This window comes from Euprymna scolopes, chromosome 46 (assembly GCF_053919585.1).
Source record: "Euprymna scolopes isolate OS-2025 chromosome 46, ASM5391958v1, whole genome shotgun sequence".
Classification (NCBI taxonomy): Eukaryota; Metazoa; Mollusca; class Cephalopoda; order Sepiida; family Sepiolidae; genus Euprymna; species Euprymna scolopes.
In genome coordinates this window covers 77648125-77720213 of record NC_136527.1, presented here as the reverse complement: position 1 = coordinate 77720213, position 72089 = coordinate 77648125, and the positions used below count along the sequence as shown (strand labels likewise).

At 32.5% G+C, this 72089-nt stretch overlaps 1 protein-coding gene across 1 annotated transcript in view; it reads right to left on the bottom strand.

Annotated features, from left to right (window-relative positions):
• Positions 1-71826: 71826 nt before the first annotated feature.
• LOC145271231 (uncharacterized) overlaps positions 71827-72089 on the bottom strand; it is a 1442-nt gene continuing 1179 nt past the window's right edge. Inside the window, exon 3 of the mRNA XM_080126786.1 lies at positions 71827-72089. This exon is cut by the window's right edge and continues 24 nt beyond it. Coding sequence (XP_079982912.1) covers positions 71971-72089 — 119 coding nt within the window. The 3' untranslated portion in view covers positions 71827-71970.

Genomic DNA, 72089 nt, shown 5'->3' with positions numbered 1-72089 from the left:
GTTGTCTAGTCGACAGTTGTGAGACTGAATCGAGTTTGATATACCAATAGCCATTTTTAGCATCCTAGTTAGAAAAATATTTGGCACCAGAGAGTTTATGTGCAAGTTCTTTCATTGTAGATGTCTTGTAATGGCATCTCATGATGGCCTTGTTTTAAATCTTTCAGATCTAAAAACAGGTTAAGTTTCCATTGTCTTTACGTACATAAACAAAGCTGTTGACCCATTCTGCAGGCTCTGTTACTTTTCGTATGACACCTTGTTTTACCATATTTTCCAATCAGTCTGGATTTCTTCTCTCATAGGTATGAGACATTTTCTCTCTGCACGTATTAGAGGGTGGTTGTCTGGTATGAAGACAATATGATATTCAGCCTCAAAATTACCGATACTGTTAAAACGATCTGGATACATATTTAGCAGATCATGTGTTTCAGTGAAATTGAGGTTTCCTGGATTGCACAATGTAGACTTACTAGTTGAATATCACTCGTCGAAGGTAATCATATTATAGTCTGTATATATTGTCTTCCAGTTTCCTTTGTGTGAAAAAGGTATGTTTTTGGCTCTGTGCGGCTTAACATAAGCACAATTGTATGCTGTTTGAATATTTAGTACCATGTCACGCATAGATAGGAACCCTGCACTCATTCTCGGTGGGCTTTCCTGAAGCCACAGTTCTGCAGGTGAGGAGACATGCAACATAATATTAGCTACTTATATTTTATCTAATACTCTCCGTCGACCCAGGACTGTACAATAAACAAAGTCTCTGACAGCATAGATACGGCACTCTCTCTCTCGATGCTAGCGTCAATTATATGCATTTGGTGACTTCAATTTCCACCACAGTAACTGGCTTGGATTCTCTAATTACACCGACGTAGCTGGTAGCACAACACATAGCTTCTCTATATCTCATTCCCTATCACATCCAGTGACATTTCCGACACGTTTCCCAGACCACCAAGATCAACATACCTAACTTCTACACCTTTTTCTGACCAGAGTTCCTGATGATTGTACAACAATTCCAATAGCCTACACGGGAATGATGATCACGCGGTGATAATGGTAGAAATCTGTACGAGCCTTTTTCAAGTCTCACACAAAACACGCATTCATATTTCAAGCTGTCATATACATACACGCACAAAAACATACGCGCCCATGTCCACACATGTACACATATTCACGTTCGCGTACATACACTCACATTCACGTGTACTCACACGCGAACACGAACACACACATGGACGACGTCACTTCCACTTTCTAAGGAAATACACATGCGCAAAAGACACTCCGGAAGCGAGTATAAAACATGGAGACAAGCTGTTTCTAAGCCCTTTTAGGACCAACTCTCAACGAGAGAAGTTGGGCTAAGAAGCCGCCGCCGTTTCGACGCGCGCGCACCTCATGCCCACTTCCTACTATGTATGGGGCACGAGCTAATGACTGTATGTATACATTCTCCCTCTTTCTCTCTCCATCTACTACTGGTCACTAAGAACACCTTCGCGCTGCTGACTACTAACTGATGACAACTCTTATATCCTCTTCTTTGTCCACACGCTGGACTACCATTCTCAATTTTCCTACAACATTTATTTCTCTTCCCACGCGCAAACAAACAATAGTGACCCGAACTTGAGATGAAAACACATTTCCTTTTCTTGCTACAACACCAGTCCTGCAACGAACATTGGTTACATACGCGCGGACATGTTATAACTAAAACGTTCATTTCTTTCAACAGCAAATAAACGACGTTTATCTTATCCATTAATTGAGTCTTTGTTTCCTTCAGTTCCCATTCATTTCATTATTCTTTTATAACGGGATTGGGGTATTTATATATCCTAGTCCCCTACAAATCGACCTAAATTCCCGACCCAAAACTGAAGACTCACTGCTCAAAACAACGAGATATTACAAAAAGGCTAACTGAGACGCAATCAGGGATCGTATCAGAGATTCCTCATGGCGAAATATATTTTCTCTTCCAACTGAACAGTGCGCAAATGAGACTACTGAATGGTTCACTTGAAGCATATGTCCCCACATGGAAATTCTATAGCAAGCCCCACTCTCCCCAATGGTTTACTTCTATTTGTGCAGCTGCAATTATTTAAAGATTCAACCGACAAAAGTCCAGTTCATGGAGAGATATATAAAAGCTAGAAATAATTGTAAGAGAGAAAAGGTTGCAGCTAAGTCAGAATACAGCAACCATGTAAGAACAGACATTAGGAGACCAAGATATTTGGAAAATCTACAACAGTAGTTAATGTTACAGAGAGAGAGAGAGAGAGAGAGAGAGAGAGAGAGAGAGAGAGAGAGAGTGAGTAAACGTGGAGTGTAGACACGTTTACCAGAACCGAAGGTCAGCTGACCAGATTACGTATGTGTTACGTGGTCAGGTTGGCTAGATCTGTGAGATTTGATTTGGGCTTTGAAGAAGACGCACGGCTTCCCGTTGTCTCCCCCTCTTCACTGGGGAGGGGGGAGACGAACGCTGACGTGTGTAGAAGAAGAACCCACACAGGCCGATTTCACTTCCACCTTCTGCAGGACCTCTGGGGAAAGTGAAATAAAAACTATAAAACCCATTCATCGTCTTGGAGTGATAAATCTTCGTCAAACAGGTATCAAGTCTCCCTCCAGGATGAGAAATTTCCAGATGGTCCAACATCGAAGAAGCAGAGGTAGGTTCTGAAAATACATGTCACACACATTATTCCCTTTATTATAATCAAACACACAACCCTTTATATTAGAGACAATCATACGCACACGGAATCCTTTTATGTTATACACCAAACGTAAATGGTGCCTCTCGATGATAACCAATATATAACATATTCAATTTGGTGCCGTAACTGACCAGACCACCTAGCAAGGGTGGGTTTAAAAGAAAAAAAGAAGAAAAAAAAGAACTTCGGTTGCCACGGGGGAAAAAAGAAAAAAAAGGACAAGAAAAGCAATAAAATGTCTGGAAAAAAAAGAAAGAAAAAAGAAAAAAAAGAAAGAAAAAAGAAAAAAAAGAAAGAACAGTAGAAAAAAATACAAATCAACACACACGCAACGTAGGGTCCATTAAAACACTAGGCGAATTAGAAAAATAATTAAGAAAAAAAAGAAAAGCAATACACACGTACAACCTTTTCACGAAGAAAGAAAAGGAAGACATACAGACACAGAGATGTAAAACTTTATATATAGAAAATAGTTCAAAAAAATGTTTATCGTATTAGGAATTAGCTCGTTATGAGAAATTGAAAAAAAACAGCTATGACGATAGACATACAGATAATAAATTGTAAATTTTTAATGAACAGCCAGTGAGTAAACCAGAAAAAAAAGAAATAGAACATATGACTTTAGTAAGTGTGCGTCCGGAATGAGCCTTTCAGCTTACCAAAAGATAAACACGTCAATCACAAGTATGTGTTATGAATATTTTGTTGCAATTTTTAAACTGTGGAACTAAGTGTAACTTTTAATGAAAAACAATATGTACTTTTGATGAAAAACAATGGATAGGTTCTGAAATGTGATTTCTTTTTCCTTTTTCACTAATTGTACGATTTTTTTTCTTAGGAATTTTTTTTCTGACATGGACAATTTTAGTTCCATCGAGTGTTAGGATTGTCTGAAACTTTATAAGTGAGTCGTTTTATTTTATTTTAGAAACGACTATGTATTTTAATTGTAAATGTCTAGGTATTTTTTGTAAACGACTGTGATTTTCCTTTAATTTTGAATTCTGTGGAATGGTAAAAGATGATGCCCTATGTAGCCGACCTAGTTGATGACGTGGTCAAATAGGTTTGCACGAATCTGTGTTTTGTTATTTGGAATATTGTTGTTAGTGAGATGGGACTTTGTGATTGCTTATAGGATATTTTTGTATTTTTTAATTTATTATTTTTATGTAATTGATGTGCTGTCAAACGGTATTGGCAGAATTTTCTTTTTTTTTTTTTCGCAGAATGGGGAGGTGGAATCTTTGCTTGTGGGGTCTATTGAAAGAATGATTAATAAAAGAAAGAACGTGTTGTTAATTAATTAATTAATAATCATAATAGTAATAATAAAATTGGGGAAAAGAGAAGAAATAAGATTTAAACAGTGTAATAAATAATAATAATAAAATAACACTACTGGGTTATGTATAAGGGATCAACTAGTTCTTAAGTTTCGGAAGAGTCAAAGGTTCAGTCGGTATTAATTTTAATTTTCGAAATGTAGAATAAATGTTCTATTCGACATGAGTGACGTTTTGACCACATAAGTAAGGTAGAAAAAAAGGATAAATATAGGGTTAAATAAACTATACGAAGAAATGAAAGAAAAAAGTGGGGCGTGAATGGAATTTAATTTCTGTGGCAAGCATGTTAGAATTTTGGAGAGGTGTTGAATTACATGGGTAGTTATTAATTTCATGATTCTCGAGAAATGATTCGAATTTTATTTTTTTATCGTGATTTCTATTGATTTCGAGTAGAATCAACATGGAGCAACTTTACGTACTTCATGTGTGGAAATCCGATGTTTTCCGTGAAGCTATGTGTCTTCAAGGCAGGTTGCGCTTACCCACTTTGGAAAAAAAAAGTTTTTTCTGACATAGCAGTAAACGGAAAGTATTCTGTCCAGCGTGAGCGGATCTAGTTGTAATCAACTTCAGGGAGCAAATGAAATGCCCTCTGACATGGCGTAAGGGGCAGAGGGGGTGCAATGGCTGACGTGGCCATTATGTTACGTATCGCTCAAGAGAAGATGAATGAAATATGTATGCAAGTACTTAGGAAAATAGAAGGCTATCCACCATATGGAATGTTAAGAGGTTTTTTGTTTCCCACAAAATACTAGTAATAAGAGTAGGCTTTTGATGAATAGGATAAGGCTTAGGATGGGAAAAAATTTTTTGTGTGCTACCTATGGGAAGAAAAGCTGATCTGTAAAGCCAAGGACGATGATAGTCCGTTTTGAAGAGGCAGATGGACCTCGATTTTATTATTCGGTTGATTGCCGAGAATTTATCGATCACGCGAAGTGTCGACGGGAGTAAAGGATGCTCCTGAAATTCTGATTTAAATTATGAAGAGACCATGGGGTCACAGGGAGTTGTTGACCTTCGAGGGCGCAAGGATTAGCGCCACATGGTATTATTTGTTGATATTATTTTACTTAGTATATTGAATAAAGGTATGACAGTTTTCTTTGCCAGTGGGGTGAGCATATATATCCCATTCTTAGTAAATGTGGGAAGTAGAAAATATATGCCTTCGCCATACATTTTGATAAAAAGGGGGAAGGAATGAGAGAGAGAGAGGGTGAGAGAGAGGTGAGTAAACGTGGAGTGTGGACACGTTTACCAGAACCGAAGGTCAGCTGACCAGATTACGTATGAGTGACGTGGTCAAGTTGGCTAGATCTGTGAGATTTGATTTGGGCTTTGAAGAAGACGGACGGCTTCCCGTTGTCTCCCCCTCTTCACTGGGGAGGGGGAGACGAACGCTGACGTGTGTAGAAGAAGAACCCACACAGGCCGATTTCACTTCCACCTTCTGCAGGACCTCTGGGGAAAGTGAAATAAAAACTATAAAACCCATTCATCGTCTTGGAGTGATAAATCTTCGTCAAACAGGTATCAAGTCTCCCTCCAGGATGAGAAATTTCCAGATGGTCCAACATCGAAGAAGCAGAGGTAGGTTCTGAAAATACATGTCACACACACGATTCCCTTTATTATAATCAAACACACAACCCTTTATATTAGAGACAATCATACGCACACGGAATCCTTTTATGTTATACACCAAACGTAAATGGTGCCTCTCGATGATAACCAATATATAACAGTTAATAATGAGCAGTCAACTCATTCTCTTACTATCAAGCAATCATGAGGTTGCTTACACGGCAACTGAGAAAGCTAACCTGCTTGCCAATCGGTTTGCATCAAACTCCACATTGGACCCGGCACACCACTCCCTCCTTGACTTTCTTTTGCAGACAGACGCCTCACTTAATGATTTGAATATTATTATAAAAAACATAGACATCTCAAAAGCATATGTACCCGACCTCCTCCCAGCTGTGCTATTAAAAACGCTCCAAACTTTACAACAAATGCCTTAACGAATCTTGCTTTCCCGACTGCTGGAAAACCGCTTCAGTGGAACCAGTTTTCAAGAATTCTGACGAAAGAACTGACACATAAAATTAGCGCAACATTAGCCTTCTCCCGCTGTTCGCCAAAATATTTATGACCTTAATTAATCAAGCTCTAGTCCATCACCTTACAACTGCTAAACTCCTGGCCGACAAACAATATGGATTTAAGCAAGCGCATTCCACAGCAGATATTCTAACTCTAATATCTGAACGTATATACAATTCACTGGACAAAACAGGGGAGGATATAGCGGTAGCCTTCCATTTATGTAAGACTTTTGATAGGGTATAGCACGATTGCCTTCTAAGGAAAATTAGATCATATGGGATCACTGGAAAATATATAATGCAATTAAATCCTTCTTAAGCAAGAGAAAAATCCAGGTTGTCCCCGATGGTGGTACATCTAAACAATATGATATAAATGCGGGAGTACCTCAGGGGTCCACCCTCGGACCTTTATTATTCCCGATATTCATGAATGACCTCCCTGCTAAAATTGGGTATATTTGCTGATGACACCACTCATTATAAAAGGCACGAGGGGAAAACAAATGAACACATATGAAAGGAAATGGCAGAAACACTAGAGGATGACCTCCAATCTGTAGTGGAATGAGAATAAAAATGGATGGTCACATTCAATGCTGCCAAGACTAAGTTCGTGTCCTTAAATAATTACAAGAAACCTTCTCTACCACCAATAGCAATGGCCCAGAACTAATTACCTTACTATTTCCTTTAAACTCCTCGGCCTTACGTTTATAGGAAACATGAACTGGAATAGATACATTGAGATCATTGTCAAGGCTGCTGCGAAGATGGGCTCTCTCTACTGTGCTAGAAAACTAACTTAGGCCTGAAAGTATCCTGTACCTCTATAAGGCCACTATTCGCCCATATATGGAGTACTGTTGTCACATTTGGGCTTTAATGGTGAATGCTCTGATGAACTATATGCACTTGTACCCTCTCTACGTGAATACACCCGACAAACTCAACAAACAGCTAAATCCGAACCCTATACAGTAAAGATCCCTAGGTGTAAGAAAGCCTTCCACTCCAATAGTTTCTTCCCCAGATCTGCTAGATTTGAAACTTCCTTCCGGAATTCTGCTTTCCCAACTGTATTGACATGCAGAAGTCCAAGTGTGATGCGAACAGACATCTTGCTACCAATTTCCCTTCATAATATCCCTGCAACTTATGTCTCCAATAGTAGCCCCCTACTTCAAATTGGCACTGCACTTTGTTTAGGGTGTAAATTGATTTTAAAAAAATAGTTGCTGGTGATTTTGTAGTCGATAAATAAATTTTTTAGATAATAAACAATAGTTTCTACTAATTTCATGTCAATTTTAATAAATTCCAATTCTAGCTTCCAAATAATTCAGTCGAAATTACCTGATTATTATTAAATTATGAAAGAAATAAAAACAACTTTAATCGTGTTAGCAGGTGAAAAATAACGGCCATCTTGTGTCAATCGAAACGGAAAAATACCTCCCTTTGTAATTCTTCTGTGTCTATCGAAAATTTTTTCAAATTATTTTTTTCTTTAATAAATAATTTTCTACCTTATCGATTTTCTTTTAGATATAAGCATCTAAAAGGAATACGTTGATGCCATTGTTTTCATGTGAAATTCAGAATTACGATTTCCGAAATTTCGTCCTAATAGTGTAGAAGCGCCCGGTTGGTCTTTCCTTATTGCACCGAGGAGTAGTTGCCCTGCTACACTTATCAAGTGTGGGAACATTTTCTGGAAGGTACGTAGGCTCTTGTATAAATTTAGCTTTCAGAAACTTTGCGCCTGGGAGGTTGGGAAATTTATTATAAGGTTTGTAAAAATCTGTGGCCGACTGTCACTTTGTTTTTGGATAGAGTCGAAAGACATCAGTTCAAACTTATTAAAGATCTCTTCATTGTTCCCCTGGAAGCCATTTACAGAGTGCACATGGTTAGGTGTATCAGAATGTTTGAGACCCCTAACACAAAACTGCAAATAAAATATAAATAACTCGTAATTTCGTTGTATTATAAGCCAGTTACAGAGTGCACACGATTGCTGTGTTTCGTATATTGTTTTAATTGCTTCGTTCCAGATATAACTTGACCTATAATCGTCCCTCTCTTTCCTGGATATCTCGAAATTTGCACCTAAATGTCTGTAATTTACATCTGGTAAGAAAATTATGGTTGTAATCATTCGCCGATTTTTTGCTAAATGATATCTGGGTTACTTTGTGGTGGTGGCTATTGTTTGCTAGGTTAAACAATTCATTATTGGGATCTACCAATTGGCTGCAACCGTCTACTTCCAGAATTTCCGGTATTTCACGATGACTACAATGAGTTAATATTCCGCATTACCAATGTTGATTTCATTTTATTACATTTTTCATCTTGAATGTTAAAAAAAAAGAAAAGAAAAAAGAACCTCCTATCTTTCCAAGCCTATAACTACTTGAAAAATGTCATTCAAACCCTAATATTTTTCAATTAAAGGAACAAAGACCAAATTTTAAAAAATAACAGGGTAAATTGCAAATTATGCAATATTTGTATTTTTAATCGGTGTCTTTAAAAAAGATTTGAAGAAAATAAACAAAATTTTACTTATTCGATTACAAAAATATTTAAAAAAATCACTTACGTATGATAATACTATTTACTGTGTACTTCCATTTTTCATTGGTAAGAATTTATCCATATTTATATTTTAAATGCCTTATATATTTTAAATTCCATATATTTTTTAAATAAAAGGATTTTTTTAACGGGTATTGGCAAAAATCGCCATGACGTAATTATATTTGCATTGTTATCGAAACACCGGAAGTAGAGTTTGTTCTTGTTTTGAACTACTTATGGACAGAAGGAAGTAAAAACCACACGTTCGCATTAGCCGTTTAGGCTTGTGCGTGAAGAAATATGTGTCCCCATCAGTTAAAAAGTAGAAAAATTTTACTTATAAGTTTTTGCAAAACATTGAATGAAATAGAAAAAATTGTCGTCAGCGTCCAATATTTATTTTACGATATTTGCTTAACATAAGCTTTCACTTAAAAAAAAAATCAACATTTTTTGTGGGTTTTTTTTTAGGATTTACACTTTGGACTCTGCAGGTATATTTCCAAAAACAATTCTTTTTTTGTTTTAAATTAGAATATTTTCTTTATTGATCTTTTATCTTCAGTTGGTGACATATAAAACTTTGGTAGGTAAATTAATTATTTAAATTTTATTAGACATTTCAAAATGGGGGGGATTAAAAAAAAACAACGTTTGTCTAAAATATGAAATTTCACATTGACCATGAAAATATCGTAAGAATTGAACCAATAGAAAAATTTGGATAGATTTTTAAACTTTAAAAATTTAAAAATATTTAACTCGTAAAATTCGATTGATTTCACAACGTAAAAAATGCTTTTTTTGTGTTAGGGGTGTCAAAAATGCTTCCCCAAATTCTGATACACCTACTGCTTCCTTGGTATTTCTCGTCATCCTGGTTTACTATTTGCCTTCTTCCATGTTGTGAGTGTTGCCGCATTCTCTGCTGCTTTCTAATTTTTGTTTGTATAGACTTTGGCCCAATGATTTTTCTCTCCACAAGCTAAACATATTGTACCCTATGCTTAACGTTTTCCAAATGGATTATAACCTTTGCATCGTTTACAATGCTTGTATTGTACTGCATCTATCTCTTTTTCTTTTCGTTCGTAGAGTTCATCTAGTTGTCTCATGCGGGCTATGGAAGCTTTGTGTGCCCTGCCATAATTTATAGCTCCCTGCAGTGTAAAATCTTTGGCAGATTTGTCGTTTAATTGTACGAATAGCCTCAAAGCCTATTATCACCAAAAGGGACACGTTGCATCGATACCGGTATGTATAGAGCTTAATGTAAACCACATTGTTTAACAAAAAAAGTAAATAAATAAATATAATAAATAATAATGAAAGATAGTTTTAAAATGATTAAATGTTTTATTTATTTTATAATTTAAATTTATTATTTTATAATTTAAAATATTGAACAATACAAATATGTTAGTTAACAAATAAAAAAGAGGATAATGCAAGATGAAGTTTAAAAATTAATCTTTCATTAATTCTTTTTTTCTTTGTTAAACAATGTGATTAATTCAAATCAAATTTTAATCATAGTATTACATTTTCAATAATCACGTAAATATAAACAAACGTTTAAGCGCTATATACCCGTGCCTACCCAACGTGTCCCTTTTTGTCATAATAGAGTTTGAGGCTAAACGGCAAATCTGCGAAATCTTTACCCTTTGCTAAAAGTTGTTTTCCACGTTCTTGATTACATTTTCACATTTTGACATCTCAGAATTTGCACTTGAGTGTCTGTAATAAAAATTATAAATTATAAAAACGTCGATTGTTTTAATCGTATTAATGTTATAATTATTTTATCTTTAAGCATCAATATCCTTTATTTCATTATTTAATATGCTTTAGGAATGACTGGAAAACAATGGCACATTTTTAACTAATAAACGGACATTTTTTACTCGAGGAACGAAATAATTATTACACCGTTTTACGATGACCTAAATGCATTGTTCTTTAACAGTTGATTTTCTCTTGAAATAATTTCACGTTTAAATTGTGTTTTTCATCTTTTAATTTTGATTCTTTTATATTTTCATATATTTTTTTTCTTAATGAATTGGACACACAAAACAAAAGTTGTATCAATTTACTAAAGAAATCCTAACAAACAAAACAAATTTTCTGTTTTGAACACAAAGGAAAAAAAACGAATTCATCCCACTTTTTTCGCATTCAATTCCTGGAATAAAAGGTAAGTTTTTTTTATACACTTTAAAATAAATTTTCATCCAATAACTTTTTAAATAATCTGAAATATTAAAATAAGTTTCTTTTTTTATTGCAATCCAATAAAAAAAAATTATTGATTTCGTTATGCTTTTTATAACATACATTATTAAAAAAATAATAATAATAAAACATTGTCCCATAAAAAAATATTTCTGTTTTGAACACAAAAGAAACTTAAAAAATAAAAAAAAACTTCTAAAAATATATTTTTCAATCGGACATTTAGATTTTTGAACAAAATGTGTTTATTTCAGTAAAACTTATGAATTCTGAGAAAATAATAATAATTATGATGTACAAAATAATTTCATTCGGACTTGGTCAAATTGTTAGACAACTGAGCACAAAAAAAAAACCTTTTTTTTAATATTTAATTGTTGTAACATGTTACGACGGGGGACCAGATTAACGGAGAGCGTACCTAATGTTGCGTGTGATAGGTTTATCAGAATTTTTGTAGGAATTTTTGACACCCCTAACACGAAACTGCGAATAAAATGTAAAAATCTCGTAATTTCTCTGTTTAAAGTGGGTTATTTATTTTCTTTATAGATTATACTTCCAAAATGAACTAGTAAAGTTGTGTTAAAAGTAATAGAATTTTTTTTTTAACAGTAATGAATTTTCCTAACTCAATATTTTTCAATTTTTAAACTTTAAAAATCTATCAACATTTTTCTATTGATTCTATTTTTACGATATTTTCAGGGTCAATGTGAAATTTTATGTTCTTTCCAATAAACTGATTATAATATCTTAGACAAACGTTTTTTTTAAATTCACGCCCTCCCCCCATTTTCAAGTTTCTATTAAAAAGTAAATAATTAATTTACTCACCGAAAAGTAAACAATTAATTTACTCACAAATTAAAGAGAAAAGGTCAATAAATAATATATTCAAATTTAAAACAAAAAACAAGTAGTGTTTTTTAGAATTTTACCTGTAAAGTATGAAGTTTAAAACCTTTTTTAAACCACGTTATTTGTTTTTTCTTTTTTTTTTAAATGGAACCTTGGTCCTTGCTCCTTTAATTGAAAAAAACAATTAGGGCTTGAATTACATTGTTCGAGGAGTTATAAGCTTGGAAAGACAGGGGGTCGAAAAATTCACGCCTCCCATTTTGAAATGTCTATTAAAAAGTAAATAATAAATTTATGTACCAAAGGCTTATATATCACAAATTGAAGAGAAAAGGTCAATAAATAATATATTCAAATTTAAAACAAAAAAGGAACTGCTTTTTAGAAATTTACCTGTAAAGTCCGAAGTTTAAAACGTTTTTTTATTAATGAAACCTTGGTCCTTGCTCCTTTAATTGAAAAAAATTAGGGCTTGAATTACATTTTTCGAGGAGTTATAAGCTTGGAAAGATGAGGTGGAATTATTCACTATTTTCTCGAAATTTCTGACACACGTAATGTTGCGATGGTGAATAGGATAACGTTTTTTAGTACCTCAACGTAAACAAAACCATTAAAAGGCGTTTGAATCGGTGTTAAGGCGAAGACGAATATAAAAGTTCGGTAAATGATACGTTACACTACAACAAAACACCGACAACTCTAATTTGTTTTTTTAGAGGTAGTCGAGATCGTTGACAACGAATCTGATAATCAAACCTGTCGGAAATTTATCGTTTTCCTGATATGAACCTCTTGACCCTGGGGCTATTTTGCGTCATTTCACCGCCTTCAGTAGTGTTTCCTTATAGTGAAGTGACTTATCATATCGTGGAGGAATCTTTCATTGTAAAAACATTTATTTATAAGTCTGCATAAGACTGGAATCTGTGGTAAATACAGAAGTAATCAACCATCTCAGTAAAATAACCTTCTTAGTGACACACAATATGGTTTCTGCTCCGATAGATCAAGATCAGATGTGCTTACAGTTATATCTCATAGGATTAGAGAATCTCTCGACGGAGGCAACCTTTCTAAGGGCATTGTTCTTGACATATCTAAGGCCTTTGATAGGGTATGGCATAAAGGTTTACTTCACAAGGTCTCTTACTATGGTATAGCTGGAAATGTCTTCTCAATTATTAAATAATTTCTTTCTGATAGGTTCATAAGACAGAAAATAAAATAGAAAATAAAATAAAAATAAAAATGATTACAAATCGACAGGAAGGCATTTTATATTACCAGTTCATTTGAAAAGTTATTACTACACAAGCAATAAGGTCCAGCATATAAAATCAAGAGTAGGTTCTTTGATATAACCGGGGTACATTCAAAATGAATGTTTATATTTTAACCGGTTGTCATCAAATGGAAATGGAGACATGTCAGTTTCTATTGTGACAATTTCGTCGTTTATGTTGTGGATTTACTTAGAATACTACACATACACACACACACATACATACATACATATATATATATATATATATATTGACATCACAATGGGTCCCCGATTCTGTGTTGGTTACTGAGTTGATAGGTTTGTACTTACTAAAGGAGATGGACAGAAAAATACCTGGTTTAAATGGAGGAGGGGCTATATAGGGATGATGCACTAGTTATAATTAATTCCAGCGATCGACTTACTGAAAAAAAAATAGGAAAAATATCAGAAATGTGTTTAATGAAATGAGATTAGAAATAACAATAGACAGCAATTACAAAGAAGTAAACTTTCTAGACATTACTCGAAATCTTAATGATAACACATATGAACCATATCACAAACTTAACCAAAAACTTTTCTACATTGATTATCAATCGAATCATCCTGAATGTATGAACAAAGCACTCATCCCCAGCATTTCTAAAACAATATCTGAGAATATCAAAGAATGAGAGTCTTTTTGATAAAAACAAAGTTATTACAATGAAGCTCTTCTCAAATCGGGATACCATGGGAAAATAGAATACACGAAGAGTGCAAACAGTAGGAATAACAAACCTAACTGCACAATATCGTACAACATGGCAAGGAGAGCAAGAAAGAAAGCGAAGATTAATGATGGATACAATAAGAAGGATCAAAGGAATAAAAACAGGGAGAGTAATAATAGCAGTGAAACAGGTAATGATGAGGTGGGTACTAGGAATAAGAAAAACAGATGCAAGAAACAGGTTTGGTTTAATCCACCGTTTAGTGAGCATATCCAAAATAATATCCCTAAGGAATTTTACAGAATATTTGATAAGAATTTCCCACCTACGAATAAATTAAGCAAAATAATTAATAGGAACTCAGTAAAACTATCTTTATCGACCTCTGCCAACTTAGCAAACACTATAATAAGCTCTAATAACAGGAAAATAAGGAATAATAATATATCAGTATCGGAGGAACGAGTTATTGAGAGAAACTGTAATTGCAGAATACCTGGAAAATGTCCGTTGGATGGCAAATGCTTAATGACAGAAATAGTGTACAAATGTGAGATTCAGGCTGAGAATATAAAGTATATCTTGAAGCGCCACAGTGCGTTTTTAAGGAAAGATTCAGAAACCATGTTGTTGATAATGATAGAAGGGGGATAGTACAAGAATTAACATCTATATATATAAAAGCGAAAATGTATGTGTGTTTGTGTGTCTGCTAAAAACTTTTGACTGGCGGAACAAAAATTAACAAACTTGGTATCCTATTTAAGCCCCACCCTCTGGACGACAAATATAAAAAAATAGCCCAAAAGGACCATCAGAAGTGCGTCAATTGATCGATTTACTGCAGGGGGGCCCAAAAAAGTTGCATTTTAATGTTAAACATTACATATTTTTAAATCGATTTATAACTGCCCCAAAAAATACGGGCGCCAACTCTTCTACATAAAGTATACACGGGGCCGTGGATTTGGGGTCAACTCGTATTTAAAACCCGCTGAGTCATGTCATGTGATCTTGACGTCAGCAAGCTCTAATGGCAGTCTGAATTTAAAAATTGTTATCGGTAAAAAAATTTAACCCTCACACAAGCTAAACTATTAACTTCTATGCTATGACAACGTTACCAAAGTTATTAGCACATTAAAAATAGTTAGATACGATAGTTAAAAGAAAAATTACAAGCCAAAAATGTGAAGTAAAAAAAAAAATGCTTACAAAAAATATTACCGATCGAAATTTTTACAAAAAAAAACCAGCCAGACGCCATTTTCTTTCTTAGTAACAGTCTTTAGAGTAAGGAAGACGAAGTGAGAGAGATAGAAAGACATACGCAAACGCAAACAGAGAAAGAGAGAGAGACAGATAGAGAGAGATGTCTAGACGGGAAACGAAATACGTAATTTAATAAATGCTAATGTGAAGTAAAACAAAAAATAAAATACTCCTACATCACCTCATAATGCTCCCACGATGACCTCATTTAGTGGCTATCTGTCAATCAAACCTCTTTCACTCGCTTTATAAGCCTTATTTTTACACTATAATCCATTCCTCTTACTCTTGGCCTACACGGTTAAGTGGTTGGAGTTTGTTTCACCTCCGCATCAAGGCTCCTGGGTTCAATTCAGCCTCACGACCAAAACTATTTTTTTTCTTTTACATCTTTAGACACACGGGCAACGTTTCTTTATTTTTTTTACTTCGCTTATTCTTTAGTTTACTTCCCCCCCCTATACACGCAGCGTTTTTTTTTTTTGCTGCTTTTATTTTTTTGGGGGTTTTGGTTTTTCCGATTTTTTTAACATAGTTTCAGGGTTATTACTTATCCCCCCCCATACACACACCTACAAACACCCGGGCAAAGCCGGGTACCCCCGCTAGTCTATATATATAAAAGCGAAAATGTATGTGTTCGCTTTTTGTGTATGCCTTCAAAATGCTTTTTTCCGGCAGATTCTCAAGGCCGTCACTCATTTTTAAAACTTTTATATCACGTCTAAATGATAATATCTATGACATAACAACGGTGGTCGTCTCTGTATTTAATTTGCCCGATTTTGAAACGTTAATTATTCGACATTTTCGGATCTGCACGTGTTGCATTCGTTTTCAGTATTAAAAAAAAGCGAAACTCGATTCGAAATACTGGCCCACGGCCAGTTGTCTCTAGAAAGCTATGTAACGTTTGATCAATGTCGGTTCCGTCATATCAGAGGTTTGCTTTCATTTCGAGACAAGCCACTCCCCCTAATAAACAGGGAGCTGTTTTTTTTTCAAAGTTATTTAAAACAAACAGAACGGTTTATTGACCTCATAACAACTGTCCCACAGAAAATGTTAACTGCTTAAGAGCTATCGCTTACCATCGCCACATGTGCATAAAGTTTTTCATATAAAAAACAGACTTGCATTAAATAAAACACTGTCCGGCACTCAAAGTTCATGTCAATAACTCGTCAAAAACGGGCACCTTTTTTTTTTGTTTTTTCACACTTTACTATTTTTCAACTGCGCGTCAAGGCTTCGTTCTTTTTTAACAACCAACGATTTTTCTTTTTATTTACCCAAAACCACACACACCTCCAAACACCGGGGCAACGCCGGGTACCCCTCGCTAGTTAGAAATAAAAAGAGAAACACAACTGCATTAGCTTATAGAATTAGAGAACTTCATAAAAACATAAAAGATTTTGAATTAAAATGGTCAACAGTAGATAAAGGTAGAAAGTATAGACGTGGTAAATAAAGAAGATGATATCTATGTTTACTGGTAGCCTTCTACATAGTGAATTCTAAAGAAGAAATATTACATAAAAGGCTGTTATACAGGGATGTTTTCATAGGAATAGATTTTAGCTATCACATCTAAAACGCAGCTGGGAGGAAAAAAATTCTTGTGAGAAAAAATGTTTTTGAGTGGAAGGTCAGACTTAAAATGGAGTTAAATAGCTAAACATGGAATAAATTAGATGTGATAAATGATTCAAATTTAGTAAGCAAATCTGGAATCTAAAATTCAACACTAGAAACACATTATTAAAAATAAAGACAATGGATTATCAGATAAGAAATTTAGATCTATGAAAAGGCTTAACAAAGATTAGCAATATGGTTTCCAAACTAGGACCACAATATTAGATATGTGGATAGTGTAATAGTCGATACAGTTTCTAGATCAATAAAATGGCTTAACAAAGATTAGCAATATAAATTCAACACTAGAAACACAATATTAGTAATCAAGAATGGAGATCAATAGATACTGTTTTTAGATCAGTAAAACTATAAAAAAATAGACTAAAAATTCTAGCTTATAAAATTATATTCTTGTTTTGAACGGTTAAATCCAAAAAGCAATGGAGACCTCCACTTACATTGGAGTAAAGCATACATGGAGCTAAATAATATATTTATTAATAGAATACTTATTAATAGGATATTTATTATTATTAGATAAGCAATTAAGTACTTAAATCCCGAATTGATATTATTTGAAATAAAGCCATATATAACCTCAGAAAATTATGGCTGGATGGCAAATGTAGGTAAAAACTTTTGCAATAAAATCAGTATTACGGTTAAGATATGCATTACAAACTTATAATGTGAATAGGTTAGCCTAGATTTTGATGGTTTTGATTTATTTATAAATAAATCATAAATGCATATTAGGCATTTGCCAACTTAAAATTCTGCAAAAGCATAAAAATCTCGAACTTATATAGTTACCTCCCTTTCAACATCATAACTACATATTAGGAATTTGGACACTTATAATTCGACAAATGCTTTCAAATTTCGAATGTATAATTACCGCCCATTCAACGTCTAAACTATTAGTTAATCGTAACCCTTTATAGGAAGGAAAGAAAAAAAATTGAGAATAAATTTTAAATGAAGAATGAGATTTCACTGAATAAAGAGTAATGTTAACCATTTTTTTCTTATGGAATAAATTTTAAACAATAACCGCTTTTTGAAATTACATAAATAATTTAGCCGGTATTTTTGTAAATAAAGAAAGCAAATTTTATAAATAAATAGAATTCAAATAATATAGCCGAAGATTTAGTTGATTAGTCTTGATTAGAAAAAATAAATAAAATATAATACAGATATTCAATTTAATAAATTAGTGAATAATATTATTAAAATATATTAAGTAAACATAGGTAATTAGTGGTAACGTTGAATGATAATTTGATTGAGTTTTTTGTTTTTGAAATAGAAATACAAAAATAAGTAAATATACAAAAATTTAAAGACTTTGGAAGGATGAAATGTAGGTAAAATATTTTATCATGTCCTCACCTTATAAGGGAAACGGATTCCATATTGTTCATTTATAAAATGTGTTTTATTCAATATGTCTGATTAAAGGTTTTTTTGTGAGAATTTCCAAACGATATAGGGTATGAATTTGTGCGAATAGTCTTGAAACAATTGTAACTAATGATGAAATACACTATTTGTTGCCATCAACCTATTCATTGATGTCTTGATTTTGTTAAAACAATATATTAATGCTCAATTATGAAATATGGTAATTATGAATCTTACTGTTTAAGCCATCTTATTTAAACTTAAAAGTATTTTGTATATCAACGATTACCGAATTTTCAATTATATAATCTCATTTAAATTGGGAATACTACAAATAAGACTATATATATATATATATATATATATATATATATATATATGTATATATATATATATATATATATATATATATATATTGCGCTGCTTCTTTTAAAAAGATAGGTTATGTGAAACACATACTGTTCTCAGTGGCATAACTTCAATGTAATAGATAAAACCGTTTTTCTTTTCAAACGAAAATTCATATATATATATATATATATATATATATATATATATATATATATATATAATACAACTTTGGTTCCTTCAAATATTAACTGAAAATATATCAAGCGTTTAAACAGTATTAAAAAATGTTGAAAAATGTAGAGAGTTACATAGAGGATTTTTTTCTAGAATGTGAAATATGTGTTAGTATGTTTTAGAAGAATTACTAATTGGTACGTATATGTATGTAAAATTGAAACTCACAAATTACTCTCTCAAAAATATATTAGTTTAACTTAAACTTGCAAAAAATGTTTTAACTTTACTCTTGAAAAATCCTGCAGTCGAGTGTCACAAATTTAATTCCGACATATTTCTGAACTTCGTTAAGATATGTCAAACACATACAGTTCTCAGTGGCATAACTTTTATTTAATAGCCAAATAAATAGCTGGTCTGCCAAACCTAAATGATATTTCAGGCTATCATCATGATGTTTTCCAGATTAAGGCAAATAGTTATCTGCTGCTTTTGAATTTATCATCTTTATTTTTTTTAATACTTCTTATATCAAGTGGTTTTATCGCTTGTCTGTAGCGACTTTCCTATAAAGAGGCTAAATTACTCCTTTATTAATCAATTTGAATCGAATTGTAAAAAGTGTTATCATTTAGAATGCGTATCGTACATGTGAATGAGTTTAAAATAACAGTTTTAATATATGTAAATCGTACTGTCATACTTGAAGCATGTCCAATTACATTTTCAAACAAATTCTGTGGATTATGAGATACATTGATCGTTTAATATACATAACATGAAGAAAATCGCATTCAAAAAGTAAATCTTGTGAAAAATAAGAAATTAAGATGTAAAACACAATGAAATACACTTTAATGTTTATATATGAATAATTGTTTAAATAAATATGAATGTGTTAATTGCATTGCCAAAAAATGTTTCGTTATATCTTCGAACGGGAGTGCACTGGATTATGGGATACATTGATCGTTGGATATACATAACATAAGACATGAAATGAAAGATAGATTAAATGTTTATTTTCTGTTTATAGTAATCGAAATGTTTTGTCTTACTAATATTTTAAGAAGAAACATGAAAACGTTTTTAAGTTAAACATTTTTTATTGAAAATAATGTTTACATTCAGATGAATTATGGGTAAATGGATATTTTTTGTTTTTCACCTCAAATAAGTCACAATGTCATCAGAGCACATTCCATTAAATTACTTGAATACAGGTGTAGGGGTTAAACATTGTGAGCGTAGGACAAAGAGTGGACGTTGGGTGTGGGGATGGATGAATTAGATTTGAGACTCTTCCTGAACCTTATTGAGGTATGCTCATATGTGGCAATAATACTCAATGCAAATTCTAGTGTAAGCTTGAAGATGTATAGGCTACAAAACTATATGTTAGTAGAGTTTCGAAAACTCACCTTTTATGACGTCTTTGTAATGATCTCAAATTATTTGCTAATGTAATTGATAATTATTAAACTAATAAATTGTTGGTGTCGATATTTAAATAAACTTGAAACATTTACACCCGTATAAGTTAAAAGTATATAGTTACAAATAATTTTTATTCATATGAATTAAAAGTTTAACAGTTATATTTCCTCCAATCATAGGATTGAAAAGAATTTAAAAAATAATGAATATATGAGAAAAAACTAAAAAGTAATGATAATAAAAAATTAAAATGTATAGAATTAAACTTTTTGATACTGAACAAACACATTTACACAATGGTTTGGTAGTAACGCAGTTTGATTTAAATTATAAAAATTCCATATATATTTTCAACTAGATAAAGCAACGTCTATATTTACTGGTTCTGTGTGAACTTAGAAAATAGTTATTTTAACGTGACTCTTATTAATTTTTATATGTAATTATCTAGGGGTTGTGACTTAAATCCAACAAAATTAACAACATTAAACAATACTAATACATCAAATGAAATAGTAAAAATATTGAATTCTATTTTTTTGCAGATGTTCCTGATTGAACCCTATGATTGAATTTTAATGGAATATAATTTTCTTTTAACATTATTCTATGAAGAGAATAACGTTATTTGGAAGACTAAAGCGACATCTGTGGGAAAAACTTTTATACTGGCCACTATTACAAATGTTATGAAATAGTTGTGAAAACTTAAGACATCTTGAAGGTAATATTAGTTTTGATGAAAGATCTGTTTAATTTTCATATAAATCAGAAAAATAAGAGATCGAATCAAAAGTTTTGATTTATGATAAATAAAACTGGGAAAAGTCACATTTTTATTAATTGTGCGATTTCATTATAAAAACACATTTTTTGAAATGTTTGAAAATACAATTATTTGAATGTTTGGTATCTTGTAAAGGTTGCTGATATTCTTGTTTTAAAACGCAATTGCTAGTAAGATGAGTACTCACACTGGCAAAAAGTCATATTCTTGTGAAGTTTGTAGATACTCTTTTCCTGAAAAATCAAAGTTAGTGAGACATATGAGAACTCACACTGGGGAAAAGCCATATTCATGTTATGTTTGTGGATATGCTTGTTTTAAAAAATCAAAGTTAGTGAGACATATGAGAACTCACACTGAGAAAAAACCATATTCTTGTGAAGTTTGTAGATACTCTTTTCCTGATAAATCAAAGTTAGTGAGACATATGAGAACTCACACTGGGGAAAAGCCATATTCATGTTATGTTTGTGGATATGCTTGTTTTAAAAAATCAAAGTTAGTGATGCATATGAGAACTCACACTGGGGAAAAGCCATATTCATGTGAAGATTGTGGATTGTCTTGTTCTGAAAAAGCATCGTTAGTGACACATGTGAGAACTCACACTGGAGAAAAGCCACATTTATGTAAAATTTGTGGATATTCATGTTCTCAAAAATCATCATTAGTGATACATATGAGAACTCACACTGGGGAAAAGCCATATTCATGTGAAGTTTGCGGATATTCTTGTTCTATGAAAGCAAGTTTAGTAATACACATGAGAACTCACACTGGGGAAAAGCCACATTCATGTGAAGTTTGTGGATATTCTTGTTCTACTAAATCAAGTGTAGTAATACATATGAGAACTCACACTGGGGAAAAGCCACATTCATGTGAAGTTTGCGGATATTCTTGTTCTACTAAATCAAGTTTATTAATACATGTGAGAACTCACACTGGGGAACAGCCACATTCATGTGAAGTTTGTGGATATTCTTGTTCTACTAAATCAAGTTTATTAATACATATGAGAACTCACACTGGGGAAAAGCCACATTCATGTGAAATTTGTGGATCCTCTTTTACTGCAAAATCTGGTTTAGTAATACATACGAGAACTCACACTGGGGAAAAGCCATATTCATGTGATGTTTGTGGATATTCTTGTTCTGTGAAAGCAAATTTAGTAATACATATGAGAACTCACACTGGGGAAAAGTCACATTCATGTGAAGTTTGTGGATATGCTTGTAATCGGAAAGCAAGGTTAGTTAAACATATGAGAACTCACACTAGGGAAAAGCCACATTCATGCGAAATTTGTGAATATTCTTCTAATCGGAAATCATCGTTAGTTAAACATATGAGAACTCACACTGGGGAAAAGCCACATTCATGTGAAATTTGTGAATATTCTTGTAATCGGAAATCATTGTTAGTTAAACATATGAGAACTCACACTGCAAAAATATTACAATCATGACAACTTTGTGGATTTTATTGTTCTGTGCAATCACCTTTATTGACTCAGATTAGAATTCACACCAGAGAAAATCAATATTTGGAAACATGAACCACTGTTGATAACATGTAATCGAAAAAGTCTACATGTTCTATTACAAAAACATACTGGCGGCAAATACAAAGAAAGATATTGTAATATTGAACAAGTTCGAAAGAACCGCGACCATTGTTGATGCTACAACCATAAATGATTTTACCTTACTAGAGCTGAACAAGAAAATATTATAAGGTATAGGAGCATCTGCATTAATAAAAAAGAATCATCAGAGATACCTAAACCCAATCGCTGAAAATTGTAACAAAATACAACTAGCAGCCCTCAAGGGAACATCGTCTATTCTTAAAAGAACCCTTGTATATAAATTTACATCGTACCAGAATCAAGTGCCAAACCCTAACACTAACCCTAACCCGTTGATCTCTCAGAACTAAAAGTTAAATAAAAACAGGGGAAAATCAATATTCTTTCAGAATATATAAATATTCGTATTCTCCTAAATTAACTTTACTGATACATATGAAAAAGACCACATGTAGAAAACGCCCTATTCATATGAGAACTCCAAGTAAAAGAGTGTAACTTAAAATAAACTATACCATAACTTTTTGTAGATTAACTATATTATATGTAGTGTGTCTTTTCTTTATAGTTAATAAATATTAGTCACAAATATGATAACGCATAAGATAAGAAAATGTCTTATGAAGTTTGATATCTTTTTATATTTTTAGTAATTGTTTGATCTGCTTGTGATACTCTTATTAGACATAAGTTTTCAGCAATGGATTAGTTTTTTTTACATTTTTTTCTTTTTTTTCCTGAACTTTAAATAAACTCTGTTGCAATATTATGAACGTGTAATGGGGTATTATCCCACACCGTCGGACGATTCTATTTATAAACTATACTGCTAGGAACTGACGAATCGAATTAATTCACGTTTTGCTACCAACCAATCAGAAACCAGAATTGCTTCATAATATTAAACCTTTTCTTGAGCAATTTCACATGTTTTTTTTTCGTCTCGACACGGTAAGTCACCTCTCAGGACTTGTGTGTAACAACGAACCATTAGAAACTATTCTGTCTACTGAAAACCAGTCATCTCTCAAGACTTGTTTAGAACAACGAACCATTAGAAACTGTTCTGTCTACTGCAAACCAGTCACCTCTCAAAACTTGTTTAGAACAACGATCCATCGGAAACTGTTCTGTCTACTGCAAACCAGTCACCGCTCAAGACTTGTTTAGAACAACGAACCATCTAAAACGTTTCTGAAACTAAACATGGCTTACATTTCTTCGTATAGAATAGTTACAAAACGCCCTCCCCATATAAAGAATGGCTTTCTAAATAACGTTATTATTTTAGCATGGTACTTTCTCTGCATAAGTACCATGTTTTGTTTAATAAATTGTTAGGTGAAAGTATGGTACTCATGCAGAGAGTGATCCGTGCTGAAATAATAATATTTTTATTTAAAAAGCCATTCTTAACATGGGGAGGGGAGGGTGTTTTGTACCTAATCTCTATTTTCACCTTACAATTGAATAAAAAAAAACATGATAAAACTTTAATTAAATGTGGAAATAAGAAATAATAGTGCGGACCACTCTCTTCATTAGCACCAAATATTATTTAAGCACGTCACCCAATCCGTAAAATTTCTTCGAAAAAAAACCTGTATCTTTTCCAAACAATTTATAGTGTAAATAATAAAAAAGTTCATATTTTCTTATATCGAAAAACAAAAAAAAAAAAATAACAAAAACAAAAAAAAACGACTTCAACTCAAAAAGCAAGCGACAAACTTTTTTTTGCCTGATATAATAAAGAAAAAATGTTAAATTAAAAAATTTGGAAGATAAACAAATGAATTATGTTTTTTTTTTACTTATTGAGTAAATAGACAATGAAATCTAATTCGTTTCGTCAAATCGTGGTGTGTGAAATGAATCGAACCGGAAGTTCAGTTCTATCAACAAAACAGATTTGCACTAATGGCTTACGAAAAATATATTTATTTTATTTAATATTTTAATAATTGGCGATGTAAATTTAGTTTAATAACATAGAAACATCCCTCGACTCTAAAGATGGGTTGTCTGAAAATTTCAACTAAATTGGTAATGTAGAAATATGGTTGTATCAGCTTTGAACGAACCAAGAATTACATTTTCATATATATAGATATACATATATACATACAAACACTTTATATATATTCTAAAACTGTCTAAAATCAATACCCTACTCCCTATCACGTAGAGTCTGCACCATAATAACAGACAGACACCTCCGTTCAACTAGACTGAATGAACTACAAATAACACTGCGGAAAAGATGATACCCACTACCACTAATACAGAAAGGTACGTAACTGGCTGAAAAAATTCCAATAGACCAACTAAGAACCTCAAAAGAACACAACAAAGAACAAATTCTTGCATACGTCTCTACACACAACACAAACAACCCAGAACTATTCACACAGATAACAAAAACCTTATCCTCCTCAATCAGAACGACAAACTAAACAACATACTTAAAATAACAAAAAAAATAAAAAGCAAACGCCAACCCAAAAACTTAAAACACATCCTAACTTCCTCAAAACTCGTCCCACATACTATAAAAGGAGTTACAAAATGCAACAAACCGCGATGTGGAGTATGTGACATAATAATAGAAGGTAACACATACACATTCAAAAACCCAGCACAAACATTCAAAATAAAAAAGGATCTAAATTGCACCTCCAGAAATGTAGTATATGCACTAAGATGCACAACATGCAACAAATCCTACATAGGCGCCACCAAAAATTTCAGCAATAGAGTGGCCTTACATAAGAGCAACATCAAAATTGCAGATAACAGACACCTCTGTGTTTCAAAACACGTACACACATGCAGTGGAAACAGCTTCAAAATAATGCCAATCTTCCAAACAGACAATTATTTTATTTACTTACACAGGAAAAAAACGTCATCACCAGATTCACTCCTGAACTGAACAGAACCTAATACCATCACACAAAAACATGAAATGCAAGGTACACTAACATGCACACCCATACACATACACATATACACATCCACACATAAATCAGAACCGACACATTAAAACACACACATGTGCGCGCATACAACCACACACAGACATAACACCCCTATCTCTAATACAACACACTGAACAATACCAACGCTACTTAACCTCAAAACCTACAACACGAGGTGTCACCTAGAACCATAGTATAATATCTGTTTCAACACCTCGCTCCCTCCTCAGTCAGTGGAGGAGAACCCCCTCATGACTGAAACGACTATCATCCCTTCTATCATCCCCCTCCCATACCTACACCCCCTCCAATGCCCCCTCTAGGGAACAAAATCTTCCCCACACTAGGAAGCGATCCTGAGTCTGGCCATACCCACATGGGGAGACAAATAAATAGAAACATTAAAAAATCCCCTATTTTAAATACACCCCTCTTTCTAAACAAACATAATATAAGGAATACCCGAAAAGACTAAAACGAAAAATCACAATACTAAAATCCAAGAATCCAAAAAATAAATATCAAAATAGAATGAAAGCACCCCTACCCTTATTTCAGAAGAGCCAGCCCCCCTCCCTAAATATACACATTAGTAACGACCTCGGACCACAGCCGCCTTCCTAAGGAAGCAGATAACCCCAAAATACTATAAAACAATATACACATTCCCAAACCAATAAAAGCAAACACACACGCGCACACACACTCACATAAACACACACACACCGTACCCCACCCTAAAGGAAAAGAAAAAAAACATTAGCAGAAAGAGATAGCGACTACAGCCAGGTCAACCTCTCCCTGGACAAGCCCAAAAATAGAGCAATAAAAATTCAGAATACCAATGGATACCCCTTGGAAAAACTTCGAATTAACTACGAAAATCCCCATTTTTATATCTCCAACACATTTGAAAATAATTTCTGACGAGGACGCATCACAGACCGTCTGAAACGCGCGTAAGCAATTTCAATGACTTAAAAACATTATTACAATGATCCAAACATAATTCTCAATGAAAAACCAAGACACGGAATAATAAAATAATGTTAAAAAATACACATTGTTGGTGACTACTCCCTTATTTAAATATATATATATATATATATATATATATATATATATGATGGACTCTCCCGTCGATTTCAACGTATGAGGTTCGGACAACCCATATTTCTAAAACTCATTTATGCTTTTCCCTCTGATGACTTTTTAGTCCAGCAAGGGACTTGCAAACAAGGCCACAAATAGAACATGAATTTGGATTTAACGCTGCAGATATTGGTGCGGCTGCCAGTCGTTTTTCTCTTACTCTGTTTTCTTTCAGTTGCCTTAAGCTTTCAGATTGAAACCTCTGGAGATCTTCAAAACACCTTGATCTCCATCCTTTCCGGTCATTCACCCCATCTTCAAGACTCCTGTATGGCATGTTCACTGCAGACAAGTTACTCTTCAACTGTTCCTTGTACCTTAGCCAAGGATGTCCGACAATTCATTTACCACCCTCAAATTGACTATATATCGCAATTTTTGGAATTCTATCATCGGGCATCCTCAATACATGACCAGCCCACCGCAATTGCGATTGAATAAGAAATGATTCAATGGCAGATATTTTGCATTTTGTGAATAATTCGGCATTTGATAGCTTGTCGCGGAGGCTAAGACCACACATGAAGCGTAGACAGCTTTTGTGGAAAACGTCCAGCTGATTAATGTGATGTCTGTATGGAGTCAATGACTTTATAGGCTTTATGTGACTCCAGACTTGGTGGTTTGGACTGTTGTAGAGTTGTTTTAGGAGTCTGTATCTGGTACTCCAGGGTTGTTTGGTTAAAAAGTATGTGTAGCTTTTGTGTGCTGCTTGTCTCTATATTGAGAAAATAGTCTTTGGTATGTTCCTGAGGAATTTCAGTTGAGTGTGTTACATAAAAAGGGACAGACCCCAGTAATTAAATAGATAAGTTTTAAAATGATATTTGGAAAAGGATATAATCCAATCCACTAAACAAGAGGTAAAAAGATATTTCATTCTAAGAATGCATTCGATTGTTCATTGTTTTAGAAATAACTGGATATATTAAATTAAGAATAACTGGATATATCAAATATGTCAGTTAACGAATGGACAATACAAGTTGGAAATAATGATTAACTAAGAAGTTAGATTTTGAATAATTCATTTTGGAATTTCTTTGTTGCCAAACCTGTTAGACGCTCGTGTAATTTGAACACATGAGAAAATCACATTGTGGTCCCCACCTCTGACGTCAGAAAGAAAGGCGATTCCTAATATATTGGGGAAGGGTTCGAGTTAGATTAGAGAGTCGGGCAAGCGACAGTCGGAGAGTCAGTTAGACTGAAAGTTAGCTGAAGACCCCTTGGAGGCGAAGAGAGAAAGATAAGATCGTCTAATCATAAAAGGTTTGAATTCCTGATTCATCAATCATCCGGATGAGTCTACCCTAAGTTGTCGATTTCGACAAAGATGTTTTCTAGAAGGGTATGTTCCATTTACAACCTTGTTTCTCTGCTCATTTGTGTGACAAGTGCAAGAGACCACTCACCTGTTTCTTTTTTTAAAACACATATATGTTGTCCTATGTGCAGTCTGGCATATCCTTTGTGTGTTGATCATGGTACATCTGATTGTTTTGCATCTGATACAGTCGTGTCATCTTCTTGTGAGTGTTTTGACTGGGATGTTCCCATCTAGATTTCTTTTGTATAGAAATTCACCTGTTGATTGAATGGTATGATCACGAGGAGTCAAGCACAGACTTAATAATACGATGTCCAAGTTACGACCATTTGAACTAACTTTGACTGCTTTAGCTGAAGTGTGAATCATTGTCACTTATCACTCACTCTGGAATCCCTTGTTCTCCAATGTTAGCTTTGTCATTTTGATAAGTCCTTTAACAATTGCATAAACAGTAACTGGGAATAATAGCACACAATGAGCATAATGTTGAGACTGTCAATGTCAAATAAGTCAGTGGACACTATCTGCCACGGCCTAACTAGAATCTCATGGGGCATCAGTGGTTTCAATAATCTTCACTTTTTGGTGTTGCTAGTATATGTAACATTGTTGTACTGTGTTGTATATGTCCTTATTTTCTTTGTTTTATATTCTCTTACATATTCAAGTAATTAATATCCTATTTATTCATTTTAATACAAATTAGTTGCAAGAGCGGATAGGGTTTCTCACAATACTTGAAAAATACAATTTCTTTTAACTGTTATAGTGGAATCTATCACCAGTCATCCGTTTATTTATGTAGTATAGAGAAATATTTTAAAGTAAGATACTTAATATCTGACCCATGCGTGGGCACAGAAATATCTAATGTAGAAACCAGGCGCATAGTTATCCATCTCGGTATAGATGTTATTTATTTCATGCTTCGGTCATAGTTTAAAAATCGACATTGCTTGTCTTGCATAAAAAACGTATACAAATAGTAAAAAAAAAGTTTTTTTAAAAGAATTAATTTGTTTATTTCTTGTCTAACTAAGATTTAAGGTGATTTTCTATGAGAATATGCAAAAATATTATAAGTACCTGGATTTCAAATAATTCCACTTATTCATATATGCAACCAGTTACTTCGCGTCGATTTGAGACAATGTTTACATTTATACTTGATAAAAAGCAAAATACGGAAGACCAAACAGGCCAAAATCTTATTTTTCAGTGACGAAAATTTCAATGTATTATTAATGCTGAGGCTGGCCAGTACCAGATGGGTGACCATTTGTATGAGTTTGGTTTTTAATATGTATGTATGAGGGGTTCAGGCTCCCCAAAATGGGGGGGGTCAATTTAAAGCAGAATAAAAAAATCGAAAGGCGGCAAACTTTTTCAGACAGGATCGAAAAAATAATATTTTTTACAGAAAGAGCACAATATCTATCGATTTTTTTGTATCGATTCTTCAAAGCATTCCCTGTGTAATAATGGTCATGCTTTATTCGGCTCGCTAAAATAAATTGGTAATTTATTTATCAAAGTTTTTAAAATGTCTTTTTTCGTATAAATATTTTTAAAAATTCTTGTTTTGCTTAACTTATATTTTACTTAACATATTCACTGAATTTCACACTTCAAAACTCAAAAGCGGAATAATTACACGCAATCGAAGTTCTGATATTCAGACGTCAAAATAAGGTATGCAAACAAGTTTTTTTTCTATAATCCTTTCCCTTACAACAACACAATATGTTTTGCTCAGTTTCAGATGATTATTTTAAGCATATTTGGAACCCTCTCAAAACAAGGGGGGTTGTAAGCAAAAATATATATCGTTTATGAAAAATAAGTACACTGTAATAAAGTTAATTCCTCTCTTAATAATCACTGAAAATCGCGTATTGATTGGATAATTACCTGATTATTGGTAGATTTTTAAAAAGACGGTCCGTCAAAAAGTACTTACCTGCCCCCCCCCCCAGTTTTGAAAACGATTATGGCTTCAATAGCAACAGTAACTTCCGATTAAAGTGTGACGCTGCTTCATAAAAACGTCGATTGTTTTAATCGTATTAATGTTATAATTATTTTATCTTTAAACATCGATATAATTTATTTCATTATTTAATATGCTTTGATTGGAAAACAATTGCACATTTTTAACTAATGAACAGATATTTTTACACGAAGAACGAAATAATGATTACACCGTTTTACGATGACCTTAATTCATTGTTCTTAACAGTTGATTTTATCTTTAAATAATTTCACGTTTAAATCGTGTTTTTCATCTTTTAATTTTGATTCTTTTATATTTTCATATATTTTATTTCTTAATGAATTGGACACACAAAACAAAAGTTGTATCAATTTAATAAAGAAATCCTAGGAAACAAAACAAATTTTCTGTTTTGAACCCAAAACAAAAAACGAATTCATCCGACTTTTTTTTACGTATCGAATTCCTGAAATGAAAGGTAAGTTGTTGTTGTTGTTATTATTATTATTATTATTATTATTATTATTATTATTAGTAGTAGTATTAGTATTATTATTATTATTATTATATTCACTTCAAAATGAACTAAATTAAATATTTTTTAAAATAATCATAAACATTGAAATAAGTTTATATTTTTATTTCAATCAAATAAAAAAAATATTGATTTCGCCATGCCTTTAACATACGTGAAAAAAAAAAATGATTCTCCCATTAAAAAAAAAAATCTTGTAAAAATATATTTTTCAATCTAACATTTAGATTTTTGTACAAAATGTGTTTATTTCAGTAAAACTTATGATTTCTGAGAAAATAATAATAATTGTCATATATAAAATAATTTAATTCGAAGTACGTTGAATTGTTAGACAACTGAGCATATGAAAAAAAAAGCTTATTTTAATATTTAATTGTTTTTACATGTTACGACGAGGGGCCAGATTAAGGGAGAGTCACCAGTGTTGCAATGGTGAATAGGATAACGTTTTTCTAGTAACTCAATGTAAGCAAAAACATTAAAAGTTGTCAGAATCAACGTTAAGGTGAACCCGAATATAAAAGTTCTAAATATTGTGTTTATTTAAGCATAAAAAGAACTAATAAATCTTATTTTTATATTGTTGTCATATTTTAGCAGAACACCAACCACTCTAATTTGTTTTTTTAGAGGTATTTGAGGTCGCTGACAACGAATCTGATAATCAAACCCGTCACAAATTCGCCGTTTGCATGGTATGAACCCCTTTACTCTGGGACTATATTGCGCCATTTTCACTGCCTTCAATAGTTAGGTACGGGCAGAAATATGCGGGTAAAAATAGGGGGACCTAGTTTTGAAAGCCGATTTATCATAATTTTTATGTAGGTTTCCGACTACTTTCTAATTGTATTTAAAAGATTAGAGACTAAAGTTAATTTCTTAAAGGGAAAAATATTTGAAAGATTAGAGACTAAAGTTAATTTCTTAAAGAAAAAAATATTTGTACACGTGAAAAAAAAAATTATTAAAATGTTTTCACGGCGAGCTAACTAAATCAGCTAAATTTGAAGTTAAAGAAATTCAATGTAAAAATCCTTTAAAAGATTAACATTAGTTTTCTGTGTCTATTTCACACATAATAAGTAAACAAAGTCCTAAGATATTAAATTAAAAAAATACCTTGTTTATACAATATACAGCTTAATTAGCTCTCAAAAAGCTAGTAATTATGCCGTTCGGCAAAACGCAACTGATAACAGGTTGTAAGCATGAATATACGGAAGGCCAAAATTTCAGCGAATCAAAACGCTGTTTCAAAATGAAGTCATGATTGTAAAAGGAGGTAGGGGTGTCAGATTTCTTTTTTGTCCCCAGACGGTCATCCATACATCATTATTCTGAAGGTTTGTATCAATTTTTTATCATTTTTTAATTTAATTATTTTAATGTTCCTGTTTTTAAATTATTTTTTTTTTGATTATTATTCGAGATTATATAAAAATTATGTTACGCCAAAAGTTTCACGTTCTTGCGAGCAAGGAAACTATTAAAATCTTGCAGATAAAAATTATGGAAAATCTGTAATTTAACAACAAAAGTAGAAATATTTTTGCTATTATCATTTTTTTTGTGTGTGAAAATATTAAATAAAGAATGCTTATTTCAATGCTAATATCGGTAGTTCAGGAAATTCGTTTTTCTTCGAGTTCTATCGAATTCATTAATACGGATTTACGAGCTTTTTTCCTAATGTTCCTATGAACATTATTGTATTTTTTATTTTACTGTTGCACATTATGATGCTTTATTTATATAAACAAGCAAAAATAAATTCTTGCATTTTTTATTTACTACTGAAAATCATAACTTTAGTAAAGGTATTTTTGTTTACATAAAACAATACATTTTCCCCCAGACTTAAATAAAAATAATTAGTTCATTGTATTCGCCGATCATTATTTGATAAATACTGAAAAATTTATTAAAATTGGTTTATTCCCTGATTTTTTGTGAATTTTTAAGTAAAGGGATTAAGGTCAAAATGTTTATACTTTTTGAGCATCGGCATTCATTTTACCCGTATCTATCAATAGTGTTTTCTCATAGTGAAGTGACTTATCACATCGCGGATGAATCTATAGTAGCTATTTGAAATAACAAGAAAGTTGATCTACAAGTTAAGTTTTCACGAGTGGTTTACAAAAATATATTATATTTTTCATTCTATTTGGCGGGAGGTAGTCAATTATAGAACTTGTGTAGTTTTACAGGTGCTTTTACAGTTTAATTAACCGTTTTACGCGAGTAAGGCGCCGACATTTACAGAATAGAATACCATTTAACATTTCACAAAAATTGTTTACATTAAGGATGGGGGCGGTTGAGGGGCGGGGGTGGTAGTGGCGCTCTGTTATCATATGCAACTGAGATCAATATCTACTATAAAATTGGGTGCTTATGCTATTTCAGTACTACGCGATTTGTAAATAGTGTTTTCTAGGTTAAATTCAACTTTCACACATTTTTTTATTCAATCGTAAGGTGGAAATACACTTACAAAACACCCTCCCATCTCCAAGGTTAAAATAGTTTTGTAAATAAAAGCATTATTTCAGCACGGTACCAAAATACATAAGTACCCGAAATTTTATTTGTATTGGTCAACGTTTTTAATTATGAATTATTAAAAAAAAATGAACTCATTTGAAAACTTCATCTTTCATTATGTCTTTTTTATTTGTTAAACAGCTTTGTTACTTTAAAATAAATTTTAATCACAGCCTCACATATGAAATAATGGCGTGATTAAATTTTACCCATTTAAAGTTTGTGAAACATTTATAATATAAACATTCAAAATTAGTGAATAAGAAACTCGAAAACAAAGTGAAAACATATTTTTCTCATGCGTCCTTATTGATATTTTAGTAAAAACGAATTACTATATGGTTATCTTTCTTACGAAAAGAAATTAGAATTATTTATTCTTTTTATGGGTCTCTTTTACTGTAAATGAAATAAATAAAGAAATTAAGATGAACAAAACTCCAATTTCTCCTTGGTCAAATCACATGACAAATAAATAATAAGTCATTTTTTTCTGAACTGAAGATACTTGTAAACGAAAACATTTATTTTATTCAAAAGTATCAATACATAATTGTAAAAACATTTATTTAAAAGTCTGCATAATAAAATATCATTTTAATAAAACAATTTTGTAATGAAAGCAACATTGTATTTTTATAAAGTAAAAAAGTTAAAACAATTAGAAGGTGTGCATGCAAAAAAATGAAAGAATTAACAATGGTATTTTAGTAATAAGGATAACGAAACATTTTAGTAAGAAACGTAACAAAATATTAATTCATTTTTACTAAAGTAATAACAGGGAAGTACAACTTTTCTGGTAATAATAAAAATATAGTTTGTTTAAATTTTTTTTCGAGTTTCCACGGGGTATTTAATTTGAAATAATTACCTACTCTAATCAGGGAAATCATGTTTGTTTGTATCTCGGTGGCTTTTTTTCTAACGAGATTTCATTCATTCCAGAATGACTGAATATTTAGTTGTCAGTCAATGAGATTTTGTGAAATGTGAGGAGGGAGAAATCATTACTTTTTGGATAGAGAAATGGAAATATTGTGGTATATGTATAAGTATATGAGCCATAAAATTAGGGCGATACCCCATATATATGACCCTAATGCAGAACACCTCGTGGTATTGACTGGGTTCAAGAGTAGTACTTATTTTTTTTAGGAATAAATAATAGCTACTTTCATTGTAAATCTTTGCAATCGTTATGATGTAACTCCTAGGATTAAATCTAGGATTTTATTATAATGAATGATGTGTCCGGAATGTCGTTCTATAGTTACAAAAGATAGACATAATTAATTTGTATGTGGCATCTGTTGTTGTAAATTTATGATATTTATGTCGAGAGTTGAAAACCTGAGCCGTTTTTATTTTATATGGGTGTAGGACAGAAAACAAAATAAATAAACAATTTAAAATAATTTTTTTAAAATCGACAGAAAGACAGTTTATAGTACAAGTTCATTTGAATAGTTTTATTACTACACAAGCAGAAAAGCCCTGTATATAAAATCAACAGTAGGTCCTTTGATATAGTTCGAAAGAAATATTTATTTTTTAACAGGTTACTTTTTGTTTATTTGTAACCGGTTAATCAAATTAAAATGGGGTCATGCCCGCTTTTCTATGGCGACAATTCTCTTGTGTCATCATGTACCTTAGTTTTTTTCCATAACTTATGTAGTGAACTCACTAATGATACTACACACACACACACACACATATATATATATATATGTACATATATACATATATATATTATATAAATGATGTCATATCTTGCTACGATATGCAGACTGTTTAGATCATAATTGATCTCATCATGCAAGAAGTTTTAAAATAAAAAATTTGAAAAGTAGTTCAAGATCATTTTCAATTTTAGTGGAGAGAAAATATACTTTGCTATAACTGCCAAGTAAAGTTTATGTTAATAATAATAATAATAATAATAATAATAATAATAATAATAATAATAATGTTAATGTTAATAATAATAAAGGAGATCATAAAAAGATATGAGTGTATTTACATAAAAGATAACAAAAATAATAATTTGCTCTCTTTGATTAAGCACTATCAACGACCCTTTTGAAGTTCAATTATTCTTAATTTTTGAATATCTTTCTACCTGAAATATATACACACACGCACACACACACACACACATACACACACACACAACCACACACACACACACACACACACACACACATATATATATATATATATATATATATATATATATATATATATATATATATATATATGGCGCTGCCTCTTCTGTCTGGAAAGCATTTTCCCCATAATCACTGATCACTCTGGTCAAGTAATTTCCCTCCAACAAATTTGAGTACTGCCAGAAAATATACTTAGATGATTCCATAACTCACTCTTTTGTCTTTGCAAACTTTATTCAGTTTCAGCATTACAAAATAATCTCTATTTAAAATCGTAAACCTGAGCAGATGTGCAGGGATAAATAAAAGAAAATAATATCAATTAAACATAGGTTTGTAAGATTCAAAATTACAAATGTTTACTCTTTCAAATGTATATTAGTTTTACTTATCTTAAAACTGCAAAAAATATTTTACTGAACTCTTGGAAAATCCTTAAATCAGGTGTCACAAGTACATTAGGAAATAATTATTAAATTAAAAAATGGTTTGTATCGATATGTAAAGACACTTGAAACATTTACACCCTTACAAGTTAAAAGTATGTAGTTATAATTTTTTTCATATTAGGATGAATTAGAAGGTGAACTTATATTTCTTCAAAGAAAGCTTGATTGAATCGAAGAATTGGCAAAATCAAAAAATTGAAAAATATATAAATAAATAAATAATAATAAAAAAATTAAAATATATAGAATTTCACTGTATGGTTTTCAACCAAATAAAAGTTTTGGATACTACACAAACACATATGAAGACAATGGTTTGATAATAGCGCATTTTAATTTACATCATAAAAACTCCAAATATATTTTAAACTAGATTATATTCTAAGCAACAGCTGTATCGAGTGGTTCTGTGTAATGTTAGAAAAAAGTAATGGTTAAGGTGACTCTTATGATATTTTGGATGAAATTAATCTAGGGGTTGTGATTAAATCCAATAAAATTAACAATAAACAATACTAATACATCGAAACAAATAGTAAAAATATTAATTTTTTTTTTTTGCAGATGTACCTGATTGAACCCGATGATTGAATTTTAATGGAATATGATTTTCTTAAAACCTTGTTCGATAAACAGTATTATCTTTTTTGGAAGACTGCTGCGATATCTTTGGTAAGATTTCCTATACTGGCCACTATTATTTACGAATTTTATGAAATAGTTGTGAAATCTTAACACATCTTGAAGGCAATATTAGTTTTAATGAAATATCTGCTTCATTTCAAATAAATCAAAAGATAATAAAATCGAATCAAACGTTTTGATTTATGAGAAATCATCTGAGAAAAGTCACATTTTTTAAGTGTTTGATTGTACTATAAAAAACATTTTGTGAAATGTGTGAAAATTCTTTTTCTTTAGAACATTGTTTACTTAGATATATATGAACACAACCTGCAGAAAGAAATGCACTTTAAGAGAGCTCAATTTTTTTTTTAAAACGCGATTTTAATGTTTAGCATCTTGTAAGCTAATCCATCCCCAGCTTAAACAAACTGATTTGTAAATTTGGAATAAAAATAGAAAAGCAATATTTCGTGTAAAACGTATAAATATTTTTATTCTATCAAATTATCGTTAGTTAAATATGCGAGCTAGCACAACTATAAAACAATATTCTTGTAAAGTATGTTGATATTCTTGTTCTTACACATTGTCGACAGTTATGTGAAGTGTGTTTATATACTTGTCCTTAAAAATCAAAGTGATATATATTCTTAAACATAATTGTTAGTGAGATATGAGAACGATCACTTTGAAAAAAGTCACATTTCTGTGAAGTGTGTTGATATTTCTGTTCTCAAACATCACTGTTAGTGAGACATATGAGCACTCGCACTGTGGAAAAGAACTTGAATGTCTACTGGAGTGTCTAAGGTTTAACGATGAATGATGCACCTTCTAATGATGTTACCTCAAGTATTAGCACGAAGTTGTATAATCCAGCAGACTAGATAAATTCTTGTCCTGGAATCCAGTAAGACCAAGAGACCAAAATAAATGATGTGCTACAACGTATAAAAATGGTTAATTGGAGAGAGGAAAATTATGTTCTAAATTTCTTTACTAACTTACTGTTTGAGAGATAAAACCTTAAATGGAACATTCGATTATCTATGTATCTCATATAGATTTCAAGTGTAAGCCCCAGGTTGTGGGCCCCTTGATTTCTGAGAACTTCGACTGAAGTAAAATAAAAGTAAAACGGGGAAAGCCACATTCCTGCGAATTGTGTTGATATTCTTGATCTGAAAAATCAAGGTTAGTTATGCATATGAGAAATCACACTGACAAAAACGGCATTTATGTGAAGTGTGTTAAGATACTTGTTCTGAAAAATCAAAGTAAGTGATACATATAAGATCTCACACTGGGGAAAAGACTAATAATGAAAACTGAAATAAAAATGGAAAGCAATGTTTAATGTAAAATGTATAAAAATTCTTCAGAAAAATTTGAAAAATTAATTGAACATAAAAGTTCTCATTTGTGCAAAACACATTTTGTAACGGTTGTTGATATTCTTATTTTAAAACGTAATAGCTAGTGAGAAATGAGTACTCACACTGGGGAACAGTCATATTCTTGTGAAGTTTGTACATATTCTTGTTCTGGAAAATCAAAGTTAGTGAAACATATGAGAACTCACACAGGGGAAAATGCACAAACATGTAAAGTTTGTGGTTATTCTTGTTCTAAAAAATCAAATTTAGTGGTACATATGAGAACTCACACTGGGGAAAAGCCATATTCATGTGAAGTTTGTGGATATTCTTGTTCTAAAAAATCAAATTTAGTAAAACATATGAGAACTCACACTGGGGAAAAGCCACATTCATGTGTAGTTTGTGGATATTCTTGTTCTGTGAAATTATCATTAGTAAAACATATGAGAACTCACACTGGGGAAAAGCCACATTCATGTGAAGTTTGTGGATATTCTTGTTCTGTAAAGTCATCATTAGTGAAACATATGAGAACTCACACTGGGGAAAAGCCACATTCATGTGAAGTTTGCGAATATTCTTGTGCTGATAAATCAAGGTTTGTGTTACATATGAGAACTCACACTGGGAAAAAGCCACATTCATGTGAAGTTTGTGGATATTTTTGTTCTGTGAAATCATCATTAGTGAAACATATGAGAACTCACACTGGGGAAAAGCCACACTCATGTGAAATTTGCGGATATTCTTGTGCTGATAAATCAAGGTTAGTGTTATATATGAGAACTCACACTGGGGAAAAGCCATATTCATGTAACGTTTGTGGATATTCTTGTTCTGTGAAATCATTGTTAATGAAACATATGAGAACTCACACTTGAGAAAAGCAACATTCATGTGAAGTTTTTGGATATTCTTTTATTCAAAAATCATGGTTAATGAAACATTGCGACACACACTGGGGAAAGTTCACATTCATGTGAAGTTTGTGAATATTCTTGTTATGAAAAATCGAGTTCATTGACTCATATGAGAACTCACACCAGAGAAAAGCAGTATTTTGAAACAGTTACTATGTTTTATTATCATGTGAAGTTTGTGGATAGTCTTGTATTCGAAAATCATCGAGAGAAAACCACTGCTTTTAACATGAAATTGAAAAGTTACCATATTCTATTACAAAGACATACCAGTCGCAGATACCTGCAAGACATGGCCATCTTGTCAGATATCGTAATATTGAACAAGTCCGAAAGAACTGCGATCATTATTGATGGTACAGCCCCACATTATTTTGATCTTAATAGAGCTGAACTAGAAAATATAAAATTTAGGTGCATCTGTATTAATAAAAAAATCTTCAGAAATACTTAGAAGCAATCCCTGGTTTTTACATATCTTACCTACATTGCTGCAAGCATTTTTCAGTTAACAGGCCTTCTATATCTCGGTGGCCGTAAGTATATGCCTAACACGTCTTTCCTATATTTATACAGGGTGTCACAACATCACTTAAGAGATATGAACTTAAATAGATTCATTATTTTTTATGATATCATTATATAAGTTTAACACAATCTGTCTAAGACATTGGGAAATTAGATAATGTAAAATTCCAACAATTTTTATTTATGAAAAGAAAATGTCTTTTAACTGTTGTTCATTTATTGCTTCGCATATTTGTGCTCTTTCCAAAACATTATTCATGACAGATTGCAGAATCTCTGGATCGCGATTTGACTCTTTTATTTCGTTTCTGATGTTTTCCTTCAATTCTTGCCGGATTTGGACTCTGTAACGTTGTGTTGTGACTAGGGCTATCTTTTACATAAAAATGGCGTTGATAAGCTGTTTGAGTCAAAACATTTAACTCCTGATTTTGGTGAAACAACTGAGCAATTTGGGTATGTAGTTTAATGCGGTACTTAACCATAATTCATTTCCAAAATATTTGTAAAATATCTAAAGCAGAGAAAAATAATCAACGCTTCAGTGACTTCTTGGATACCCAACATTCACACTAATATATAAGGGAACAGCGTCTATTCTAAAAGAGCCATCGAAAAAGTTAATATCAACAGAATCAAGTGTTAGCTTCAGGAGGGAGCCTTTGATCTTTCAAAACTTAAAGTAAAATAAATAAAAAAGGAAATCAAAATCCTTTACAATATGTAAATATTCTTATTCTCATGAATCAAGCTTACATATGAAAAAGATACACAATTTGAAAATGCGATATTTTTGCCAAATATTTTCTAAGAATACGGATTTATTCAAGTAATGAATTGTTTAAACTGTGTTAATGAAAAATATTATTGTTGCTCTCTTTTTTTATGAATGTTGCTTTATTAATTGGCCACCTGTCTACATAAATAATAGTGACACAAACAATATTATAAATCAGACATACTTTTTGCGACTGCACTCTACCAAAACTTTTTGTAGATAAACTATATTATATGTAGTGTGTATTTGTTTTACAGTTAATAAATATTAGTTACAAACATGATTACGCATAGTCTTGAAAATCTCTTATGAAATTTGTGATCTTTTTTATATTTTTAGTTATTGTTTGATCGGTTAGTGACACTTTTATTATACATAAGTGTTCAGCAATGGATTATATATTTTTTAATATTTTTCCTTATATTTTCTTGAACCCTAAATTAACTCAGACAAAGTGAACATAAAATGTTTAAACTGAATGTCCCCCCCCCTACAAATACCACTCATATATTTAAGTTTTTAGTGGGCGTAATCAGTAATTGTACAATAACTCACCTACAGCTATAGGAATATCCCTTTGTTTACAAGCGTTACCCTCATGAAACTGTTGAAGCGTTTAGTGAAATTCAGTTTCCTTTATTTAATAGTTTAGTTTTCAGCAATTTTCAGTTGACTAACGTTAACAAATCGATATATCTATAAAAGTGAAATTGTCTGTCTATGTGTGTCTGTCTGTGTGTATACATAGGGAAAGGTTTTAACCGGTTTTTGGCCGACAATTTGACTGTCAAGCGGTCAAAGTTAAAAAGGTTGCACGTTTGCGGTCTCTAGCAAACTATTCAGCCAATTGTGGGTCTAAACATTTGAAATTTTACATAAAGGGTATTAAGATATCCAGCAAGCTTTTCATAAGATTTTTGGTGAAGATTTGACTGCTAAGAGATCAAAGTTGAAAGCGATTATCTTTTAAGATTCTACCAAACTCCTCCGCCAATTTTGGGTCTTAATAGTGTAAATATTACGTGTACGCTACCTGGACACGAGTCAAACTTTTTGAAATATAAATACCTATGCACATAAAGTTATGAACAGTACATAGGACCCAAACAATGCCGGGCTGAACTGCTAAAAAGTAATACAATTATTCTATTTGCGTACATATTTTTCTGGTAATCATCGAATGCTAATAGATAATAATGAATACTCGTTTTTAAAGTATGATAGTTTATTAAGTGTGCATGTAAACCAATCATAGTAATTTTGTTGTGTTTTTTATAAAAAAAATTATTGTAAGAGAAATTGTATTACGTTTGTAATATGGTAATATTTAACATTTTCTAAATGATTGACCACACCTTTTTAGTAGTATCAGATTAAGATTTGACCATTTTATGACTATGAAAATTGTAATACTCTATGTGATAATGTTTTGAGTATTGTCACTAGAAACTTGTTTTACAAGACCTGAAGGCCACTCGAGGATAAGATTTAATGAGTGTCCAATAGTCAATCCGACAATATCGTAATAATCGTGAGGTGGAAAATTTGGTAAATTGGATTACTTTAGCGAGTAGCTTATCAAGAACTTGTTTACACTGGACTTGAAGACGACCATATTATAGTCATTTTGAAAGCAGGGAAACAGAAGAGAGTCTCAAATGCGTGCAATTCTAAGAAAGAAAGTTTGTTCATGGAATTTTAGTAACTTAGTTATTATTACACAACAAGCAGTACCCGCAAACCAGCATTGTCTGGTGGAAGCATCTCTCCTTTCTCGAAAAACGTATAGGACAGTTGTTGTCGTCGTCTTGGTTGTTGTTTTTGTTGTTGTTGTTCTTGTTGTTATTGCTTTTACTGCTGCTACTGCTGCTGCTGCCCACAGGTGTGCAGAAAGAACATGGATGTAGCCATTGAAGCTGTGGTATTGTTTACTGGTTACTTACCGACCTCTGCGACAAAAATAGTTTGTCTCAATGTTTTCTTAAGAAGTAGAAATTTGTTTACGAACGAAAACATTGAATTCTATCCTATGGAAATAAAACAAAGATTCGTCCGTGTATTTGTCATGGCGGGAATAAGGTGTTTGCATGCGATAACAGGAATGGTGCTTAGTGTTCTGGTGGCTGTAATATGGATGCAGCGACGGCGGAAGAGGAGTAATTCTAATAGTAGGTGTCGCTGTGAAGAGTTGGATTTTTTCGCAAGCGAGTTTATTTTATTTTTAATAAAAGAAATATTTCATGTTTTTCAACTGTAATTTATAGAAAAATTTAGTTTTAAAAACTTTAATAACTGAAATAAATTCAGTTCATTTTCTTTTATTTGTTCATTCGCGTCTTTTTTTTAAATAAAATTTTGTGTTTCTGCACTTCACGACCAGCACTTTTTTTATATAGTATTTAAAATTTAAATTTAAGAACGAACTTTGTCGAGAGTGCCCCCCTCTAAATTACACAATTTTCACTTTTAAAACTTTTTTCTGGTCATTTAAAAAGGAAGATTTCTTTACACCATCTTCCCCCTCCTTCTCTCATCTATGTATCTTCCACCTCTTTCTCTCATTTATGTATCTTCCCCTCCTTCTCTCATCTATGTACGAAATTGGCACCAAAGTTCGTGTTCAATTTAGTACAAGGTTATAACTACAAAATGAACCCCCACGTGAAAAGTTATAACATTTTCTCAATGTTATAGAATCTGAAACTTAATTAATCGATGATATTAAGGCCCTCTTGTAGCTTAAGGAAACAACGTAGTGTCGTTAGAAAAGGCGGGGTCGAAGATTTAGACATGATAAATTTATATGTGGCATTTGTTAATGTAAACCTACGGCAATTGTGTACAGAGAGGAAACACTGCGTCTATTTTATTATATACACGATGAAAAGTGGAAGTGACCCTTGAAATCTATTAAAACATTTTGTATATACCATAATATTTGAGTGTTTATACTAATTGGAATTAGATTTTTTTTATTTGCATGTTTTTATTCTTAGTAAAATTTTATATTTTTTATATGGCATTGTTAATTTGGGTATTATTATTCTGTTTGATTTTAATAATATTCCATTTTAAATGCACAGTTGGTCCTGATCGTGCCAATAAAGTCTCAAATTTTTGTCACCATCTCTGAGTGTTTAGTGCTAACCGAATTCGAATCTTTTAATTTGTGTGTGTTGTAGCAATATTTGTTGTCGATGTCCTTGTTAATGTTGTGCAAAAACACAACTTTTTGCTCGAAGTTTACATTTCGTAGCATTTATAATGTGTTTTTGTAATACGTCCTATTGTATTGATTAAGGTATTATAATTCTGTTTGGTTTCAATAATATTCCATTTTCAATGGACAGTTCGTCCCGATAAAGTCAATAAGTTCTCATATTTTTGTCCACTTCTCTATTGAGTGTGTCGTGCTAACCTCTTAGAATAATGTCCCTAAATTCACACAGTGTTATATCCTCATTTGTTATTTGGTGTAACTGGGCTAATTTTGTGGTTCAAAATTCAACAAAATCCACGCTCAAGTCCAGGTAAAGCGCATCTTTAACTTTTTTTATCTAGTAGCCTTTACAATCCATCCACTTATGTAATATTTTTTCCATTGCGATATATAATCGTAATGCCAAACCCTTAAAAACTTAACAGTATGCGTTGGAGGCGAAGTTGAGCTGCAACCAAATTTTAAAGTTGATAATTTCCAGAGGCTTATGATCATTTTCCATCTGGAACCCACTTCCATAGATGTAAATCCAGAATCGTTCACAGGCAAAAATAAGTGCAAGGAGCTCCCGCTTTATGTTATCAGAGTGTTGTTCAGTCTTTCTTAAAGATTTGGATGAAAATGCTATGGGTTTTCCTTCTTGATGGAGGGCGATGTTCTCTACTTGATGCATCGACTTGGATGACGGTTTGATTTGCAGGGTTTGATTTCCGTTATCTTTCTGGGATCAGGGCTCATACCTTTTTAATTGTAGATTGCGCCCAAAAAAAACGAAATTTTTTTCTCATTAATTGCACACTTTTCACGGGTGAAACAAATTCCTTCCTTTCTGGGATCAGTGTTCATATCTTTTTTGATTGTAGATTGCACAAAAAAACACGAAATCAGTTTCTCATTAATTTCATACTTTTCACGGGTGAAACAAATTCCTTCCTTTCTGGGATCAGTGTTAATATCTTTTTTGATTGTAGATTGCACAAAAAAACACGAAATCAGTTTCTCATTAATTTCATACTTTTCACGGGTGAAACAAATTCCTTCCTTTCTGGGATCAGTGTTCATATCTTGTTTATTGTAGATTGCACAAAAAAAACACGAAATCAGTTTCTCATTAATTTAATACTTTTCACGGGTGAAACAAATTTCTTCCTTTCTGGGATCAGTGTTCATATCTTTTTTATTGTAGATTGCTTTAAAAAAACGAAATCAGTTTCTCATTAATTTCATACTTTTCACGGTTGAAACAAATTCCTTCCTTTCTGGGATCAGTGTTCATATCTTTTTTGATTGTAGATTGCATTAAAAAAAACGAAATATGTTTCTCATTAATTGCACACTTTTCACGGTTGAAACAAATTCCTTCCTTTCTGGGATCAGTGTTCATATCTTTTTTAATTGTAGATTGCATTAAAAAAACGAAATCTGTTTCTCATTAATTTCACACTTTTCACGGTTGAAACAAATTCCTTCCTTTCTGGGATCAGTGTTCATATCTTTTTTGATTGTAGATTGCATTAAAAAAAACGAAATTTGTTTCTCATTAATTGCACACTTTTCACGGTTGAAACAAATTCCTTGTTTCTGTGCAATCCTCATTAAATTGTGAAGTTTCTGGTCATGCTCTTCTTTGGTTCCTCCAAAAACAATGACATCATCGATCAGCCTTAGATCACCTCCATCTTTTAGATAAACATACCTTGAGACATCACCAGACCAAAAGGCATCCGTTGAAAACATATTCTTCCAAAAGGGAAGTTGAAGGTAGTCAACGGTTGTGAGACTGAATCGAGGTTGATATAACAATAGCCATTTTTAGCATCCAAGTTAGAAAAACATTTGACAGGAGGAAGTTTATGTGCATGTTCTTCCATTGTATGGGTTTGTAATGGCATCTCATGGTGGCCTTGTTAAAATCTTTCGGATCTAAAAACAGGCTGGGCTTCCATTGTCTTTACACATATAAACCACTATATCTGCCAAGTCAATCTGAATTTCTTTCTTCATATCTATGCTGAGAGTGTTGCCACATTCTCGGCTGCTTTATCATTTTTGTTTGCATAGACTTTGGTCCAATGATTTTTCCGTCCAAAAGCTGAAAATATGGTACCCCATGCTGGACATTTTCCACTTGGATTATAGTCTATGCATCGTTTACAATGCTTGTATTTTCTCTGTGTACGTATAACAAGGTGGTGGTTTGGTTTCAAGACAATATGGTATTCACCCTCCAAATTACCGATACTGTCAAAACGGTCAGGATACATATTTACCAGATCCTATACTTCATTTAAATTGGAGCATCCTGCGTTGCATAATGTAGACTTTCTCATTGAAGGTCACTGGTCGAAGATAGTCCTATGATAGCAGGTCCTTCTCTTGTTTTGACTGTCTTGCATTTTCTTTTGTGTGAACAAGTTTTTTATGGATCTGTGTGATTACATGTTTTAACAATTATATACTTTTAAAACAGTTGGTGGCGGTTCAGTACGAATCAGACGAGGTTTTGTCGTTGATAAATGGATATTTTAGAAAAAAAACATGGTTTCTTCTGAATTTTTTCAATTCTAATAAATTCCAATGGTAGCTTTTAAATTATGCAGTCGAAAGTACCTGAATATTACTGAATTATGAACAAAAAAACAACTTTAATCGTGTTAGCAGGTGAAAAATGGCTGCAATCTTGTTTTAATCGAAACGAAAAATTACTTTCCTTTGGAACTCGTCTGTGTCTTATAATTGTTTTCTTTAAACTCTATTTTTATTTTCTTTGATAATTATCGATTTTCGTAATTTTTGGATACAATCATCTAAAAGAAATACGTTGATACCATTATTTTCATGTGAAATTCAGAATTACGATTTCCGAAATTTCGTCCTAATAGTATAGCAGCGCCCAGTTGGTTCATCCTTAATGCACCAAGGAGTGGTTGTCCTGCTAAGCTTATCAGGTGTGAGAACATTTTCTGGAAGGTACGTAGGCTCTTGTATCAACTTTAGCTTTCAGAATGTGTGTGCCTGGGTGGTTGGGAAACTATTATAGGGGTTGTAAAAATCTCTGGCCGTCGGTCACTTTGTTTTGGGATAGAGTCGAAAGACATTAGTTCAAACTTATTAAATATTCCTTCATTGTCCCTCTGGAAACCATTTACAGAGTGAACACGGTTGCTGTTTCTGGTGCTTATACTGCATCCTGGTTCACTATATGTCTCCTTCAATGCTGTGAGTGTTGCCACATTCTCGGCTGCTTTCTCATTTTTGTTGGCATAGAGTTTGGCCCAATGATTTTTCCGTCCAAAAGCTGAACATATGGTACGCCATGCTGGACATTTTTAATTTGGATTATAGTCTATGCATCGTTTACAATGCTAGTATTTCACTGCATCTATCTCTTTTTCTTTTCATTCGTAGAGTTCAGCTAGTTGTCATATGTGGGCTATGAAAGCTTAATATGTCCTGCCGTAGTTTATTGCTACCTGCAGTGTCAAATCTGTATCCTTTGTTAGAAGTTGTGCTACAGTTTATCTCCGAAAATGAGACGCACACCTGTCGTTAATATCCGAGAAAGAAACCAGTATCTTAAACCATGGCCTAAGTAGGAAATGAATAAATTAAAAAAAATCAATACATAAACTATATATTAATTACTTTCGGAAAGAACTACGAAAAAAAGTAAATAAAGACAGTGAAAGAGAACATATATCAGTAATTGTTTAATTTAAAATTTTTCGATGTAATTAATGAAAACAGGAAAGGTTTTATTGAAACATATATATATATATATATACATATATATATGTATATATATATATGTATATATATATATGTATATATATATATGTATATATTTATATATATATATTTATTATTATTATTATTATTATTATTATTATTATTATTATTATTATTATTATTATTATTATTAAAAACAGAAAATGAAAAGGACATTATTATTAAAAACAGAAAATGAAATGATATATTCATAATTGTCTAAATTGGGTGAGCGCCATTTGAAAACAAACACAAAAAACATTTACTGTATAAAAATGTATCAAAATTTAATTGTAAAACCATTTATTGAAAACTTTGCATGAGAAAAGATAATTTTAATTTTTTTTCAATTAAAGGAGCAAGGACCAAGGTTTCATTTTAAAAAAAATTTAAAAAAACAACGTGATTAAAAAAAACCCGTTTAACTTCGGACTTTACAGGTTAATTAAAAAAAAACACTTCTTTTTTGTTTTAAATTTGAATATATTATTTATTGGTCTTTTATCTTCAATTTGTGATTTATAAAACTTTGGTGAGTAAATTAATTAATTACTTTTTAATAGAAATTTCAAAATGGGGGAGGGGTGAAGTAAAAAAAAAACGTTTGTCTAAAATGTTATATTCAGTTTATTGGAAAGAGCATAAAATTCCACATTGACCCTGATGATATCGTAAAAATAGAACCAATAGAAAAAGTTTGAAAGATTTTTAAAGTTTAAAAATTGAAAAGTACTGAACTCGTAAAATTCAATTAATTTCAATACTGTTTGTTAAAAAAATAAAATAAATAATTTTTCTATTATTTTTTATACAACTTTAGGCAAGACTGGAGTTTAGGTGGAAAAATAATCTCGAACCCTTTATCACATAAAAGGAACTAATTTCCCTAAATCGCCGGTACGTTACTATGTCAATAATATATCATCATCATCATCATCGGCGGTCACTCATGTCCGAGTAAGACTGTCCTCCGTTGGGGCTTCTGTGGGTCCTCAGGTGAGCATAGAGCCCAATCCTAGACCCAATTTGTCTTGTGCAATTTGGGCAGATTAAGGTAGTGGTGGTGAGGTGGGGTTGGGTGTGTCTGGTTGATAATCTGTCCTTTCTGTGCTTGCGTTTATCCTCAGCAGCTTGATTTAGGTCACTACTATAAAGCGCAGCACCTTTGTGGACAGCGATCCTCCATGCCAACCTGCTCCCAGCCACGTCCTCCCATGTCTCAAGGTCCATGTGAAACCGCTTTAGATTTGCTTTGATGTTGTCCTTATACCTCCTCTTTTGGCCACCCTGGGCACGCTTTCCCTCAACAAGCTGAGAGTAGAAAATCTGTTTTGGGAGGCGGAGATCCAGCATTCGGACAACATGACCAGTCCATCTGAACTGGCGTTGAGCAACAGTTAGCGGTAATAGTGGGAATGTCAGCCTCACTCAGGACGCTGGTGTTGGTGCGTCGGTCCTTCCAACTAATTCTGAGGATTTTTTGGAGGCATCTTTGGTGGTACGTCTCCAGGGTTTTTACGTGCCTCCTGTATGTGATCCAGGTCTCCGATAATATATAAACAATATTGGTATTTCAGAAGTTGTTTTTGAAAACAACTTAAAAAAAAAAAAACTTCTTTTTATATTGCTTTTCATTAAAATAAAAAAGGATTTCGTAGGTTACAATTATGAAAAGTTCTATTCATATTTAAATGTCTTATATGCTCCGTGTGTGTGTGTGTGTGTTTTTTTGTACACAATGAATACCTTTTTTTAATGAAGGTGTTAGTGCAGAGAGTGATCCGCGCTATTTTTTAAATCGTATTTACAAGTTTAATTAAAGTTTTATGGTATGTTTTTTTTATTCAATTGTAAGGTTAAAGTATAGAATATGTACAAAACACTCTCCCCTCCCCATATTAAGAATGGCTTTTTAAATATAACGTTATTATTTACGTCCGGATCGCTCTATGCACTAGTACCTTAATGATAAACAATACATAAATAGAAATAATTATCAGACTTTTTAAAGTTTAAACAATATTTTTTTAATTAAAAATTGAATCGCGTGATTATTATTAAATTACGTGAGTAGTTATAAACGATAAAAATTAATATTAAACACGCGTAATATCTTGCAATTTATTATTTCTCTATTTCAAATTTAAATTTATTAATCATAAAACCTTCGGTACTTATGTATTTTTGTTACCGTGCTAAAAAAAAGGTGCTTAAGATATCGTGGAACGTTCTGTTTAGAAAGATATCGTGAAAAAAAGATCGTGAAACGTTTTAAAATAAATAAGTAAAAATTTGGGCTTCTTTAAGTTATTTTCAAAAACAACTTCTGAAATACCTATATTATTGACATAGTAACGTACCGGTGATTAGGGAAATTAGTTCCTTCTATGTGATAAAGGGTTCGAGATTATTTTTCCACCTAAACTCCAGAGTTTATTTTGGAACTATAATCCATAAAGAAAATAAACAACCTACTTTTAAAAGAGAAATTACGAGTTTTTTAAAAATATTTTATTCGCAGTTTCATGTTAGGGGTGTCAAAAATTGCCACAAAAATTCTGATACACCTAACGCATGTTATTGAGATTCTCTGATTCCCTGTATTTACATTGATGCAGATATAAAGGAGCAATATGGAAGTACAATTGTGGTTGTAATCATTCTTTGAATTTTTGCCAAATGAAACAGACAACTGATTTTTTTTCATCATGGGACGCAAAATTGGCTGCAACCATCTACTTCCGGAACTTCTTGTATTGCGGGATGATCACAATAAGTGAATATGCCGGATTATCAATTTTAACTTCATTTTATTATTAAAACGTTTATTAAAACGTAATAAAACATTTGCACATATTCAACTAAGGAACGGACATTTTTACTCGAGGAACGAAATAATGATTACACCGTCTTAAGATGACCTAAATTCATTGTTCTTTAACAGTTAATTTTCTCTTTAAATAATTTCACGTTTAAATCGTGTTTTTCATCTTTTAATTTTGATTTTTTTATATTTTCATATATTTTATTTCTTAATGAATTGGACACACAAAACAAAAGTTGTATCAATTTACTAAAGAAATCCTAACAAACAAAACAAATTTTCTGTTTCGAACAATAGAAAAAAAACGAATTCATCCCATTTATTTTTTTTTTTTGTATTGAATTTCTGGAATTAAAGGTAAGTTTTTTTTTCTTTATATACACTTTTTCAAAATTTCCATCCAATAAATTTTAAAATGATCTGAAATATTTTTAAAAAAAGTTTATTTTTATTGCAATCCCCGCCCCCCAAAAAAAAATATTAGAAAAAAAAAAAGCTATGTATTTTTATAAAAATCGGATGTTGCATTGTTGCTTTCATTACCAAATTATTTTATTAAAATTATATTTTCTTATGCAGACGTTTAAAGAAATGTTTTTACAATTATATATTGATGCATTTTTATACAATAATTTTTTTGGTTTTCAAATATTTTTCTGTTCGGAAAAAAAAATGCCGAAAAAAAATAAAAATCGAATTTTATTTTGCTATTTAATTTCAGATGCCTTAAAAATATCTGCAAAGAAAAATAAAAGGTATTTTTTACGACCTGCCCCAGCGTAGTAAAACCACCAAACACGACCTCCCACCATGTTAAGAACGGCTTTCGAAGATGGGGATGGTTTAATCCGGAAGCCATTCTTAACATGGGGAGGTTGGGGTGTTTATAATACGCAGAGGCACACCATAAAAATTACCAAAAAAAATGAATTAAGATTTTAGAGAAGTGGATCATTTTCCTATATAAATGTTACGTAAAATGTGCGCTCACTTTATGGCCGGTTAGGGTTAACTAGACATGTAATCGTTCACAGTTTCCAATTTTTGTTGCATGGAGTGGAGGGGAGGATAATGTCGATTATCTCTTTCTTACGTTTTTAGGGTGCAATTAGAACACACATGTTAACTATTCTGTACTTTCATTTAACAATTTATTAAACAAAAATATACTTTAAGGGCATAACAAAACTTGATTGGATGGGGTTTTATTAGTATTTTTTTATTTTTATTTTTTTGATTTTTAAACGATTGTCAGACTCTGTAGATGAATATAGACATTTTTATCTTGCTCTAACGTGAACTCATCACTAATTTTCAAAGTAAATAAACGCTTCAAAATAAGTATAAAACACAGAAAAGACTTATTCTGGCGCATAGAAGAGTAATGTTTTCGCCGTTACTAACATTTATTTGTAATTTATTTGTTTTGTCTTTTATGACTTTATTGTCTAAACTATACAATGGTCCTTTTTTATTAAATTGTTAGGTGAAAGTACGAATTAGTTATCAAGGCCACCCTTCCCTATGCTAAGATTGGCTTTCTAACTAATAACGTTATTATTAACGAAGGGGCGTTTCAAATATTACATAGGACAGAAAGTAAAATGGATAAAAAATTAAAAATTTAAATTTAAACCAAAATAAATCAAACACGTTTAAATAATTAATATATTTATTATACCTCAGACCCCCCCCGCCCTGGCAATACGTCATAATCGCGTTGACACACCGGTTCTCATCAGACCACAAAAGTTAAGCAACGTTGGGCATGGTTAGTACCAGACTGGTGACCATTTCGGAATTCTAGGTGCTGAATGTGCTCTCCGCTTATCTCGGCATTTGTTTCCAGTCGTCTTGTACATACACTTCTCTTGCCACTGGTATTTAAAAAAGGTCGACTCAGGAGATGTGTGATTGGAGATTGCGCACCTTCTGCCACTTAAATTTCACGTGCAGGCACCCCTTCATGGGTATCCATAGTCTGTTAAAGACTAAAGGAGCCCTCATACCTCAGAAAACTGGAAACTGCAGATGATTCGCCATGAAGTGGGTGTTCATTTTACATTAAATTTATACATGAAAGTGAACCCCGATTTTAACACCTTTATGTTGTCTGTTTGAGTTCGTTCTCCATGAACTCGTAAACAACTGTGGTATATACATACATATATACATAGAGAGAGAGAGAGAGGGAGAGAGTTTTTATATTCAAATTTCAATTAAGAAAAGTCAATTTTCAAAATAAAATTTAATGTTTGAACAAAAGAATACAATATTTAAATAAATGTCCTGAATATATATATATATATATATATATATATATATATATATATGTGTGTGTATATATATATATATATGTGTGTATATATATATATATATGTGTGTATATATATATATATATATGTGTGTATATATATGTATATATATATATATGTATATATATATATATATATATAATGCATATTTGTCGTCCATATACATTACTGTTTTGTTGTATCACAACTCATCAGTGCAACCGACACATTGACAGTTGATAGCTCTTACCATCGGACCACAAATCAGTGCTGTAAATATTTCTCCTCAAGTGTGTATTACATAAAGAGGCGTCCATTACAGACATTGCTCAACCCATCTTTTGTCTACAAACAAATTCATAGTAGTTAAAGTTCTTAAATACGTGTAAGGTAAAAATATACTTACAAAATGCTCAACCCGAAGAGAAGGGCTTTAATTTGTCATCCACGTACAGTACTGTTTTTCTTTGCATATACATATACATTTTAAAAGCTATTAGTGCATAATAGTCAAACACGTAACATTTTTATTACAAAGATTATCAAGAGTTGCACTTTTTTATTTTGTCTTTTTGAATAGTAGTAACATTTTTGTGTGTAGGAGAATAGCAGTTTTAGCATTTTTTTTTGGTTTATTTTATAATGGTATGAATTTATTTTTACAGTGATGCACCGACCACATTTTTTATCATTAAAAAATTTTAAACTCCCTGTATGCTTATAATTAGTCTTAGTAATTGCTCTCGATGTATTACCAAGCAAAGTATTCTAGCGGGTTTAGATCAGAGGAGGAGGAGGAGGAGGTAGGCTAGTAAGAGAAGGGTACAAAGTCATAGCACTTCTTCTGAAGCCAAGCTTGGATTTGCCAGCAGCCACATGATTGCACCAGGAGATCACTACACTCTTCAGTACATCAAGGTAGACTTTAGCTGCTGCCAAAAAAAACTGGTTATCATCAGCCATGTTTTTTTCTGTTGTGACAATTGTATCGTTCCACCCTGTACCTTTGTTTTTCTTCCATGGATCATAAAATTCACTCCATCATATTATACACACACACACACACACACACACACACACACACACACACACACAACATCACTGGATCTTAACACTGCCAAAGAAGATGACCATCTTATATGCATCTCGAAATCATGGTATGCGACAATCAAATATTCTGGATATCACCTCAGATTTGGTACATGATTCAAATCTATTGGATTACTCGATCACCTCTGATTTTCCCCTTGGATAACTACTCTTCCGACCTGGCAGTAATATCCCGGAAACTGTTGAGCTCATTCTGATATTGGGCTGCCCAGGTTGTATGATATCCTTTTTATATGACTTTTAAGCACCATTTAAAAAAGAATTATAACATTTTAAATATATGTGCTGATAAGCAAAATATTTGTTTATTCATAGCTGAACATTTTGCTAATTGCATTTCATTTCCTCTGATGATATTGGCCATTATTGAAAATCCATGGATTAAGGAAATAAATATCATTCTTCCCCATATATTTCTTGTTTCAAATGTTTATAGTAATTTAAATATTTTGTGTTACTAATATTTAAAAATCAAATATTAAATTGTTTATAAGTGAAACACTTGTGGTTGCAATGGCGACAATTGTAGTTGTCCACCTTCTACCTAATTTTTTTTCCATAGCTGGATTATTCAGATGAATCATGGATGAATTAATATTTTTTCTGTTTTTCACCCCAAACAAGTCACAAGGCCAGTCGGACATAATATGCACCTATTTGGAACCAAAAATACACAGATATTATATAATAAGATTGTTTGATTAAATATGTATTATCTGTTTATAGTGACTAAATCTTTAGTCTTAATAATATTTAAAGATAAAATATTCAATATTTTAAGTAAAATGCTTGTGATTATAAATATCGTTATGATCATATGAATTAAGGGTGAACAGATATCTGGAAATAAAACATTAAATATGTTTTTTCAAACATTTTCATCCCAAACAAGGCAAAATACCAGCTGGATGTAAAGGACTAATATTTAGGATTATTACTAAGAAACGAGTTGATGAATGTCAGTACATATTACATTTAAAATACTGCATTTCTCTACAGTAAGGGAAGCAGAAAACAAGAAGGGAATTCCAAAGTCTAAGAGACTGAGGGAGACAAATACAAGAGTAAATGCTTTCAGGTATATAGAAATATTAACAAGAAGGGGGCAAGGTTTTGATGCCTGTCGGATTAAGTAGAATATGTCGGGGTCAAGTTACTATATATTCATCAGAGTAGATTCCATAAATTACTTGAAAAATGTGCTACAGGGATTCAACATTGTGACAGTGGGACAGAGAGATTTGAGATTCTTTTTTAATCTTATCTAAGACTGAGTTTGTTATCATAGTTGCAAAATCTATTATATTATGTTATTATAGTTTCACCAGCTCAATGCATATTCTAATGTAATCTAAATGTTTTACATAAAACCAAAATAATATGGTTAGATTAAATGTTTATAGTAATTTAAATGTTTTGTTTTACTAATATTTAAAAATCAAACATTAAAAAGTTTATTAGTTAAACATCTGTAAATAATGAATAATTTTAATCATATATATTACATTTAAACTACTGCATTTCTGTACAGTCCGGGAAGCAAAAAACAGAAGGGGAATTCCAAAGTCTAGCAGATTGAGCAGGACAACTATGAGAGTAAAATGATTTCTGCTATATAGAAATACAAACATGGAAAAAAGCCTGGGTTTTCTGCTTGTTGGATAAAGTAGAAGTATGTACGTCCACGGGGTACAGTTACTATACATTCATCAGAGCAATGATGGCCAGTATGATGATGACAATGATGACATCAGAGCAATGACGGCCAGTAGGCGAGCCTACTAGACATTTTTCTCACAACCTGCCCTGAACTATGTTCAGTTTCTGTTCTGTCGCCTCTTGGATCTTCCGACCACTCTGTTGTATCAAATAAGATAAAAATTAAATGTAATAAGTCCCCAGATGTACCTCTCCATCGTACAGAATATCGATACACTAAGGCTGACTGGGATAGCTTCCGTACATTTATATCTGATCTACCTCTGCATTCCATGTTAAAAAGGACGTGTCCTCTATAGTATTAGACCTGACGGAATGGTTAATTGTAGGTATTGACCGTTTCATACCCTCGAAAAAGTTTCAGCAAAATCCTAACAGCCAGCCATGGTTCTCTCCAGAATGTGCTGCTGCTATTGCGCACAGAAATCACTTTTTCCACTGTTTCCAACGTAATAGATGTATGGAAACTTCGGCCGCTTTCAGGACGGACAGCAACCATTGTAAGAAAGTAATAAAGAACGCAAGAGAGTTGTATGCTCAATCTGTTAAGTCCAAAGTAGCTGAGCAGCGGCTTGGTTCCCACCAGTTTTGGCAAATAGCAAACAGAATCCTGAACAAAAGCGTGTGCTCCATCCCAACTATTATCAATGGACCTGAGGTAATCTCGTCAGCATCAGACAAAGCCAAACTCTTTGTCAAAAACTTTGCAGCTAATTCTACCCTTTGCGATCAAGGCCGCCAACCCCCAATATTCCCTCCTGTATCAGAAAACACAGTATTTGATATACGTATATGTGTACATGGTTGCCAAGCTAATCAAAAACCTTGATTCCAGTAAAGCAACTGGCCCTGACGGTATTCCAATTATAGTACTCAAAAAACTTCAACCTGAATTAGCGCCCATACTTACAAAACTGTTTAAACGTTGTCTTAAGGAGAATAGTTTCTCTCGACGGTGGCAATCTTTCTAGGGCAATTGCTCTTGACATATCTAAGGCCTTTGATAGGGTATGGCATAAAGGTTTACCTAGCTATGGTATAGCTTGAAATGTCTTCTCAATTATTAAATCATTTCTTTCTGATAGGTTCATAAGAGTAGTAGTTGAGGGGCAAAAATCAGAAGCTCACAGTATTAATGCCGGTGTCCCTCAGGGGTCCATCCTGGGCCCAACTCTTTTCCTGATCTACATTAATGATCTTCCAAATCACATCCTTACATCATTTGTAGACATTTATGCTGATGACACTACCATTTATGGTAGCACATCTAAGACAGTAAACGACCAAGCTCTCTCCAATTCTCTCTCCTCTGATCTTGAGCACGTAGTACAATGAGGAAAGGAGTGGCTGGTTACTTTTAATGCATCTAAAACCAAGCTTCTCTCTTTACATCATCAACATTCTGATTCACATCTGGCATCAATTGAAATGAATGGCTCTCGTCTTCAGGAGGCTTCACGTTTTGACAAGTTTCTGGGCTTGACCATTACTCCTGATCTTAAATGGAACACGTACATCAAATCTGTTGCCAAGGCCGCTGGAAAAATGGTGGGATCTTTCTATCGATCCGGTAAATATCTCACTGCTGATGCTATTCTCTATCTATATAAGAGCCAGGTACGTCCAAGGATGGAATACTGTTGCCACATCTGGGCAGGAGCTGCTAGAAAGGACTTGTCCTGCCTTAATAGAGTTCAAAATAGACTTCGTAGCGTCGTAGGAGATGTCCTTTTCTCTTCCTTGCAACCTCTATCTCACAGAAGAGATGTTGCGAGTTTGTCTCTGATGTATCGTTATTTTCATGCAAAGTGTTCGACTGAGCTTTAATCTATGGTCCCCCCTCGCAAACTTTCACAAGAAACACTCGTCTACTCGTCTAGCTGTAAACACTATCAATAATTCCCCCCCACTCTTTTTCTGTGCCTAAACCTAAATGTAGATTCCATGAACAAAGCTTCTTTCTTAGAACTGCACGCCTGTGGAATTGTCTTCCGTTTTCCTGCTTTCCGGCTGACTACAATATGGTTGTCTTCAAGTCTAACGTAAATAAGTTCTTGAGTAGCCGTTCCATATAAGTTATCAAATTTAAAAAATTGTAATTACTAATGATTACTATATTTTCCAATTTCTACTGTATACTCTTTAACCCTTATAATTGAGTGGCCTCTTGGCCTTGATAATGTGGTGATGCATATGTAAAAAAAGAGCACATTCCATTAAATTACTTGAAAACCGTGTATACAGTTTAAAAATTGTAAGAGTGGGACAGAGAGTTAAGCATAGGTGTTGACCACAGGTGTGGAGGATGGATGTATTAGATTTGAGACTCTTTTTGAACCTTTTCTAATATGGAGCAAGTTATGATAGTTGCATCAGCTCATATGTGGCAATAATATGAACAATCTTATGTAAGCTTTGAAGACGTCTAGGATACTCTCAGAAAAATGAATTTTGTGTAGTGTTTAGGAAACTAACCTTTTTATGAAGTCTTTGTAATGATCTTAAATTATTTCTTCATGTACTTGATAATTATTAAAGTAAAAATAGTTTGTGTTGAAATTTAAAGACACTTGAAACATTTACAACCTTCTTAGTTAAAAGTATATAGATACAAATAATGTTTATATTCACATAAATTAGGTTAATAGTTATATTTTCTCAAGGATAGCTTGATTGAATCATAGGATCGATAAAATGAAAAGAAATTACAAATATATAAGAAAAAAAAACACAAAGTAATAATAATCAAAAAATTTAAATGTATAGAATTTCACTGTAGGATTTTCAACCTAATTAAAGTTTTGGATGCAAAACAAACACATATTAAGACAATGGTTTGATAGTAGCACATTGTGATCTACATCATAAAAACCTCCAGATATACTTTCAAACTAGATTATATTCTAAGCAATACCTGTATCGAGTGTTTCTGTGTAAAATTAGAAAATAGTTATTTTTAACGTGACACTTATAAATTTTTGGATGAAATTAATCAAGGGGTTTTGACTTAAATCCAATAAAATAAACAGTAAACAATACTAATACATCAAAGCAAATACTAAAATATTGAATTTCATTTTTTGCAGATGTTCCTGATTGAACCCCATGATTGAATTTTAATGGAATATGCTTTTCTTTAAAAATTATTCGATGAACAGTATTACCTTATTTGGAAGACTACAGCGACATTTGTGGGAAAACTTCTTTTACTGGGCAATACTATTTACGAATCTTATGAAATAGTTGTGAAAACTTAACACATCTTGAAGGTAATATTAGTTTTAATCATGAAATATCTGTTTAATTTTCAAATAAATCAAAAACTAATAAGATATCAAATCAAAAACTTGTCTTATGAGAAATCAAACTACTGGGAAAATCATATTTTTATTAAGTGTGTGATTTTATTAGAAATACATAAAGTTTGCTTAGATATATATGAACACACACTGGAAAAAAACAAATGCACTTGCAGAGAACTCAGCATTAAAAAAACTATTATTTTAATGTTTGGCATATTATGAGATGATCCATCTCCAGCTTAAACAAACTGATTTGTAAATTTGGAATAAGTAGAGAAAGGTATGCTTCATGTAAAATGTATAAACATTTTTGTTTTATAAAATTATCGTTACTTTAATAGGAGTACTCACCCTGGTGTGAAACAATATTCGATAACATGTATTACCTTATTTGGAAGACTACAGCGACATCTCTGTGAAAAAGCAATATTTTTGTAAAGTGTGTTGATACTCCCGTTCTTACACATTGTCGTTATTGAGGTATGAGAATTCACACTGGAAAAGCCACATTTTTATGAAGTGTGTGGATACTCTTAATCTAAAAAAATAAAAGTAATTCATAGATTGGCGAACTCATACTAGGGAATAGCGACTTTTATGTGACGTGTTTTGATAGATTTGTAAAAAAATACTTAGAACTATTTGAAAAATTAGTTAAACATATTAAAGTTCTCACTTGTACAAAACCACATTCTTGTAAAGGTTGTTGAGATTCTTGTTTTAAAACGCAATAGCTAATAAGAAATGAGTATTAACACTGGAGAGAAACCACATACATGTGAAGTTTGTGGATATTCTTGTTCTGTAAAATCAATCTTAGTGAGACATATGAGAACTCACACTGGGGAAAAGCCACATTCATGTGAAGTTTGTGGATATTCTTGTTCTGTAAAATCATCGTTAGTGAAACATATGAGAACTCACACTGGGGAAAAGCCATATTCATGTGAATTTTGTGAATATTCTTTTTCTGTGAAATCATCGTTAGTGAAACATGTAAGAACTCACACTAGGGAAAAGCCATATTCATGTGAATTTTGTGGATATTCTTGTTCTATAAAATCAAAGTTAGTGAGACATATGAGAACTCACACTGGGGAAAAGTCATATTCATGTAAGGTTTGTGGATATTCTTGTTCTAAAAAATCATATTTCGTGGAACATATGAGAACTCACACTGGGGAAAAGCCATATTCATGTGAAGTTTGTGGATATGCTTGTTCTGTGAAATCATCGTTAGTGATACATATGAGATCTCACACTGGGGAAAAGCCATATTCATGTGAAGTTTGTGGATATTCTTGTTCTGTGAAATCATCGTTACTGATACATATGAGATCTCACACTGGGGAAAAGCCATATTCATGTGAGGTTTGTGGATATTCTTGTTCTGTAAAATCATCGTTAGTGATACATATGAGAACTCACACTGGGGAAAAGCCATATTCATGTGAAGTTTGTGGATATTCTTGTTCTGTAAAATCAAGGTTAGTGAGACATATGAGAACTCACACTGGGGAAAAGCCATATTCATGTGAAGTTTGTGGATATGCTTGTTCTGTAATATCAAATTTAGTGAGACATATGAGAACACACACTGGGGAAATTTTTAAAAGTACATAGGAAGCATACCCGGTGAACCAAGTGCAAGTCAAATACAAACGATTGCACTGAAAGGGGCGGCTAGAATCCTGACAAGATCTCTTGGTTGGACTCACTAAAAGAGGGATAAATGTTAGAAATCTGGTTCGATGTCCCATCCCCTAGAAGAAAAAGTTTAAGAAAAATGAAAAAAAAGGGAAAAGCCATATTCATGTGAAGTTTGTGCATATTCTTGTTCTGTAATATCAAATTTAGTGATACATTTGAGAACTCACACTGGGGAAAAGCCATATTCATGTGTGGTTTGTGGATATTCTTTCTCTGTAAAATCATCGTTAGTGAAACATATGAGATCTCACACTGGGGAAAAGCCATATGCATGTGAAGGTTGTGGATATTCTTGTTGTGATAAATCATCGTTGGTGAAACATATGAGAACTCACACGAGAAATCATCGTTAGTGATAGATATGAGAACTGACACCAGACAAACCCCGTATTCTAAAGTCTGTGGATATTGTTCTGTAAAATCAAATTTACTGACTCATATGAGAACTACTTAGAAGCAATCGCTGAAAGACGAAGTTGTAATGAAATACAAATAGCAGCCCTCTAGGGAACAGCTTGTATTATTTAAAAAAAAAGCCCACGGATAAGTTTATATCGTAACGGTATCAAGTGTAAGCTCGACGAGGCAGCCCTTCCCGTTTATGTCTCAGAACTAAAAGTAAAATAGAAAAGCGAAACTAAGTATAAAGTAATAAAAATAAACCAGAAATGAAAAACATTGTTGCTCTTTTTTATGAATGTTGCATTATTTATTTGCCCCCTGTCTACATAAATAATATTGCCACAAACAATATTATAAATCAGATATAATTTTCACGATCGAACTGCACCAAAACTTTTTGTAGATAAACTACATTATATGTAGTTTGTCATTTTTTTACAGTTAATATAGATTAGTTACAAACATGATAACGCATAGGCTAGAAAATCTCCTATGAAATTTGTGGTCTTTTTTAATATTTTTTGTGCTTGTTTGATCGGTTGGTGACACTCGTATAATACATAAGTGTTTAGCAATGGATTAGTTTTTTACATTTTTCCTTAAACCTGAATTTACTCAGACAATGTGAACATAAAATTATTAAACTGAATGTTTTCCCCGACAAATACTGTTGCAATATTTTGGAGTTGTAATGGGGGTATGATCCCACACAGTCGGACGATTCTATTTATAAACGGTGCTGCTAAGAACTGGCGAATAAAATTAATTCACGTTCCGCTACCAACCAATCAGAAACCAGAATTGCTTCATAAATATTAAACCTTTTCTGGAGCAATTTATCATGTTCTTTCCCGGGTTTCGACACGGTAAGAATATTTTGTTCTGTGGAACTGTCAACTACAAACAAGTCACCTCCCAGGACTTGTGTGTAACAGCGAACCATCTGAAACTGTTCTGAAACTCAAAATGGCTTACACTTCTAGAGGTTATGCGCCCAGCCTGCGTCTTTATTTCGATGGATCCGAATAAAAATTCGAATTGTGGCAAGTTAAATATCTGGGATATCTACGAATCCAAAAGCTACACAAAGTACTACAAACACAACCTGAAAACAGAAACGGCCCCGACTTCATTGAAAAGAACTCAACTGCCTTTGCGGAATTAATACAGTGTTTAGATGACCAGAGTCTATCACTGGTAATGACAGAAGCCCTGGACGACGGCTGCAAAGCATTAAACATATTGAGAGAGCATTATTTATCGAAAGGAAAACCCAAAATTATTTCTTTATACACTGCACTGACCTCTCTAAAACGAATGGAAGCCGAAACTATTACTGATTATATTATAAGAGCCGAGACAACTGCAAATTCTTTAAAACTGTCTGGTGAAGTTATAAGTGACAGTCTGTTAATTTCCATGGTCCTTAAGGGATTACCGAGTGATTTCAAGCCATTTACCACCGTGATAACCCAGAAAGAAAAACCCATGACTTTTAGCCAATTCAAGGTAGCACTCAGAAGTTACGAAGAAACTGAAAAAATGATCACAGAAAAAAACGAATCAACAAATATCATGAAATTTAAAAATACACACATAAAAACACCAAAATCGAATTATACCCATGCCAGAAATAAAAAAACGCAACTTTGCCAAAAGCAGGTTTTTTCCTAAGAAAAGTACAAAAATTATTTGTTATAGTTGTGGACGACCTAATCACAAGAGTTTCCAATGTAGATACAGGACTCAAAATGGCGACTACATTAAAAATGTAGAGAGCTCTGTTAGCGAACATATATTTTTATTTTCGTGTACATTTGATGCATCAACAAGCAATAATAATTTTCTTGTCAATTGTGGGGCCACGGCACATGTGATTACAAAGGAATCTGATTTTATCAATTTTGATCCCAACTTTAAGCCACAAAATCATTTTGTAGAACTAGCTGACGGGAGTCGAGTCAATGATATCGTTTTGAAAAGAGGCAATGCGAAAATCTCGCTAAAGAACAATAAAGGTGAAATATGCTTCTGTATTCTAGAAAACGCTCTTCTAATCCCAAAAGTTAAACAAAATATATTTTCTGTCCAAGCTGCCACAAAACAAGGTGCAAATATAAATTTTAGCCCCAATAAATCAAAACTGGTATACCCGAATGGAACTGTATTCGACATTAAAGAAAATTGAAGACTATATTATTTAAATAGCGTAGTCCCATCAAAAACCGCCTGCCATGATCTACAGACATGACATAAAATTCTTGGACACTGCAATATTCCTGATATCAAAAAGTTGTCGACTGTAGTTGATGGAATGCGAATAGAAACATCAAAAACCTTCAACTGTGACGTCTGTACGCAAGGTAAAATGATAAACTATCAAAACAAGATACCAGACAAAAAGGTAAAAAAAATCCTATCAATGGTGCATTGTGACTTAAACGGTCCCGTAGAATCGATGGCCAGAGAACATTATAGATATGTGTTGAATTTCGTAGATGACCAATCAGGTTTAATAATGGTTTACTTTTTAAAGAACAAATGTGATACCCTGCTAGCAACTAAGAAATATCTAGCCGACATGGCCCCCTACGATGAAATCAAATGTATTCGCTCTGACGACGGTACGGAATTTACCAATAAAGACTTTGAACTTTTACTAATTAATCATCATATCAAGCATGAAACATCAGCTCCTAGATCGCCACACCAAAACGGGACTGCTGAACGTGCGTGGCGGACACTGTTTGAAATGGCAAGATGCCTATTCATTGAATCAAAACTCCCTAAAAACCTCTGGACGTATGCACTAATGGCGGCAGCCTATATACGCAACAGATGCTTTAACAAAACGCTATCTAAAACTCCATATGAATCTTTCTGCGGTAAAAAAACAAATTTAAGCAGAATGCATATATTTGGTTCAACTTGCTTCGCATATATAGAGAAAAAGAGTAAATTGAACATTAAAGCCGAGAGAGGTATATTTCTTGGATACGATAAAAACAGTCCAGCCAATTTAATATTTTTTCCTGAAAAAAAATAAAATAAAAAGAATCCGGTGTGTAAAATTCACAGACACGTTTAATTTTACAGACGAAAACCCGTCATATGAAAAGGATAAAATTATATTACCTGAAATAATTAGAACAAACGAAAACAATAAAAATGATGGAGACGAGAGTGTCCATGAAGATGATGATGATAAAGTCGAAAGATATCCCAAAAGAAATAGAAGACGACCCGATTTTTTTGTGGTCGACAATATAAAGGATTATCAAATCAACTATTGCTATTCAATGGAAAATACGCCAAAAAGCTTCAACGAAGCAATTAATTCAGAACATTGTGATGAATGGAAAATTGCCATGAAAAAAGAAATAGATGCCTTAACCGAAAATGATACCTACACGGTAGTGCCTCTCCCAAGAGATAAACATGTTATTTCTACCAGATGGGTCTGTACAAAAAAGAGTACAGCATCAGGCGTAGAACAGTACAAAGCAAGATTTGTTGCTAAGGGTGCTCTCAGATTTACGGTAAAGAATACTTTTCTACGTTTTGACCGACCACAAACCTAACGACAATCAGTTTTACTGCAAGTCGCATCACAATATAACCTAAACATCCATCAAATGGACGTAAAAAATGCTTATTTGAATGCCCCAATAGACTGTGAAATTTATATTACCCCTCCGGAGGGATTTATAATTAAAAATAAAAATAGCGTGTGGCGACTTAACAAGTCATTATATGGTCTAAAGCAGAGTGCTAAGTGTTGGAACACAGAATTCCATGATTATATTATTAAACAACAATTTAGACAATGCGCTGTAGACCCCTGTTTATATACCCAACACAAAGACGATAAACTACTGATATTGGTTTTGTGGGTCGATGATATTTTAATCGCATTAAATAGTGATATAATGTTAACTGATGTTAAGAACAAATTAAGTAAAGGATTCAAAATGACCGATCTTGGCAAAATATCCTGGGTTCTGGGGATAGAATTTACTCACAGCAAAGGACTTGTTTCGATGACTCAATCGAGATACATCGACAAAATACTATTAAAAGTTGGAATGGGAGAGTGCAAGAAACGCTCTACACCGGTCGAAAATAATATTAATAAAAATATACACACAGAATCTGAAATAATAAATGACACACAATATCGCGAAATCATAGGTAGTCTTATATATTTAAGGACTGCAACCAGGCCCGACATATGCTATACAATAACAAAACTGTCACAAAAATTATCACGACCGACAATGAAGGATTTAAACAGAGCTAAACAAGTCCTACGTTATTTTAAAGGAACCAAAGAACAGAAGTTAGTATTTAGAAAATCAAGAAATCCCCTAAAATTAGAAGGTTTTTCGGATGCAGACTGGGCAAACGACGAGGATCGGAAGAGTGTATGTGGATATTGTTTCAGACTCTCAGAAAATGGGCATATTATTTCATGGAAATCTAAAAAGCAACATATTGTATCTCTCTACGTGTGAAGCAGAATTTATCGCGCTCACACACACGACCTAGGAAGCACTCTACCTTTAAAATATCCTGAAGACTATTTTAGAGCCAGAATTAATTACAAGCCCCGTAGTAATTAATTGTGATAATCAAGCCAGTATAGTCTTAGCACAGAACACGATAATCAACCAAAGATCTAAGCATATAGATATAAAATACCATTTCATAAAAAACAAGATAAAAAAGGACTCCATTATTTTGAATTACATATCATCAGAACAAAATATCGCTTATGTTTTACGAAACCGGCGACACGGATAAAACTACAACGTTTTTTCTCAAAACTTGTTGGTGAATTCGACTGAATATTTTTTTCTTTCACTGCTCTGTATGTATATAGATTTCTATATATTAAAAATACAGTACCACGTATGAGAAGGCTCTTATTTTTTGCATGAATATCAGCGGAAACCCCTAGGGGTAATGCTCAGAGTATATAGATTTCTATATATCAAAAAGGAAAAACATTAGTCCTGGACAAGACGTTAAACGGTATCCATTTTATTTGTATTAACACTTTAACCTTCTAATACATTTGCTTAGAAATAAAAAAAAAAGAAAAAAAATCTTTGTAATTTTCCTTTTTGACATTTGAACACAATTAAAAATAGCGTCTTTTTAAATGCTAAAATTCTAAGATCCAAATGATTTCTAATTTTTGTTATGTCTAAGTAAATATAAAAATATATATTTATTTTTGAGCAGAACAGACACAAGGGACTTCCCCATTATAAAAAATAGGGAGGAGGTTGCAATAGTTTGGAGTTGTAATGGGGGTATGATCCCACACAGTCGGACGATTCTATTTATAAACGGTGCTGCTAAGAACTGGCGAATCAAATTAATTCACGTACCGCTACCAACCAATCAGAAACTAGAATTGCTTCATAAATATTAAACCTTTTCTGGAGCAATTTATCATGTTCTTTCCCGGGTTTCGACACGGTAAGAATATTTTGTTCTGTGGAACTGTCAACTACAAACAAGTCACCTCCCAGGACTTGTGTGTAACAGCGAACCATCTGAAACTGTTCTGAAACTCAAAATGGCTTACACATTCATATATTTAAGTTGTTAGTGGGCCTATTCAGTAATTATACAATACCTCACCTACAACGATTGGAATATCCCTTTGTTTACCAGCGTTAACCTCATGGAACGTTTGATACGTTTAGTGAAATTCAGTTTCCTTAATTTAATAGTATGGTTTTCAGCTATTTTCACTTGACTAACATCAACAAATTTATATATCTATAAAAGTGAAATTGGTTATGTGTGTCTATGCCTGTATGCATAGGGCAAACGTTTTAATCGTTTTTTTGGCCGACAATTTGACTGTGAAAGGGTCAAAGTTTAAAAGGTTGGACCTTTGCGGTCTCTAGCAAACTTTTCAGCCAATTTTGGGTCTAAAAATGTGATATTTTACATAAAGGGTATTCAGACATATAACAAGCTTTTTAATCAGATTTTTGGTGAAAATTTGGCAGCTAAGAAATCAAAATCGAAAGAGTTAATCTTTGCAGACCCAACCCAACTTTTATTTATAAAATTACGCGGACGTGATTCAATAAAAATGATCTAATCTGCTAAAGTCATTTTTTTAAATTCCTGTATTTAATAAAATTATTTAATAAATAATATTCTGTTTTCTAATATTGTCAATTTCAGTATTTGATTTTATTTATAAAATGACGCCAATTTCATTATCCAATCAAGTGGCATTCTTTATACCGGTGTAACACGACTTATGTCCCATTTTCTTCTTCATATCAAGACGGACTTAATAGCATCGATTACTTAACTTTCAGATCATGAAAAATTGCAAAACTAATGTTCTAACTTTTCACGTGGGGTTCAGTTTTCAAGTATACCATTGTACTAAACTGAACACGAAATTTGTGGCCATGATGAATAGATGGATACATACACAGATGATAGAAAGGTGGAAGATACATAGATGAGATAGGGAGGAGGGAAGATACATAGATGAGAGAGAGAGGGGGAGATACATAGATGAGAGAGGGAGTAGGGAAGATGGGGTAAAAATATTCCATTTTTAAACCCTCTGTTCTAGCACGTATATTCAGGTCACATAAGAGAGAGTTGCCATTTTTTTCATCCTGGCCACAAATTTCGTGTTCAACTTAGTACAACGCTATAATTGAAAAATGATCCCCCTAGATAAAAAGTTATAACATTTTTTAATGTTTATTTCTAATCTGAAAGTGAAGTCTAATTGATGATATTAACGAAAAAATGTTTTAAAAAGTAAAAATTGTGGAATTTGGAGGGAGGTGCAATTTCATTATCCAATTAAGTGGCATTCTTTCTACCGGTGTAACACGACTTATGTCCCATTTTCTTCTTCATATCAAGACGGACTTAATAGCATCGATTACTTAAGTTTCAGATCATGAAAAATTGTAGGGTCCGGATTAATAGAATTTTAAGGTAACACCCAATGAGAATAGGAGGTTTGTTACTGGGGAGAAATCAATTTTTTATATGGAAGTTTAATTGTAGTTGTATTTGTAAGAGTGTTTAATCCAGTTAATATAATATAATTTTTATTTCCGTTATCTTTTTGGGATCAGTGTTCATATCTTTTTGATTGTAGATTGCACAAAAAAACGAAATCTTTTTTTCATTAATTGCACACTTTTCACGGTTGAAACAAATTCCTTCTTTTGGTGCAATCCTCATTAAACTGTGAAGTGTCTTGTCATGCTCTTCTTTGGTTCCTCAAAAAACAATGACATCATCGATCAGCCTTAGATCACCTCCATCTTTTAGATAAACATACCTTGAGACCATCACCAGACAAAAAGGCATCTGTTGGAAACATAATCTTCCAAAAGGGAAGTTGAAGGTAGTCAACGGTTGTGAGACTGAATCGAGCTTGATATACCAATAGCCATTTTTAGCATCCAAATTAGAAAAATATTTGACACGAGGAAGTTTATGTGCATGTTCTTCCATTGTATGTGTTTGTAATGGCATCTCATGGTGGCCTTGTTAAAATCTTTCGGATCTAAAAACAGGCTGGGCTTCCATTGTCTTTACACATATAAACCACTATATCTGCCAAGTCAATCTGAAAATCTTTTTTTCATTAATTGCACACTTTTCACGGTTGAAACAAATTCCTTCTTTCGGTGCAATCCTCATTAAACTGTGAAGTGTCTGGTCATGCTCTTCTTTGGTTCCTCAAAAAACAATGACATCATCGATCAATGTTAGAGTACGAGGCCACTTCTGCAGTATATCATCTCCATCTTTTAGATAAATCCACCTTGAGACCCCACTAATTAAACTGTTGACCACCAGACCAATGTTGACCAAGCTCGGTTTCTCTTCGTATAACATATTGTTTTAACATATTTCCAAGTCAGTCTGGATTTCTTCCCTCATATGTACAAGGCCATAATGCCATAATGCCATATATCTTAATATGGAACAAGTCTGAAAAACTACGACCATTGTTAATGTTACAGTCCCAAATGATTGTGACCTTAATAGAGCTGAACAAGAAAAGATAAAATATTGGAGCATCTGGATTAATAAAAAATATCATCAGAAATACTTAGAAGCAAACACTGAAAGACCACGGTGTAATGAATACAAATAGCAGCCATCAAGGGAACAGCTTCTATGATAAAAAAGCCCATCGATAAGTTTACATCGTAACAGAATCAAGTGTAAGCTTGACGAGGTAGCCCCCGTTTATTTCTCAGTACTAAAAGTAAAATAAAAAAGCGAAACTAAGTATAAAGTAATAAAAATAAACCAGAAATGAAAAACATTGTTGCGCTTTTTTTATGAATGTTGCATTATTTATTGGCCATCTGTCTACATAAATAATATTGCCACAAGCAATATTATAAATCAGATATAATTTTCACGATTGAACTGTACCAAAAGTTTTTGTAGATAAACTACATTATATGTAGTTTGTCTTTGCTTTACAGTTAATAAATATTAGTTACAAACATGATAACGCATAGGCTGGAAAATCTCTTATGAAATTTGTGATCTTTTGTATATTTTTAGTTCTTGTTTGATCGGTTGGTGACACTCTTATTATACATAAGTGTTCAGCAATGGATTAGGCCATTTTCTCTGTGCACGTATAACAAGGTGATTGTCTGGTTTCAAGACAATATGGTATTCGCCTGCAAAATTACCGATACTGTTAAAAAGGTCTGGATACATATTTAACAGATCCTGTACTTCATGTAAATTTGGGTTTCCTGGATTGCACAATGTAGACTTACTAGTTGAAGGTCACAGGTCGAAGATAGTCCTATCATAGTGGGTCCTTCCGTTGTCACAACAAAGAACTTGACTGTCTTCCATTTTCCTTTGTGTGAACAAGATATTTTTATGGATCCGTGTGGTTTAATATTAGAAGAATTATATGTTGTTAAAACTAATAGTGGCGCTTTAACACTATTCAGACGAAATTTTGTAATCGATAAATAATTTTCTACCTTATCGATTTTCGTAATATTTGGATAAAATCATCTAAAAGGAATACGTTGATACCATTGTTTTCAGCTTGTTCTGTGTCTGTGTGTTCGATGGAGACAAAGCAAGTGTGGCAGGTCTAAACGGATCACTATAATATGCCCCCAGATATCTGGAAGCTAAAAGGAAAGAAAAATGGAAAAGACCGTATGTGGATCAAGAGTATTGGAATGAAGAGGAAAGAGAGAAGAAAAAAAGAAAAAAGGAGGTAAACGGAAATATTGTCAAAGGTCAACAGAAGCCGTGTGATGCCTGCGCGCACTGCGCTCCATGTGTGTGTGCCAGTGCCACTGCTCACAGCTTGTTCTGTGTCTGTGTGTTCGATGTAGACAAAGCAAGTTTGACACGGCTAAACGGCACACTATACGCTGTTTTTGGCGTTTTTTTCCCCTAAATATGAAACAAGATGGCCGCCAGCAAAAAAATAGTGATTACGTTGGATACTGAATGTCTTTAAATATGAATAACTGCTGGTTTGCGCAAAAAAAAAAATGAATGCGATATTCGTTCTCAACATACTCGAAAACTTTTTAAAGTCGACAAATTAAAGCTGAATTCCGATATATATATATATATATATATATATATATATATATATATATATATATATATATATATATATGTTAGAATAAATTGCTTTGACTCTTCCGGAAATAAAGGATCGTAGTTATTTCCCTTGGCCGGAATTAAGGATTCCGTCACATTGATCCTCGAAAACACTTGTATAATTTTAAGTTGATAAAACCTTTACGAAAGGCATTCCTGTTAACTCTTCTTTTATCTCTACTGTTCATTTCAATATATTTTTATTAAAAACAGAAAATGAATTAAAAATAAAAATGACATATTCATAATTGTCTAAACTGGGCGAGCGACATTTGAAAAGCAAAACAAAATATTTACTGTATAAAAATTTATCAAAATATAATTGCAAAAACATTTATTGAAAAGTTTGCATAAAGAAATATAATGTTAATAAAACTACTGTTTAATGTAGGTACGGGAAAAAATGAACGGACAAAAATAGGGGGACTTAGTTTTGAAAGCCGATTCATCTCTTGCATTTAAGTAAATGGAAATTAGGAAGATAAAAAAGGAACAATCGTCTTAAACCGGCTGAAAGCGTACCATTGATTGGATAGAGAAATTATGACGTCATTTTATAAATAAAATCGAATGACAATATTTGAAAACAGAATTTTTTTGATAGTGTATTTTTATGCAGGATTTTTTTAACAATTTTTTAAGCGTAATTTGATGTAATTAGAAATGATAAAAAGAAACGATATTGAAATTGGCAACATTAGAAAACATTTTTTTTAATAAATGATTGTTTTACAAATAAATAAATACACGCATGATAAAAAAGGTCTATGAGATAAATACGAAGAAAGTGAAAAATTTCAGGGAGCAACCCAGCCAGCACGAAAATGACGGGCCGATGATGGGCCGACAATGTTCCTATCATCGGGCCGATGTCGGCACATCAGCGGCCCATCATCGACCCAACAGCGGGCCATCATCGGCCCAATAGCGGCTATTATTGGCCCAAAAGCAGCCATTAATAGGTTAGTCTTCAAAGCCTGGATAGAAAGCACTTTATTAACCAATCATGACATCCCTACCATCTTTCTGTGCTGAATGAATCATGGTGATCTTCATTACAACAAAAACTCACAGGAACACTCATCTTGTAGCTCACTAACCTGATCTTTACCAACAACTGATCATACATTGTATAATGGGATTTGTAAAAGAAAGCATGCAATGAAAACATTTACACATAAATGTTATAAATGAATTACAATTTATGATTTGAATATGATCAATCAGAGGCAATATATTATTGTGTTTATAGGTGACTGTGCTACAAAGTTGAGTGTTCCCTATAATGATAACAAAGCATTGAGCACATCACAAACTATTGTTTATTGTTTTTCATCAATCAAACTTTAACATTCCTCATTTGACCTTTATCAGTACAATTACATGAGAATATGACATTTATTATCCAACTAGCTTTGTCCAAAAATAATTTGTAATTGTATCAACAGCACTTGTGGTAAAATAGTGTGAAAATAGCTGAAATATGTTGAATAAAATTTCTACAAGAAGATTACTAAATATTACACAATTGAATGCAATATCATTCTTTTACTCAGAACTTGATAAACTAATGAAGAATAAGTGTTTCAGATAACTTTAACAATTTCTTCAAAGGCAAACACATTAACTATACCTACACCTTCAATATCATCTCTAAGGCTCAGTAGCACACAAAAGCTAAGTGGAGTGGGATACATCCAGTTGTAACACAGGAAAAAATGGATAAACAGTTATTAACCATGACTATCAACTATTGTAGGTATTCCAATAGAAACTTTATAATTTGTCAAAGATCAAAGACATAAAAAATGTTAGGAAAAAATTATAAAATTATAAGGGCCTACAAAAGCTCATTAAATTATACAGTAGTTTTAGAGTAGTTAGAAAACCTGAAAAATAACTAAACAAAATTGGCATAAAGATCACCTAGCTTTAATCAGAAATGTACATAAGGTTGCTCACAAGGAAGCAAACTATTATTCGTTTGGTGCAGTTAGATGCTTCTGTCTCTTCAGCCTGCCCCCATTCCGATCAGCTTCACCCCTGAACCACTCCTTCATTCCACATTCAACTTCCTCATGTGTTGATTCTGCAC